Raw genomic sequence first — 70,469 nt, 5'->3', positions numbered from 1 at the left:
CTTTGGGCGCCTCCCGAGGCGCCTGCAGGGTCTGGGGCAGAGTAGGGTATGCTGTCCACGAGCATGGTCAGATAACAGATAGCACCGGTTGGGAGGCTCAGGGCAGGAGACCGAGGCTCTCAGACTCTAGCACCCGCTTGCCCGGCCCTCCCGGGAAGAGACTCCCTTCCTTGATCGCTGCTCCTGCGGCCACAGCCTCTCCCTCACCCCTTCGCCCTGGGAATAAATCAACTGGAATAAATCAACAAAGTGAGGTCTGACCCAGGGCACCGGCTGCCTCTGGAGGGCCGGGTCACTACTGTTCAGTAAAAAGACGCACCGGATTGAAGGACCGGAGGTGGGAAGAACAGGCTGGGGGCAGGGGACCTACTGCCCTGGCAGGAAGAGCCTTTCTGGGAGGCACCAGCCAGGGCATCGCGGAGCTGCTTGGTTCCCCGCCTCGGGGTAACCCGGGGACTGGGCCCCCCGCTGCTTCTGATTTCTGGTGGGTCAGGGGAAGGAGGCAGGAGAGAGACCGAGAGAGGCCAGGCCAGAATAGTCTCTCAGACGCGGGAGGTAGGCAGTGTGTGTGGTGGGGGACACTGCTCTGGGGCCCAGGAGCCCTGCCACTCTTCTTGCGGGATCCTGGGTAAGCCATCCATCTGGGGTCTCTCTTCTCTCAGTTGCCAAGTGGGGACGATCCTACACCCCATCCACCTCAGAGGGACAGGCTAAGGGTAAAAACGGCTGACGGATAGAAAACACGTTTAAAAAAGTACAAAGCGCTATTGGAACGCGAGGCAGTGCTGTCATAAGACACGTTACCCCTTAGCCCATCCCTCATTTCACCGACACACTTTGGCTAACCTACTCGGCATCTCTTAACCTTAGGACCTCATTTCTTTCGCTCAGAAGGCTTCTGGGACTCCCTAGTTGCTTCCCCTGATCACAGTCTGTGACCCCCGCGGCCAATGGGGCGCGCCAGGTGTCTGAGGGGAGTGCCCGAAGGCTGTCGCCTCTTCACTGTCCCTCTGGCACCTTCCCTTGGGGAAGACGCTCAGCTGGCCCCTTGGTCCACCCTATGAGATGAGCTGGCCGTCCGTTCAGGCCGGACAGGTCTAGGGGCCCCTGCCAAAGCCCCCCTTCCCCCCCTCCCCCCACCTCCCCCCCGGAGGACCCTGTCTGGAGTGCAATTCCTCTTCCCAATTTCCAGCGGGCGGCAGGTGGAGGGAGGGAAGGCGCGCGGAGAACCACGAACCACGGGCAGGATCGGGTTGGGGGGGGGGGGGGGGGGTGTTCCGGACGCGCCCCCAGCCCGGGGCCGCTCCCCACCCCCTGCTCCTGCCGCCGGGCCCTCCCCTCCCCCAGCCCAGCCCTAGTCGTGCTCTGGTGGCGCCTGGAGAGGCCGAGGGGCGCCGAGCCCGGGGCCGCCACTGTGCACGCGCAGGTGGTCCTTGAGCGACTCCTTGTAGCGGAAGCTCTTGCCGCACTCGCCGCACGTGTAGGGCCGCTCGCCCGTGTGGATGCGCTGGTGCTTGAGCAGGTTCTGCTTGCGGATGAAGCTCTTGCCGCAGAGCGCGCACTGGAACGGCCGCTCGCCCGTGTGCAGCCGCTGGTGGTTCTGCAGGTGCTCCTTGCGGCTGTAGGTCTTCTCGCACTCGGAGCACTTGTAGGGCCGCTCGCCACGGTGCGTCATCTGGTGGCGGATGAGGCCCGAGTGGCAGTTGAAGCTCTTCTCGCACTCGGCGCACTCGTACGGCCGCTCCTTGGTGTGGCTGCGGTGGTGGATGATGAGGCTCTTGCGCACCCCGAAACTCTTGCCGCACTCGGGGCACGAGTAGGGCTTGCTGCGCGCGCCGTGCAGGAGCAGGCTCCGCCGCAGCCCGCCCGGGCAGCAGCTGCCGCAGCCGCCGCCGCCGCCGCCTCCGGGCCCCCCGCCCGCGCCCCCGCCGCCCCCCTGCGCCCCGCCCGCGCCCCGCTCCCCGGCCAGCGCGGGGAAGCCGTCGTCCGGGGGCCCGCCGCCCGCCGCCGTCTCGGCCGCCGGGAGCACCGCCAGGCTCGGCGGAGCCGGCTGCGGCTGCGGCTGCTGCTGCGGCTGCTGCGGGGCGGGGGGCGGGTTCTTCACCAGCAGCAGGCTGTCACCTGCAGAGGAGGACACACGGAGAAGTGACATGCTGATGGCGCTCTGTCCGGGGTCCGCCCCCCCGCACACCCTCCCTGAGAGGGGCCCAGGCCCTTAACGGATTTCCTCTGCAGCTATCTGGGCCTCAGCTTCTCCGAAAAAATGAGGGGACTGAGCAAGGGCAGGGGGCATGTTCCCTATGGTTCCGGGGCTCCTTGACCCTCTGACATGCCCAAAGCCACCCGCTGGCCAGAGAGCACCAGAAGCAGGTCCGGCAGGTGGCACTCAGTTAGGAGAGGAAACACCTGCAGAAAGCAGGGGCAGGGATGGGGGGTGGGGGTGGGGGCTGGGCTATGCGGAAGTCACGTTGGAAGGCCGAATTGCCAGGAAATAAGAAAACCGCATTCTGATGTTTGATGCTAATTTATCTAAGGAGAATCTCTGGACCAGAGGGAAAGAATTTACCAGAACTTATCCAAGGCGAAAGCGTGTCTGGGGGGCCTACAGAAATGGAATGCAGGGAGTGGGGACCAGAACCACACGGCCATTTTCAGTCATGTTTCTTTCAAGCCACTGGCCTTCAGACTTGAACAGCAGCACAGTGCCTGGACAACTGGGCCCAGCCTGCCGTCTCTATCCCCATCAAAACTGACCAGACAATGGGGGGGGGGGGGGGTTCAGTCAGTTAAGCCTCCAACTCTCGATTTTGGCTCAGGTCATGATCTCGTGGTTCGTGAGTTCAAGCCCCGCATCCGGCTCTACGCTGATAGTGTGGAGCCTGCTTGGGATTCTCTGTCTCCCTCTCTCTCTGCCCCTCCTCCAAGCATTCTCTCTCTCTCTCAAAAATAAATAAACTTAAAAAAACCCCAAAAAACTGACAAGGTAGAGAGCCAACTCCATAGGACACTGGCCAGGGGCAAAAGCCACAGTAACTCTCCCGGCCTCGATCCAGGGTGCCAGGCCTTCAATCCTGTAGGACTGATCATGGGCTGTGGCCTCCATCGCAGCTGCACCATGGGCCTTGTTTCTCCCTCCACCCAACCTGCTTCTCTCACCCCTTCATTCCCAAGGGGACCCCAAGGAACCACATGCACATAAGCCTCCATTTCAGGGCCTGTTTCCCAGGAAACCCAACTTGAAACAGTCCTAATTTCTACTCTGATAATTCTTCCAACTCGGTGTGCGTGTCAATCCACTGCTCTCACCTTCCCATCATGCACCCGCTCCCCTCTGCCCTCCCTTGCTGACCCAGCCCAGTTCCCGTGGTCAGCACCGGGGTCACTGGGCCACAAAACACCCTTTATGCCTCTGCTCTGCTTGCCTGGGGAACCCCAACACAGCAACCATGCTTGAGCAGCTGAAGACGGCTGGCAAAAACTGCACAGATCTCAAAAGGGGCCCCCACCCGGCCTGGCACCCTACTCTACTTCTCAGCGTGCCCTGATTTTTTTTTTTTTTTTTTTTTTTTTTTTTTAAATTTTTTTTAATGTTTTATTTATTTTTGAGACAGAGAGAGACAGAGCATGAACAGGGGAGGGTCAGCGAGAGGGAGACACAGAATCTGAAACAGGCTCCAGGCCCTGAGCTGTCAGCACAGAGCCTGATGTGGGGCTCGAACTCACGGACCGCGAGATCATGACCTGAGCCGAAGTCGGCCGCCCAACCGACTGAGCCACCCAGGCGCCCCTCAGCGTGCCCTGATTTATGGGGCGTACATCCCACCTCTTCCAGCCGCCAGCCTGAGGACTGTTGTTCCCGCCCTCACTGGCCAGTAATGGATTCAGACTTAGGCATGTGACCTCGTTCTGGCCGATGACACGTGAGTAGGAGGCTTCTGGGTGCTTCCTCACTCCTTCGAGTGTAGGAAAAGAGACGGCCTTTCCTTTCCCTCTGGTCTGGATGTGACTGCTTTGGAAGAGCTGTGCCCACCTTGCTCCAGCCATTCCAAGGAGGCTGAACAAAGAGCTGGAAAGAACCCGGGTCCCGGATAATGTAGCTTCATCCTTGAATCAACTTGAGGCTGAACCTCAACTGCCTCTTAGTTATGCAGTGGAATAAATGTCTTCATTGTTGAGGGCAGTTTCAATCAGGGGTCTAAAGCAGTGGAGAACAGCCTACCAGGTACGGTGGTCCAGTATCTCCCAATTTAAGAGAACACTCTCCCCGGACCCCATGTGCTCCCAGGCTCCGCTACCCCATCTCACCTCATCTTTGGTCCTTTTCATACCAATGTTCTTGAAGAGTTATCTACCCTTGCTTTTACTGATCTCTTTCAAACTCTCCCCGCTGAAACAACTTTTTCAAGGTCATCAACAACCTCCAAGTTGCCCAACCCAATGGCCTCTTCGCAGTCCTGCATATTCAGGCCCTCGTTGTGTTTGTAGTTAACCCTCCCTCCCTTGAGAGTCTCTTCTCTTAGCCTCTGGATTTCCTCCAGGTTCACACCTCATGGCTCTTTAATTCTTTGTCTACGCTCTCCCTAGATCTCTTAGAGTCCCCAGCCTTAAAATAACCTATGTGTAATAATTTAGCAGGCCTTTGTCCCTGGTCCCTAGGAGGTAGCCTCTAAATCCTTGGAATTTCCAGGGTGAAAGGAGTGTCTTTCTTATTCCAGGTAGGCTCTGGTGTTATGCTAATGAGGCAATTCGTGGTGAGTGCCTACATAGTGGAAGCCAAAAACTGATGACTCAGGATCTGGGCTGCCTATGCCTGTAAGACCCTCCCCACGACTGGAGAGAGGGGACAGGCTGGAGAACGACCTCAACCTCACCTCCAGTGGTTCAATCAATCAGAAGTATGCAAAGAAACTCCAGTAAAAATTCTAGACACAGAAGCTTCAGTGAGCTTCTCTAATAGGCAATACATACTGTGTATTGTCACACATCACTGTGCTGGGACGGTGACACTCCTGATCCCACAGGGAGCAGACAACATAAGCTTCAATGTTTAGGACCCTTCCAGAACTGGTCCTGTGGATCTCTCCTTTCGCTCTAATAAAACTAACTATGAGTATAGATGCCTTCCTGAGTTCTGTGAGTTGTTCTAGTGAACTGAACCCCAGGGGCTAATGGGAACCCCTGGATTTGTACCCAGATGGTCACAAGTGAGTGGGTTGGGGACCCTCAAATTTGCAGCTGGTGTCTGAGGTCAGAGCAGTCTTGTGGAGGAGGGTACTTCACCTGGGAAGTCTGGTCTAATTCCAGGGAGTTGCTGTCAGAAGTCATTGCCACCTACAACCCCAGGTGAATCTAACCCCGAGTTCTCTCTTGAACTTCAGACTCCTGTGTTCATCTGCCTACTTGGATGCCATCTCAGATCTCACAGGCCCAAAGTAGAGCACTTGATTTACACAGTGAACTGGCTCTGTCCCAGGACTCACCATTCCAGGAAACGGAATTTTGGTTCAGGTCCTGATTTCACGGTTTGTGAGTTTGAGCCCCGCATCGGGTTCTACGCTGACCCCATGGAGCCTGCCAGGGATTCTCTCTGTCCCCCCCCCCCCCCCCCCCGCCCCTCTCCTTCTCTCTCTCTCAAAAATAAATAAAAATAAATGAACATTAAAAAAAAAAAAAGGAAACCAGATCATGTCACTAACCTGTTTCTTCCCCAGGGAGGCCTTTCCTGACTTAACCCCCCGGCCCCCACCCCACCTGCCTGCTTTCCCCCTGAGTCATCACCTCAGAGCCCAGACTGCCCCTGACTTTATCTGGTGTGCTCATGAACTTGCTTGTCCCCCATCACCTTCCCACATAAGGAGCGACCCAGGCTCTTTTTCCCTGCTGTTCCTAAGTACTTGTAATACTGCATAGCACAGAGTAGGCACTGAGGAAATCTTTCTCAAATAACAGAAACTGAAAAAGGCGGGGACCAGAACTTTAACCCAAGGCAGCGAACAACGTGGGAATTTCAGGAGTGGGCCTTCAAATCGCATTTTGTAAGTGTTGGCATCTGCGTAGGGGAGTCTGGCTCTAGGCTCCTGACCCCACTCGCTCCAGAAGCATCTGGTAGCCACGGGACTCCAAAGTCCTCCTCAGACTTCCTGCTTCGATGGAGCCTCACGCACATTCCCTTCCCTTTGGCTGAGTTAGATTTTTCTTCCTGTCTTACACTAGCTATCAGATGTAATTGAGGAATCCCTTTTACTACAATGTAGTGTCCAATCAGGCTGAAGTCTGACTTTGGGTCAAATAGGACACCAGGTCTTTCTTGCACACCCTGGGGCAGGGGGAAGGAGGCTGGCAGAGACGGGCATCCTAGGGTTCTGTGTTTTACTCTAATTCCACTACCCTCTCCAGTCCCAAACCCTCTCCAGAAGACGTGATCCCACGTCTCACCAAAAGTCCATCCTGTTGTCCTTGAGAAAGGACGTGCACTCTTTAAACCTCAGAGATACCACAGGTGAGATACTAATTTCAAGACGAACAAGTGGAAGGCGGGCCCCCCCTTCGGGAGAAAGTCAGGAAGCTCTGATAAGAGGCTCTGGTGACTAGGCCGGTGGGAGCATTTCCCGACACTCCTGTCTCCCAAACACTGGGCATTGCCTCCCAAATGCCAAGGTTCGAAGGCCTCCCAGAGAGAAAACAGCACGAGGCAAATCGTTCTGTGACTCAGAATATCCAAACCGAGGGGCGCCTGGGTGGCTCAGTCGGTTAAGCGGCCGACTTCGGCTCAGGTCATGATCTCACGGTCTGTGAGTTCAAGCCCCGCGTCGGGCTCTGTGCTGACAGCTCGGAGCCTGGAGCCTGTTTCAGATTCTGTGTCTCCCTCTCTCTGACCCTCCCCCGTTCATGCTCTGTCTCTCTCTGTCTCAAAAATAAATAAACGTTAAAAAAATTAAAAAAAAAAAAAAAAAAAAAAAAAAAAAAAAAAAAAGAATATCCAAACCGAGTAGGTAAAATGGTCTGCTCACTTGCAAAGCTTTGCAGTCTCTGTATAGACTCCCCTCGATCATTCCCACGGCCACACAAGGTCTCCAGGAAAAGGCTCCTCCAGGCCCACGTACCCCCAGGCAACTTGGAGAAATCAAGCGGTCGTGCTGAGGGACAAAGGTTTGGGCAGAATTCCTGGCATGGGGTTTAATGAACTAGCACCTACGTCTTCAAGGCCAGAAACGGCCTGAGCACCATCAAGAAGGAAGTGGAAAACTGCGGTCGCTTCTTCCCGGCCTCAGTCAGTCCCCTGGCTTGCCCGGTCTCACCCCAGCCCAGCAGCAGGTCGGAAGAGGACCACTTTAAATTCTATTTTCAACAAGGGCACACGCGGCTCCTCTCCGGCTCCCTGACCAGTCCTCCAGCCCCCGCCAATTCTTCCAGACTGGACTCAACTGGTCTCACGGAGAGCGGGATCCACTTGCCTGGGTTTTAAATGGCCTTCCCGATCAGAAATAATCTATGTGCTCAGCTCTTCCCTGGATTCTAGGCTCTTGTAGGGTTTCAGGAGTATGGACAGGGAGCATACTGACCAGAAGACACTAAGTCAGCCATCTCGAGGGCAAGGACATAGTGCTAAGTCTGGCAAGGAACGCCAGCCAGACGCTAAGGGTGTTAAATGATCCGCGAACATATGCCTAAGGTCACTGGCCAATAAATGAAACTTCAAAAAAGACCCAGGAGACCCAAGTCATGTGAGACGTTTGGTCCCTTACCTACTGGGGGAAAAAAAAATCCCCTCTGCCTGTTGGAGCTTTAGTATCTTTACCAGCTACTTTGGGAGGTCAGCTCAGGGCTGGCTTGGGACTATGGCCAGCGTCTTCTAATTACGTGAGCCACCTGGTGTCATCAACTCCTGCTCAGGCGCCAGTGGCTCGGCTCTCTCCCAGCCCCCTCTCCTTTCCCTGCTGTTACGAGCTGAACTACAGCCCCCCAAAAAGATGTGGAAATCCAAACCCCAGGTACTGCAGAAAGTGACCTTATTTGGAAACAGCCTCTTTCCAGACGTAATTAGTTAAGATGAGGTCATACTGGAGTAGCGTGGGCCCTGACGCCGTCTGACTTATGTCTTTAAAGGAAGACGGCTAGGAGAGGACACCGACACGCAGGGAGAACACCACGCGAGGGTAAAGGCAGAGGTGGAGCCATGCATCTGCAAGCCCAAGGAATGCTAAACGCTGCCACAAACACCAGAAGCTAGGAGGTTTTCAGAAAGGGCATGACCCTGCCGACCCCTTGATTTCAGACTTCTGGCCTCCGGAACGGAGAGACAATACCTTTCTGTTGTTCTAAGCCACCCCGTTTGTGGTGCCTTGTTAAGACAGCACTAGGAGGGGCGCTCAGTGGGTTGAGCGGCCGGCTTCGGCTCAGGTCACGATCTCACAGTTTGTGGGTTCAAGCCCCACGTTGGGCTCTGTGCTGACACTTCAGAGCCTGGAGCCTGCTGTGGATTCTGTCTCCCTCTCTCTGCTCCTCCCCCACTCGTGCTCTGTGTGTGTGTGTCTCTCTCTCAAAAATAAATAAACATTAAAAAAAAAGAAGACGACAGCACAAGGACACAAACATGCCTGCCGTCTTCCAAGAGGAAAGGAGACAGTGCTTTGATACAGAACATCACCCTGTCAGGGGGTAGACCAAGGCAAGCAACCATCCCTGTGGACGACATACCCAGGGGCCCCAGGGGACGAGTTACTCACTGGGGCCAGAGTCTAATCCGAGCTCTCCTTCCATGGAGTCACGTGGGCCCCACGGGTATGGCTGCTCCTCCTGTTTGATCCACGACAGAATGTCATGTGCTGAGATCAGAGACTCTGTTCGCGGAAAGAAGGCAGCCTGAGATTCTGTTCATTCCCACTGAGCAGCCCATCAAGGGTTAGAAAACCCTCACATGCAAGGCCCGCCGCCCCGGCTCACAGGGCACGTGGCAGTGGGGCATCTTTGTCTCATTTCCTGGCCTCCTCACCCTCCCAAGCGCCCTCACGGATGGGATCTCGCTTGTGCTCGAGACATTGAGCTGGCCACGGAGGAGGAGGCTTCGCCCAAAGTCTGTGCAGCTGCAGAACCCAGATGAGAACCTGCATCTTCCAATCTGTCCACGGAGCCCCAGAGCAGCCTGCGGGTCCACAAGAGGCCAGAGGGAGGTCTGGTGTCTGACGGCCCATGGGACCGGGGTACGAGTAATGGGACTTAAGAACCAGCAGTGGCAGGGGCGCATGGGTGGCTCAGTTGGTTAAGCGTCTGACTTCAGCTCAGGTCATGATCTCGCGGTTCCCGGGTTTGAGACCCGCATTGGGCTCTCTGCTATCGGCATGGAGCCTGCTTTGAATCCTCTGTTCCCCTCTTTGTGCTCCCTCTCTCTGTCTCTGTCTCTCTCTCTCAAAAATAAACATTAAACAAAAAAATTTTTTAAGTTCTAAAGTTGAAACAAGGAATGCTAGCTTTTTTTCTTTTAATTTTTCTAATGTTTATTTTATTTTTGAGAGAGAGGGAGACAGAGAGAACAAGCAGGGGAGGGGCAGAGAGAAGGAGACACAGAATCCAAAGCAGGCTCCAGGCTCCGAGCTATCAGCACAGAGCCCGATGCGGGGCTTGAACTCCGAACCGTAAGATCATGACCTGAGCCGAAGTCAGATGCTCAACTGAGCCACCCAGGCGCCCCAGGAATGCTAGCTTTTATGTCTGATCTTGTCTTCCTGGTGTGTGGCGTCAGTTGAGACCCTGGGTCATCGCTACCAAATATGAGGACACGGGACTTCTCCAGCTCTACAAGCACACGTGAAAACACATACACGCATGTGCGCACACGCACGCACACACACACACACACACACACGTCCCAGACAGGTGCAACTTCACTGTTCTGTATGCGTGGACCGTACCCAGAAGTTTCTCAGAAGAGATTTAACTAGCGTCCACTCATGAAAAATTCCAAAAAATGTAAATTACTTTCATTCTGTCACAGAAATATACACCAGTTCTAAAAGTCTTTCTGGTTATATTTATTGCTCAAAAATTGTCATTGCTGAAATAACTGTCGCGTCAGTTACGTTGACGCAATAAACTGTCAATGTAATGATTCTTTTAGAAAAGCCCTCTGTACTTTACGAATGGTTAGATTCCAAAATCTGTACGAAGTTGCTAACTGAGGGACACGCTGTATTCTATCCCCTGAGCCTTTTACTGGCCTTTAACCAAAAGTGATCAGACTGACTTCCCAGCAGTTACAAAACTCAGAGAGAGTCTCCGTGTCCTTGACATTCATCCTGGTATCTTGCTCACCTGAATTGGGGTCCGTTGGAATATCTCTCTCTGCCAGATCCTGCTGATCCCATACGCACGGGTGCTCCTCCTGTTTAATCCGAGACAAGAGGTCCTGGGCGGAGGCTGGTGAGTCTGTGGGGATACAGCAACAAAGGCCTCAGGGGACACGAGGGGGCCTGCAAGTCTGTGCTCTGAGTAAATCTCTCATCTCCTGCAACGATCTCTTTTCCCTAAAATTCAGGCATAATTGAATCACACTAATTAATTAAAGGTTTAAGTCAGCTTGTCCCCATTTAATGGAGCTTTTGCAGCAGATGAGTGGATACCGTGGGGGGAGCATCATTACCGGTGACTTCGAGAGAGAGTCTTTCTGTGCTTCGGGAACTTCAGTCGTTAGAGTAAGAGTCACATTTGAGCACAAAGCTCCACCGTGGCCAGAGGTATTCCTCGCGAGGGGATTTTCCAGGAAAATGAGGCCTTCCATGAGCCTTTTAGATTCACCATTTTATTGGGATTTTTCTAAGATGTATGCTCTCTCTTCTGCAGTCTGCTCAACCTCATTTACTCTTTCTTGCCTTCTTATCTCTCAAAGCTCTCTTTGAAGATACTAATAGTGTGATGCCATCTGGGAGCGTGCCTGATGGAAAGGGAACGGGCTTTCCTCCACTCAGATGATGTGATCCCTTACCTGTGGGCGTGAGGCTCTGACTAAGTGGGGGCTGAGGTTTGTGGAACTCTAACCTCTGGATAAGTAATGAGCTATAGTATGTTACGAGATCCTGTGATGGGTAATTTTGTGACAGCTAGGCCATGGAACCCACATAGTTGGCCAGACGTCATTCTAGATATTTCTGTAAATGTATTTTTTTTTTTTTCAGAGATTGGTATTTAAATCAGGAACCCTTGAGTCAAACGGACTGCCTTCCACAACGTGGGTGGGCCTCATGCCAACAGCTGAAGGCTTTCATAGAAAAAGACCGAGCACCCCCAAAGAAGAGGGGATCTGGCCAGCAGACTGGACACGGCAGCCTCCACAATCATTGAAGCCAAGTCCTTAAAATCAATCGGTCTGTCTCTCTCTCTCCACACCCGGACACACACCCACACTCACCTTGTGGGTTCTCGGAATAGTTAAAATAGTTGAAAACTGATACAAAAAAGACAAGAAACAGGACAAGCTAAGCCCGGATGTGCGGCAGATTGCTGGAGCCATGTTCGTGCCCCTTCAGGAAACCCTGTCTCTCTGCCCGCCCGAGGTCCAGCTCCTCCATTTCCAGCTCTGGCCTCTGGCCTGGCACACACAATGGACAATGCTGGGGGCCGTCAGACCATGCCGGGCCCTTCCTCTCCCTCCCTGGCTCGGGCAGCTCCTGGACTCACTCACCAGTAATGGACTCCGTGGGGATGGCTCTTTCCTCCAGGCCCCGCTGGCCCCGGACACATAGGGCTTCTTCCCGCTTTACCTGAGAGGACGAATCCTGTGCAGGCACTAGGGGCTCCGCTCCTGGGGAGAGGGAATCATGTCATTTTGGTGTCCTTTCTGAACAACATCACCCGGATGTTCTTCGGGTCAGGAGCACGGCTGACGGCACTTGTGAGGGAAGGACACGGGGGCTTCGGGTTCCTGGTGGGCAACTGCAGGGGACCCCGAGAAGCAGAAGGTCCTGGGAGCAGAGAAACAATCAGTATTCAGGACAAAGGGGTAGGCCTGGCCACAAGATGAGGTGTAATAAGGCCGGGAGAGAGTTCCAGAAACAGCCCAGGCTGGGTTCGGGGCTAATCAGGACCAGATCAGAAGTTTGACCTCCGTGTAGGAGTCACTGATTTTCACTTTTCACCCCAGTCAGAAAGAGGTGGCCAGATACACACACACACACACACACACACACACACACACACACACACACACACAGGCCAGGTCCTTCTGATGTTCCATGGCGTGATGTACCAGCCCCGGCAGCAGGCGGCTTGGGTGGAGGGGGACAGATTAGATGAGGGACTGGGTTCAACACTGCCCGCAGCCCAGCAGGCGAGTCACCCGACCTCTCTCTCGGCCTGCTCGTTCCCCCCACAATGTGGGCATAGCGACCACAGCTCTAGCTCCCGCACAGGGATGGATGAGAACTCGGGGAGACTGCTGATGTACCGGACTGAAACGTGAACGCCTGCAGAGCTGGAAGGCAGGGAAGGGGCCGCTCGGATGAACTGTCCAGAGACAGAAACTTGATCAGTGGTGGCCGGTGGCTGGGGGCCGGGGGCTTGGTGGGGGAAGTAGGAGTGACTGCTCATGGGTCCAGGGTGTCCCGTGAGGAAAATGTTCTGGAACTCGACAGTGGTGACGGTCACACAGCTTTGTGAACCACTGAATTACACACTTTATAAGAGTGACTTTAGGAGCGCCTGGGTGGCTCGGTTGAGCGTCCGACTTCAGCTCAGGTCATGATCTCGAAGTTAGGGAGTTCGAGCCCTGCGTCGGGCTCTGTACTGCCAGCTCAGAGCCTGGAGCCTCCTTTGGATTCTGTGTCTCTGTCTCTCTCTGTCCCTCCCCTGCTCACAGTCTGTCTCTCTCTCTCTCTCTCAAAAATAAATAAACTTAAAAAAAAATTAAAATAAATAAATACATAAATAAAAGAGTGACTTTATGGCACATGAATTACATCTCAATGAAGAGAACAGACTGGCAAGGAGGGGTCGCTACCTTCTAAGGGAGCTTCCTTAAAAAGGACAGAGTTCAGGGGCACCTGGGCGGCTCAGTCGGTTAAGCGTCCGACTTCAGCTCAGATCACGGTCTCAAGGCTGAGTTCGAGTCCCGAGTTGGGCTCTGTGCTATCACTGTCGAGCCTGCTTCAGATCCTCTGTCCCCGCGCCCCCTCTCCTACTCATAATGTCAGGAACTAGATCTCCTGGGGACCACACATCCCCTCTTGAGTAAGGAAGGCAGTGAGGAAGGCGTGAAGTGTGAATCTGCCTGTGGTGAGGCCCCAGCAAAACCCCGTATCCATGCGGGCTCCCCATCTGCCCCGGGGCTAGGCCCGGCTGCTCCCAGGTCTCCAGCCTCTCCCTGCAGGCGGAGGTCAGGCCTGGGAGGCTGCGAGCCTGCTCCTCTCTTCTCTCTGCCCAGCTCACCTGGGCCTCCACAGCTGCCTGGCTCTGACCCAACAGACAAGCTCGGTGCTCCTTGGGCCCAGAAGCCTCTTCCTGTAAGTGACTGCCATTATTTCGGTGGTGGCAGAACCGGCCCCAAGAACGACTCAAGGGAAGCCCGTCTTGAACTCAAGCAAGGATGGTGAGGCTTCTCTCCTGCCCTGACCTTGGCCCGGGGCTTTTTTTCAGCTGCCATCACCTGTGTCTGGATCCATTAGGATTTCTCGCTCTTCTGGGTCACGCTGCTCCCACACACAAGGCTCTTCCCTGGGCTCCGCCTGGGATGGCGCATCCGGCTTGGGCACTGCGCCCTCCGCGTCTAGAATGAGTTGGAGGGGAAGGAAGGACACAGCGAAGTTGACCAACGGATCCCGATCAAGGGCGCTGGCAGAAGTCTCCCTCACCCCAAATGCCCTCCCCACCAGAGGGCCCCTCGAGGCGGTGGCCATCACGTATACGAGCTAATCTCTTGTGAGGAACCTTGAGAACCAGCGGACGGATTCCCAGGTTCTGGTGTAGAAACAGCTGGACTCTGAAAGCCAGCAGCAGACAGACCGTGGCTCGTCCAAGGCTATTGGGATGAGGCGTGTAGTCAGGTGCCAGTGATGCGGTTTGGCTACATTCCAGAACAAAGCAGCCCCGAGCTGAGTGCTATAGTGACAGTTCCCGTAACTGGGCTTTCAACCATCGTGTTGTTAGAATCATTCTATCTTTAGGGCATTATAAGCACAGAGTTTCTTGCATTTCCCTGAGGGATAAACACGAACACCTTGCCCGGGTGGTGTGAACGTGGGTTGGAAAGCGTTTCACTGCCCTCTGCACACGCTGCCTGCCCCAGAGGAGGGAGGGCGCTCTTACCCAGGGACACCAGGGTTTTGTAGTTCTCCTTGACAAGGTTGTTGTAAAGCTCCTTCTGCCACTCGTCCAAGTTCTTCCACTCATCCTCAGAGAAGTAGACAGCGATGTCAACAAAGGTCACCGGAACCTGGGCCGACAAGAGTCACAGTCTGGCATCTGCTTGCTTGTCCCCGCAGTCTCCCCTCCAGGGGCCACGGGGACCCTTTCACCCCAGAGCCTGGCCTTCGATCTCCACGGCTCCTTGCCCCCCAGATCCCAGCCCAGTCCACCTCAGTGGGCACAGTCCACTCTACTCCCGATCTTCTTATGCTTCCAAAACAGGGATGGTCAACATGCCATCGCCCCACCCCTTTTTTTTTTTTTTTAATTTTTTTTTCAACGTTTTTTATTTATTTTTGGGACAGAGAGAGACAGAGCATGAACGGGGGAGGGGCAGAGAGAGAGGGAGACACAGAATCGGAAATAGGCTCCAGGCTCCGAGCCATCAGCCCAGAGCCTGACGCGGGGCTCGAACTCACGGACTGGACGGCGAGATCGTGACCTGGCTGAAGTCGGACGCTTAACCGACTGCGCCACCCAGGCGCCCCCCCACCCCTTTTTTTTAACGCACTTAACCATATCCTTTGTAAGTTCGCTTTCAGGTAAACTGGGTACCTGAAGGCAGAGTTGAAATCCACATGCTGCTTTTGGCACTCCAGGTGTCAGAGGTGTGGAAGGTTCTCAGAGGGGGGGTCCCTGTCCCCAAACCTGTATTTCCAGTCAGGTTAGCTCAAGGTACACGCTTACATTTTTGTCACCAAAACACGTAAATCTAAGGGCGTGTACTAAAGCTGCAGGACCTTGATCTCGATGGTTCGACGCTAGATCCCAAGCATCTGGAGGCACCTGCTTTGGAGCCAGTAACTGTGTGTTGACTATGTTGAATGGCTGTTGCCAGTACTGGGCAGCTAAGTCCACTGCAGCCTGGCTCACCCATCGCCGGTGCGGCTCCATAGTGATTCCACCCAGTCTAGTCTGTTCTCCAGGACTCCTATTTCGGTATGACAAGGGTCCTTGTCTCTACCCCCCTCAGACGCTCACCGGCATGGCCCAGCCTCGCACCAAATCTTTCAAAATGGTTTCGCTTCATGACTTTATTATCTGAGCTTCCCCTCCGGGACACATGGCCTTGTCGCCATCGCTCGCACCCTGGCCTCCCACTCTCCATTCTCCCCAGCCCTAACTGGAGTGGGTCAGGCTCCGAACCTGCACACACGTGTGGCCAAGGCAAGCCCCTGCGGCACCTCTGGACACATTACATAAGGACAGCCCTCGGGGCACCTGGCCCACTGGCGTCCAGCTCGGTGAGTGGGCAGTGCCTTTACATGAATTAGAAATGTCTAGGGGCACCTGGGTGGCTCAGTCTTTGGCTCAGGTCATGATCTCACAGCTCGTGAGTTCAACCCCTGCGTCAGGCTCTGTGCTGACAGCTCAGAGCCCAGAGCTTGCTTCAGATTCTGTGTCTCCCTCTCTCTCTGCCCCTTCCTTGCTCATGCTCTGTCTCTCTCTCTCAAAAATAAATAAACAGTAAAAAAATTTAAAAGAAGAAGAAGAAGAAGAAGAAGAAGAAGAAATAATAATAATAATAATAATAATAATAATAATAATAATAATAATAATATCTAGGGGCCCCTGAGTGGCTCAGTCAGTTAAGCATACTCTTGGTTTCAGCTCAGGTCACAATTTCACGGTTCGTGGGATCAACCCTCACATCAGGCTCTGCAGCAACAGTACAGAGCCTGCTTGGGATTCTCTCTCTCTGCCTCTCCCCTGCTGGTGCGCGCACTCTCTCTCTCTCTCTCTGTCTCAAATAAATAAACTTAAAAAAAAAAACAAACTTTCATTAAAAAAAAAAAGAGGGTACCTAGGTGGCTCAGTCGGTTAAGCGTCCAACTTTGGCTCAGGTCATGATCTCGTGGTTCACGAGTTCAAGCCTTGAGTCAGGTTCTGTGCTGACAGCTCAGAGCCCAGAACCTGCTTCAGATTCTGTGTCTCCCTCTCTCTCTGCCCCTTCCCTGCTCATGCTCTGTCTCTCTCTCTCTCTCTCAAAAATAAATAAACACTAAAAACATTAAAAAAAAAAAAAAGAAGAAGAAGAAATGTCTAGGGGCCCCTGGGTGGCTCAGTCAGTTAAGCATCTGACTCTTGGTTTTGGCTCAGGTCACAATTTCACAGCCCGTGGGATGAAGTCCCCACATAATGCTCTGCAGCGACAGTACAGAGCCTGCTTAGGATTCTCTCTCTCTGCCTCTCCCCCGTTGGTGCTGTCTCTCTCTCTCTCTCTCTCTCTCTCTCTCTCTCTCTCAAATAAATAAACTTTAAAAAAAAAAAAAAAAAACTTTCATTAAAAAAAAAAGAAAAAAAGAGAGGACTTAGGTGGCTCAGTCGGTTAAGCATCCAACTTCGTCTCCGGTCATGATCTTGCAGTTCATGAGTTCAAGCCTCATGTCGGGTTCTGTGCCGACAGCTCAGATCCTGGACCCTGCTTCAGATTCTGTGTCTCCCTCTCTCTGTGCCCCTTCCCCACTCATGCACTCTCTCTCTCTCTCAAAAAAACAAAAACAAAAACAAAAACACCAGACCTGCTGGTGCCCAGCTCAATGAGTGGGCAGAGGCTTTATATAAATTAAAAATGTCTTGGGGGTACCTGGGTGCCTCAGTTGGTGAAGTGTCTGTCTTCTGCTCCGCTCATAATCTCACGGTTCGTGGGTTCACGCCCCTTGTCAGGCTCTACGCTGACAGTGCAGAGCCTGCCTGGGATTCTCTTTCTCTTTCCCTCTTTCTCTCTGCCCCTCTCCCACTCTCACACATGATGCCCTCTCTCTCCCTCTCAAAATAAATAAATAAACGTTAAAAAAAAACGACAGAGGGGCACCTGGGTGGCTCAGTCGGTTGAGCGGCCGGCTTTGGCTCAGGTCATGATCTCACGGTCCGTGAGTTCGAGCCCCGCGTCAGGCTCTGTGCTGACAGCTCAGAGCCTGGAGCCTGTTTCAGATTCTGTGTCTCCCTCTCTCTGACCCTCTCCCGTTCATGCTCTGTCTCTCTCTGTCTCAAAAATAAATAAATGTTAAAAAAAAAAAATGACAGAATTGTCTGCTCTCACATCAGGTGCTCATAACCTTACGGGCATCCTGCACACCTATATGCCACCCGCTGAGTGATAGCTCACGCATCACCCATCTTTAGAGACAGAACAGAATTCCTAATTTCCTGGATCTTCCACCAGACTTCGGCAAATCCCCAACCTGGGAAAACCGACACAGACCACTTTCCGCATTTGAATTTCCTGCTGCTAGACAAAAGTCACAAAATTCTGCAGGTGACACCCACCATACATTCGTGCCACTTGTCCCAAGGCTGCTTTGGAAGCCTCTCGTTGATCTTGTTGACATCTGCTGTGCTCCCTGAGAGGCATCTTTCAAACTCTTCCCTCCTCCCAACCCTCCCCTACCCCCATCGGTCCCAGATTCTGCTCACAGGTAGCTGCTGGCAAGCTCCCCTTCTTGGTCCGTCTCACCAAGCCAACCCTCCTGCTAACGTGCCCCTCATTTCTCCTCCATCTCCTGTCCGGGAAACTCAACCCAAACAATCTTTTCTCTCTGACATCCCAGGCTCTCCCTTGTGGGTCACCCAACCTAAGATGAACCCAACTCTGCTGCATCAAGAGACCCTACCCTCCCTCTTCGCTTGAAGCACACTTGGCATTTCTTCTCCACAACCCATGCCTCCTTTAACCCTTTACAATCCGGCTATGAACCCCTCACACTCTGAAACCACACCCTGGATGGTCATCAGTGGCCTCTTGTTAACCCTCACCCTTTCAGACCTCTTTGAAAGGGCAGATTGCTTTTCTGGAATGTTCTCCTTGTTGGTTTCCACAACTCTGCTTCCTCCTGCCCACCACAGCTTACTGCTTCCTCTTCCTCCCCCAACCCCAAGGCTCTGCCCTTCCCCTTCCCTGTTCCTTCGCTTTTTCTTCAGCAAATTCATCCCCTGCACCACCTCAGTGGTTACCTCTTTGCACATGACACTCTTCAGCTTTCCTTGTTGCCTTCAGAGTTCAGATTTCCACAGCCCTCTGAGTGGCTCCATTCAGTCGCCTTTTAGGTACCTCAAACTACACGTATCCAAAACCAAGTTCATTCTCTTTTCCAACAGGCCGACTCCTTGGCCTCACTTCATCATTTCTATGAAAAGTCACAATTCTGGAATCATATTCTCGCGGTCGGAAATAGACATCCCTTCATAAAAACTTCCCTGGGCCAGGATACAGCAGACAGTCTGAGACATGGCTGGAGACTGCAGGGAGCCTACAGTCTGGCTAGACAGAAAAACCATCCGTGAATTATCTGTCGGCCAATTAACAGACACAATAGAACCCAAAAGGCACAGAGGATCTGAGAGACAACAGCCTTCCTTGGATCTGACAAAGCGGATGCCTTTAGCATGGCCAAGAGTACACGATGAATTCTAACTATTACTAGCAACGTTAATTAACTTTCTCATGGTGCTTTACGGGCGTGGGTTTGACAACAGGCCCACAAATTCTTTGACCGTCCCTTCCAAAAGTACAGCCCAATTCTCCTCCCCCTGAGTGCGGGCAGAAGATTCAGTGACCCACTTCTAACAAACAAATTGAGCAGCGATGTGTACGATTTCTGAGCCCAGGTCATAAAAGACATTACGGCTCCGCGCCGGTCTCTCTCTGGGGTCACTCAGTCTTGGGGGATAGCTGCCATGTCGTGAGGACACAACAGGCGTGTTGGGAGGTCCACATGGTAGGGAACTGAGGCCTCCTGCCATCAGCCAAGTGAGTGGGCCATACCGGAGACAGGGTCTCCAGCCTCGGCCGAGCCTTCAGGTGACCATAAACTGGATTATAACTTCATGAGACTCTGAGCCAGAACCACTCAGCCAGAACTCCCTAAGTTCCTAACCCACAGAAAGCACAAGATGGTAAATACGCTAAGTTTTGGAGTGATCTGTTACACAGCCACAGGTAACTAACACACAGCGAGCTACACAGTGTTGTCCCATCAACAAAATCAATGAATGCTCACAACTCATGCGACACACGTATCATCATTGTCATTTCCCGTGAGAATACTGAAACTCAGAAGGACCAGCTGGGCATTTACCTACAGCATCATTTACTTCTCCTTCACTTCTTTCAAAAGAGGGACTGAGGAGGCTCCGCGACAACCAAAAACAGACTTCAGCAGGTGTGGGAAGACAGGACGTGGCAAAAGCCGAGATTCACACCCTAGTCCTCTGATCCCAGACCCCGTACCCATCCCATCGTTCTGCGAGGGCATATGTCAACTTGGAACGCCTAACGCCCGATCCGATGCACAGAACACACAAAGGTGCCACCGGAGGCCACGGAGCCGGGTTAAAGCATGCGGCACGGAGAAGGGGACAGGGCAGTGTGTGAAGAGATGCCGGTTGGGCCAGATAAGCAGTGTGCCAAACCACACTGAGAAGGAGCATCTGTGGCTGCAGCGGGAGGGGGTATTCGAGAGAGGAACCAAACCACTCTTACCACTCAGTTCTAGGAGCCCGCAATAAATTGCCGTCACACCACTCTGCTGGCAAAGTCACTGCCTCGGTTGCCTCAGCAGATATGGAGACAGAGGAGACCCAATCCCTTATCTGGAGGTGGGAGCTCTCCAGCTGGACAGACTCACTCGGCAAATACTTTTGGAATACTGACTAAAGTCAGGTACAGCTATAGGCAAGGAGACACAGCAGTGAACCATGCAGAAATGACATTCCGGTCAGAGAAAACCATCCAAGGGGGCAAAAAAAAAAAAAAAAAAGGAAGTACATACTTACGGTGCCCAATGGCACAGAGCAGGGACAGGGAAAAGAGCATGTAGGGATGGGGGGGCGTGGTTTTCTTGTTTGGGGGGAGGGGCATGGAAGGGCAGACCCCTGGATGGATGGAAGCAACGGGAGGGGTCCAGGTAGGTACTCAGGGAGGGAGCTTGCTAGTGGAGGAAAGTCCCTGAGGTGAGACTGCGTGGCCGGGAAGGAGTGGACAGGAAGGGCGGAGGGGAGAGGAGGTCAGAAAAGTGCAGCTGGAGAGAGGGCTCCTGATGGAACAGGGGCTTTTATGTTGCATGAGGGGGAAGCCATTTGGGGGTTTTAAGCAGAAGTAACTGATTTTTTTTTTTTTTTATTTTTTTAAATGTCTATTTTTGAGAGAGAGAGAGAGAACATGCGCAATTGAGAGAGGGGCAGAGAGAGAGAGAGAGAGAGAAAGAGAGGGAGACACAAAATCTGAAGCAGGCTCCAGGCTCTGAGCTGTCAGCACGGAGCCCTACTCATGGCTCAAACTCACGGACCTCGAGATCATGACCTGAGCCAAAGTCAGAGGCTTAAATCAGCCACCCAGGTGCCACTAACTGGTTTATATTTTTGAAGGATCGCTCTGGCTGCTCTGCTGAGAACAGACTGTACAGGGTGAGGGACGAGGATGGAGACCAGGCAGGAGACCATGGCGACAGAGATTCCCACCAGATGATGGTGGGAGCAGTGGAGATGGAAAGCAGAGATTAGACCATGGACAGTATTTTGAAGAAGAGTCAGGCAGACAGCATTTACCAATCTATTGGAAGGAGGGTTGAGAAAGAAAGGAAGCAAACGTGACCCCAAGGTTTTTGGCTTGAACGCCTGGAAGGGTAGAGTCATCTTCCATGGAGACGAGGATGATTCGGTTAGAACAGGTTTCAGGCAGAAGATGGGAGTTCAGTTTGGTCGCGTTAAATCTAAGATACTGATTGAATACCACTGGATTAGCAGGTAGACATGTGAATCTAGCATTTAAGAAGGAAGTCTGGGCAAGAGACAGAGAAAGAGTGTGGGAGGGGGAGACTGCATTCGGGAGCCGACAGCACACAGGCTGCATTCAGAACTCCGAGACGAAATGAAATCATGAGGGAGGGAGTGTAGATAATGAGTCAAAGGTCAACACCCAGCTCCGGACCTCTCCAAACAGAAGAGGTCGGGAAGTGGAGGTGAACCAGTGCAGAAGACTGAGCAGGAGCCATGAGTAGATAGGAGCAGAATCAAGAGAGGTGACTTGGGAGCCATGCGAAAAGGTGTTTCAAGGAGGGGGGTGGCTTCCCTGTATGCATTGCCACCTTCGGGGCAGAGAGGACGAAGACAGAACTGACTGTGGACATCATGAAGGCTTTGGCAAGACAGGATGGAGAGGTGAGAGCAAAAGCCTGGTGGGCAGAGGTTCCAGGGAGAATGATCCAATTACCAAGGTACTGGGATACTGAGAATAGAGGAACACGTTCAACGAGACCATGGAGGACGCAGAGGCAGAATCCAGACAGTCAGAAACTTGGGAGGACACATGGCCTACTTTCTTCTACATACACTTTTCTTTTCTTTTTTTTTTAATGTTTATTTATTTTGAGAGAGAGAGAGAGAGCTGGGGAGGTACAAAGAGAGAGGGAGGCAGAAGACCCAAAGCAGGCTCTGTGCTATCAGCACACAGGGGATCATGGGACTCAAACTCACGAACCACAAGATCATGACCTGAGCCGAAGTCAGATGCTTAACCAACTGAGCCACCCAGGTGCCCCTCTACAGACACTTTTCATGGAAAAATGAAAGAGACGAAGGAGGAACTGACAGATTTTAAAAGACTTAAAAAAAAAATAGCACCTTCTTAAGTTCTGATCCAAACAAATTAATAGAAAACAAATTATAACATGTTTGGAAGACCAGAAAATGTGAACACTGACTGGATGTCTGAGTGGGCTGAGGCTTTTGTGGTGGTAGCAATATTGAGACATTATTTCAGAAAAAGACTCTACTTTTTAGAGCTATACACTGAAATATTTACAAAAAAAAAAAAAAAAAGACTGATATCTGAGACTGGCTTCAAAATAAAATGGGAGGGGATGTGGGTAGGGATTTAGAGGAAATGGGCAAAGGGCTGACAGCCATTGAAACTGGACAAAGGATGGGCACCTGGGTGGCTCAGTTGGTTAAGGGTCCAACTGCAGGTCAGGTCATGATCTCATGGCTCGTGAGTTCGAGCCCCGTGCTGGGCTCTGTGCTGACAGCTCAGAGCTTGGAGCCTGTTTTGGATTCTGTGTCTCCCTCTCTCTCTGACCCTCCCCCACTCACGCTGTGTCCCCGCCCCCCCCCCCCCCCCCCGCCTCTTTCAAGGATAAACATTAAAAAAAAAATTAAAAACAAAACAAAACTGGATGACGGGTATAGGACAGTTCATCACACTATTCTATCTACTTGTGTGTATATTTGAATTTTCTATAATAAAAAGATGAAAAAGGGGAGGGAGAGAAGGAACTGGAGACAGCAAATACTGATGACTCGGTTAAGGAATTCTGCTCTAATGAGGAGCAGAGAAATGAGGCACGGGCTGGAGGGAGAGGCAGGGTCTAGGGACGGTTTCGTTACAGAGACAGGCAATGTTCGAAGATGTCTAGAGCAACCAGTAGAGGCAGGAGTGGACAACCCAGAGGAGAAAGGGGGAGAAGGCCCTAGTGAGCCCCGGGGTCGGTGAAGGGTGGGCCAGTAAGGCCGCAGGAACAGGGAAGGCAGCAGGCCCGAGGCAGCATCGGATGAATGTGGTGGCTTCACGTGCATCTCTTTTGGGGACTCCCATTTTCTCAGTGGACCAGAGGCTGGGTCATCGATCAACCGTGCTATGTTGAGGATCCAGAGGGACAGTGGGAGAGCGAATGGAAGGGGGAAATGGAGCATGATTTCTGAGCTGCAAGAGGGGCCCACAGAGGGGACGGTCACAACTTCCTAGCAATTCCAGTTAGCATGGTTTGGGGTGTGTCTCAGCCACGCTCAGATAAGTTCATCCAAAGATAACCAATGACTCATGGTCGTCTGTAGGTGCCAAGGGGAAACCCCAAGCAATGAAGAGCTGCAGGAGTCTGCAGACACCCAGGTACCTTGGGGGTATTGGGAAAGGTGACGGGAAAGGCCAACAGAGAAAAGCAGCACACGGATTCCGCGGGGAATGGGTAGAGGGCAGCCTCACGGAGCTAGAAAATTCAAGACTAGGTTGTTTAAGCGGAGGCAGGCTTTAAGAGAAACCGAAATCCCACATGGGGGAGCCAGAGAGTTTCATGGGCAGGACTGGCAATTTGGAATCAAGAGTTGTTCACATGTGCGGGTCCTCGCTTCCATCTCTGCCCGCGAGGACCGCTACGTACCTTGGGGACCTCCCCCTTGCTGCCTGGCGGCAGCCTCAGCACCCAGAAGTTCCTGTTTCTCAGCAGGTTCTCCATGTTCTCCAGCCGCCTCTGCAGCAGCCCGTACTCCTGCAGCAGGGTCCCCAGCACGGCCCACTTGCTCTCCATGTGGTTCCCGAACTCCACGGCCGTCTTCTCGCAGTCTGCCAGCTTCTTCTCGGCGGTGCCCGTCCGCCCCTCCAGATTTAGCAGCTGGCTGGCCTGGGCATCCACCTTCCTCTCCACGGCCTGAATGGCGGCCACCACGGTCCAGAGCGAGATCTCTGCTGTGGGCAGCTGGGGCTCTCTCATCATGCGGTCAGGGAAGACGGGTGCCCTATCTGGGAAGGGCGGGAACTGAAAAGGCATCGGTCGCCGGGCATCCATGTCCCATTCTTGAGCCTGTGTGCGGAGCGAGAAAGTGACAGCCTGGGATGAGACCCTATGTGAGTGGGGAGTGGGGCCTGACAACAGGAAACAACGAATCAAATGCCTCAGATTCTCGCCCTTCCGCCATGGCCCCACCCTCCAGGCCACGCTGTTCGTTAATGTCCCCAGTGACAGCTCAAGCAGCCCAGCCAACCTTCCCATTTCCTGCCATGGTCACTGGTTCACCTACCTCGACCCTTGGCAGGTCAAGGCTGTGGACCCCCCCCCCCCGGCCCCCCCGGCCTACAATGTCACATATTGCTTTCACAGAACAGCCGCTTTCCTCAGGGGCTAGACTTAGTGATGAACTCTCTCTGGAGTTGCCTAGTGCTTTCTGTTTCAGAGTAAGAATTTTCTTGTAAGTCATCTGACCCTAATCTTCCCAGCCATCTCTAAGCAGGTTGGGGCAAGAACGATTATCTCCGCCTTCGAGATGATGGAACTGAGGCACGGAGAAGTGGTGGTCATTCTACGGCACCCGGTTTCACCGCCAAATGGGGCAGCTCTAGGTGCCGCAGGGAACAAAAACACAGTTGAGCAAAGTGCCACCATACCCAGCAGGGCTGTGACCCAAGGAGCCACCAGAGAGCCCCAGTGAGTGAGCTGAAGGGCAGCCTTTTTTCCATATACAACTACTTATTCATATTTTCTAAAATGAAAATAGGCTCGCCAGAAAACATTCACTGACAAGGGGAGAAGAGGACGTGCCTAAGAGGAAGAGGAGACTTCCCAGTCCCGTCCTTGCTTCCTGGAGGAGGGGCACCCCAGGGTGCAGCTCTGCCCCCAGAAGGTGAGGCCTCCTGGGTACAAGTTGGGAGCTAAACCCTGTGACCAAGAGGGGGTGGTCACAGTTCATTGGTGACCTGGGAACCAGCCCCATACCATAGCAGCAACCAGGGCTTAATAATGGACAACAGCAGGGATGATAGCCAATTCTCCTTACATGTGCGATGGGAGGAGGTATCGTTTTCTTTTCTCCCTGTTGCTGCTGAAGAGGCCCTCAGGCTGGGCAACGTGGTGGCTTGCTGCTTAGGGGTGACCCGGGCAGGCTAGGGACAAGCATGCCAACTGCCCTAACTCTAAGCAGCTGTGACCGTCACAGAGGAACACCCCACAGCTTCCAGGGAATCGCTCGGTGACCTGGGATAAAGGGGAACAGGGCCCTGGATGCCAGGCCCTGCAGAAGAAAGAGGCGATGTTTCCATCAAAGCCATCCATCTGAGCAGATTTAGGCTTGACTCCTCCAGGCCCGTAGGAGGAGACAAGGGCCGACAGCGGAAGCTCAGAGCGTCCCCAGGCCCAATTTGCTTTTGGAAGGTTTAGAGACCTAAGGCTGAAAAATGATCCGACACAACGGAGCAGCTCCCGGCTAACTTGTCAGAACCCGGTCGAGAAGCAGGCCAGGAACAGAGGGGGCTTCTGGGGGATCCGCCCAGGGTCGGTTCCCACACTCTCCGGGGGGCGGGGAGACCCGTCCAGGTCTCCATGGGCACCACCTCCTCGCCTTTTACACAGTACACAGCTCCCAAGCACTGGCTATCAAACTCCTCTGCACACTGAGGTCCTCACGGAGCTTTAAAGAACTGACTGGTGTCTCCTCTCAACCTTAGAGACGCTGATTTCACTGGGTTGGGGCCAAGTTGGGCGTCAGGAGTCTTAAACGCTGCTCGGGTGACTCTAACGTGCAGCCAAGTTTGCCAACGGCTGAAAAGAAGGCAAAGTCACCTCTCGACGGCCCCTCTCCTCCGTCACACCCGGTGCAAGGGAAAAGCGAATGACTCGTTAGACTTGGTGCAAGATGGCACTACAACATCCAAAAATATCTTTTTGTCAAAGTGGCTACGGTGTAAACCTGTTGGGGTACGCAGGTGCGCACACGCCCGGGGCCGGGGCACGAGTGCGGCGGGCCGAGCGCTCGGCCGCCGGGCGCGAAGGTGAGCCGCGGTCACGGCTCCGCCAGGTCTCGGCCCCCTTCCCCGCGGGGCCTCCTCCGGGCGCCCGCACCCCGTGCACGCGGCCTCGGGGCCTGCTGCTCGGCGGCGCGCGCGGGCCGGGCCTGCTCGGGCGCCGGGGCCGGCCGCGGGACTCGGGGCCGGGCCTGCTCGGAGCCGCCGCGCCCCGCCTGCCGCGCGAGTCCGCCCGGGCCCCGGGCCCCGGGCCCACGGGGGCCTCCGATTCCGCGCCCGCACGCCGAGGGCCCCCGGGCGCCCGCAGCCCCGCGCCCCGCCCCCACGGCCAGGCGGCGCGGCCATGGCGCTGGGCGGGGGCTGCACCCACCTGCATGGGCGGCATTCCCTCGGCCATTTCCCCGCGCAGCGCCGGCTCCTGGTGGCAGACCTCCTCCGGGGGCAGAGCCTGGGCCCAGCTCCAGCTCCCGCTGTCCAGCCCCAGGCCCTGGATGCCCAGCTGCTGAGGCTGCGGCCGTGTTGACACAAACTGCATCCTGGGAGTGCTGTTCCCCGCTCGGGCCGGCCAGGGAGAAGAAGAACGTTTTCCAGGCGCCTTCCCCCTCGCCGGGGCCGGACAGCTCCATCTACAGCCCGTAGGAGCAAACAGTCCCCTTCGGCGGCGCTCCCCGCCCCTGCGCCGCCAGCTCGCCAGCCAATGGCCTCCGAGCTCCTGCCCGCCCGCGGGGACCGGCGGGGGCCACTTCGGGGCCTGGGCCACGCCCACCGCCGCCCCCCAGGTGGCCCTGGGTGGATATGCTCGTTGGATCCCTGCGTGCGGGATGCCTGGCCCCAGAGTCCCAAACAATGCCGGGTCCCGATTTCTGTTAATGCTGCAAATATGTATTGGGCATCCCCAAGGGAAATGGTGTCTGACCCTACTGAAAAATTTGCAAGAGTAACTGTGTCTGCGGACTGTATCTTCTGGCCTTTCCCCTTCCCTCGTTCCTTTACGGGCTTTACCTCCCACTCTCCCTCTTCCCAATCCAAATTTACCGCGACCAATTCCAGGCCTTTGCATTGGTCTGGATGACAGAGAAGTGATCTGGGCCAACGTGTCAGAAGAGGGCCGAACTCTTCCTCCCAGGTAAGGTGCACCGTATTTTAATAGCAGCCTCTTCCAAAACCTTTAAATATAGGTCAACATCACTTTGAAACGTCCAGTTAAATCAGAGGAGGAACCAGGGGGAGGCCCTGGTAGGCTGATGGAGATTAGGGTGAGGGGGAAATTCACTCATTCATTCCACAAATATTTACTGAGCAGCTACTATGTGCCCCCTACTGCTTAGGCAGAGGGTGGGCTTTGGAGTTGGATATACCTGAGTTTAAGTTCCAAAATCACCACTCGCTAGCTGTGACCGTGAGCAGTTTAACTTCTGACCTTCCCCTCAGTCTCTTCCTACAGAAATGAAGCAAATGTCTACTCCACAGCTGTAAAATCAAATGAGACAGGAACAGTGCTTAGCACATAATAGGCACCCAACTAAGGTAGTTACCCCCCAAAGATGTCTTACAATTATCCTTAAAATTGTATCTACTTTGTCTTCCTAAAGGACTAGTTCCTCTCTTCTAAAGACCAAGATCTCCAAAGCTACTTACTGCCCTGTGGAGAGGCAGGCCTGCCACAGAATCACCCCAGACTGGTACCCTTTGGTCCCATTGCACTTAGTAAAATAAAGGGCATTATCGGCCCGGGTGAGACCTGTGCTTACAGCATCATATTCCGATGAATAATTATCAAGTGGTTTCTCTGTTAGACACCCTTTCCAGATACAGAATGAGTCTCTTGTGGACAGTCATATCCTCAAGGAGCTTACAGGCTAGTGAAGGTTCTATTCCCTGCATGATAAGCTCGAAGCTACTCAACTCAAACAGAATTTAAATGTACAGCTTTCACTGTACCAGCATTATTCTAGAACAATCACGCTCGGTGACCACAGGCCACAAAAACCAGTGGTAGCTACAGCTGGGTGGGAGGGAGGGAAGGGGGGGTGGGGCGGGGCGGGGCGGGGGAGAATGGATCAGGGACACCTCCCAAAAGGAAAACAAGAAGGGCCCGAGGAAGGGGCTGCCGGAGCGGCACTGCCCACAGACCCTCTGTTGGGTACTCCAGTGACCGGTGGCCTGATGGGCTGAGGGCTGTGCTAGGAAGGCGGGGAGATCTCATACTGGGAGGGCTGTCCGGTCATTAGACCTGTTTCTCTGAGTCACTGGGTAACCAAGAGGCAGTTTAAATTATTGAGGGGCAGAGTAAGCAGCTGGACAATGTGCATTATAAAATGTCAAGTATCGTTGTTAATAAACAGCTCTTGTGAGGGAAAGAGACCCAGGCTGTGGAGCCTCTGTCTCTCTGGTGGGAACTGCTTTTCATCTCCTCACTAGAAGTTCCATAACTACTGCTCTGGACAGGGTGTTTGAAGTGATAGACGCTGAACCAGAGGATGTGGGAGAGGCCAAAGGAGAGGGCATTCATAAATGCCAGAACATTTATGTGTCGTGATGAGTCATTTTACGCATCAACTTGGTCGGGCCCAAGAATGGCCGGATGGTTGGTAAAACCTAATTTCTGGGTGTGCCTAGGAGGGTGTTTCCAGAAAAAAATTAGCATTTGAATTGGTAGACTGATTATGGAGAAGATACCCTCATCCAAGTCATTGAGGGCCTGAATAAAACAAAGAGGCAGGGGAAGGGCAGATTAACTCCTTCCTTGAGCTGCGACATCTATCTCCTCCCGCCCTTGGACATCACCTCTCCGGGTTCTTAGGCCTCTGGACTCAGAATGAATTGCACAACTGGCCTTCCTGGTATTCCAGCTTGCAAGTGGCAGATCATAGGACTTCGGGACCTCCGTAAATGCATGAGCTAATTCCTAGAATGTATCTCCATATACCCTTTTAGTTCTTTCTCTCCGGAGAATCCCATCACGTGTGTCTATCACTTCCTAGGTATTCCTGCTGCCCCCATGCACTCCACGCCCCTTCAACAATCACAAGCTTTATTTGAGGAAGGGAACCTCCAGATTCACTCAGCGAAGCCAACAGGGTAACCGGATTTGCACTCCTATCTCGGTGGTCTCCCCACGCCTAATTTACCAAAGCAGGCTTAGGGCCTACAGTGTAACCCACGGGAAGGAGAACAGAGCAGCGGCAGGTCCCCTCACCCGCTGGCGTGTCTGTGGTGACAACTTCCTGTCTTCACGTTAGGCTCTAGTGCTGCCAACCTCCAAGGAAGGGTAACCTGTGGGTGTCAAAGTCGCTGATATCCTAAGTGTGACTAAAAATCAGGCAGGGCTGGGGTGCCTGGGTGGCTTGGTCGGTTAAGTGTCCGACTTCGGCTCAGGTCACGATCTCACGGTCCGTGAGTTCGAGCCCCGCGTCGGGCTCTGTGCTGACAGCTCAGAGCCTGGAGCCTGTTTCAGATTCTGTGTCTCCCTCTCTCTCTGCTCCTCCCCTGTTCATGCTCTGTCTCTCTCTGTCTCAAAAATAAATAAACGTTAAAAAAAAATTATAAAAAAAAAAAATCAGGCAGGGCTTATGGAGGGGCGGGCACTGCAGGGCGAGGTGATAAAGCTCCGGCTACTTGAAGAGGCAGAGTGCTGATGGCAGGGTCACAGAAAAATGTTTTGTATTCTACAGTTTTAAGGTCAGTTTGCTCTCGCTAATGAGTTTCCAACATACTTGCCCTTTCAGACCCACCTTTACCAACGTTTTTATTCAAACTTCAGTGTGCGCGTGCATGCACACACACATTCCCTCTTTCTCACTAACTTCTGAGAATTCCTGCTTTGCAGAAAGTTTAGAGAAAATACTTTTTCCCTCCTGAGTTTATTCTCAGCCTACTTCAAGTAGGCATTTCATCACCTTCTTTACAAGTCTTGGCACAGCAGATGAGTGACGTTCCCTGGCTCCTCTTCAGTTCTTAATGACTACGGTACTTTGCTCAGTGTCAGTAAATATGTGATTGCTTGGGTGCCTGAGTTAGCTACTCAACAGTTCTACTGCGACAGGTGTCCAGGGCTTAGAAACTCTGTGCATGCAGAAGACAGGTTTTGTGTTGGTAAATTAACAATCGCAGTATGTTCTCTTGAATCCTCCCGACGGGCGTCACTTCAAGTGTGGATTTGATTATTAAAAATGGTCAAAATTCATTCCAAATGAAGTCCAGTGCTCCTATACTGGTTTTCCTAAATGCGACAAATAAGGTGTGAAACCCCGTATTATTGTTAAAGCCGAGCCGGTAAGGACATCGCCAAGATCCCTTTTCCTTCTTCATCAAACTGCTAGTGTCACAATGCGAGTCAGGTACACTGCAGGCATCGGAACGGATCCCATCTGGGCTCGTCCGGTATGCTGACAGTGTGTCACACACCAGGTCTCTCTGGCCAGAGCCCGCAGTGGGCACAGCGGAGAGAATGCGGCTTTTCCCGCGGCCTCTAGAGGTCCTACCGACTGATCAGAACTTTTTCAACCACCATGCCCATAGCCTTACTTCCTACGAAATTAGGACGGCCCGTTGTGGATTCAGTGACCCTTTATGAATCTCCGATCCACAGCTCCCTGCTCCAGTAAAGCAGGCTAACTGCTCATTTCCAGTCCAAGAATTCACTTTCTTGTTCTAGGATCTTCTAAACGTGCAGGCACAGTAGAATCGCGTGGGGGGGGAACTTAAAAAAAAACCAAATACCCAGGCTCCACCCCAGGAAAATTAGATCATGCCAGGGTGGGCCCTGGCACAAATTTATTTTTTAAGGTCCCCGGCTTCGTCTCACGTTCAGCCGAGATCAAAACAGTGTGCCTGTCTCCGCCTTACAGGATCACCCTGTGGCAATGAGCATCCCGAATTAGTACTTATTGGCTAATAAACATGGGACTGATTGAACTATTCTTGTCCATTGTTTTTATCCTGCTGTTTACTCAGTGAGCTTGGCTTGTAGATACTGTTTTTCTTACACAATTTTTTTACAACTACAATTCAACGCCAAGAACTGCCTTATGTAGACTGCTTTCTGTACTTCCTTGATTTTGAATTCAGCCTGTTTAGCCCGGTCTTTCCAGTAATGTGCCTGCCTTTCTAATTTGTTTCAATTCCTCATATACATAAAACTGGTTATCTGGCATAAGTTGCTGGTAGAAGTGAACGCATTATATAGGTCTGACACTTTCTGCATCAAGCTTTGTTTTCAGTCTCTGCTCACACATACTGTTCTTCCCACTGCTTCCCAAATTGCCGTCTCGGGCCAGCTTCTCCCCAGCACAGGCAGGCAGACTGGAAGCGAAGAAACAACCGCTGCCTGGCCTTGAACGAAAAGATGCACCGACATCATCCAGGAAATTGTTTAACTGGTCAACAAGTAATTCTGCATCGATGTCAACACTTTCTTAGGCCTGCAGTATGTTTCAAAGTGCTTTCAAAGACCTTTCCTCATTTGAGTGACCTATGTAAAGTTAGTAAAGTGGGCATTATCCTCATACTAGGAATGAGAAAACCAAAATGAGATTGAATCTCTGGCCTCCCGACTTCCTTTCCAAGAATTTTTTCATTACGATTAGCCTTATTCTTATAAAAACATTATAGATGCCGGACATAAAGTATTTTACATTACAAACACGGGGAGGAAGAACCACTTTCCAAAAAGAACCACTGAATGGCCCCAGTACCCTAGATCCATCATTATTTTGGTATGCCTTCTTTTTGTTTTCCTGTGCTTTAAGTAAAATGCAGTCGAATGTGTATTTAAAACAAAATGTTATAGTTTTGCTGGAATTTTGTCAGTTTGTATGGCTTTGGAGTAATTATAATACGGTTAGAATAAGAGTCTAAGAATGCATACCTCTCCAAGGTGTTTATTCTACTGTGTCAGATGCAATCTCTCAACAGGGCAGAATCTGGGGAGAAACCAGACAAGGAAAACAGGACCCAGATGTAAAATGTTAAATTCCATGATTTTGGAGTTGGAAGAACCATCGTGTTCTGTCTGCATATTAGAATTAGGAAGATGAGACCTACAAATTAAGTGGCTTGCTCCCTATCAAGTAAGTAGTGTTCAGCTTGGCCAGAATCCCGTTTTTAACTCCTGCTCAGGTGGTCTTTCCACTGGATGATTACGCACTGAACACCCATGTCCCTATCAGCACGTGGCCCGTGAGGGATACGAAACAGGATATGGCCCGTGTTCTTGGTTATTAGCTCACTTTTTAGACCAGTTTCAAGATTTTACAGTAAATAATGGCTTTGCTATTAAAGCCACATAGCTCAATGAGACTTTATCAAATATTTCAAATGTACCTGGCAGTTTTTGAGAGCATTGCAGCACACTGCTTCTGAGGCTTCTCTGATTGGGCCATATCTCTCTGCCTCCTTTAGTGGTTGATTGGCCCTAGGGGTGAAATACTTTTTTGTTTTGAAGAGACAACTTGACCTAGCTGACAGAAGTCATTGTGTATGCGTATATATAGGATCATGGCCAGAGTTACACATTTGAAAAGAAACTAGAGCGGGGCCAGAAAGGGAGGAGTTAACACCTTAGAAGGCAAGAGATTGCTCATGTTGCAAGATACGTAAATAGTACCTTCTAGTTCCCTTATGGTGGGGACAATAAGCTCTGGTCTCTTAAAGTCCTAATGAAGTAGACGTCTTTGAAACAGAGACTGTCCCCTGTCCTGGTGGTGCCAGAAATACAACCCTGTGCCACCGTTTGCCCATTCCCAGGCCCACAGACCCTGGTGCAGGAAGCACAGGACGTTTCCTCCTGACCACAGCTGACTGAACCAAGATGAACATGCAACCCAAGGGCAGCCAATCCAAGGGTTGGCTGGAAACCTGTGTGACCTGGTATAGAAAGGGGAGCTGGGCCACATCGCATGCTTTAGAATCTGAAGAAAAAAAAAGAATCAGAGCCACGTGGGGTCAAGGTACACAGAAACCTGTGGCAACCAGGAGGTACAGGAAAGACCGAATACAAGAACAGGTTAAACAGAAGCAAAAGACAGCGGTCAAAAAGCTGAGACATCAGGCAATTAAGTGCTTCTGTAGAGCAGCCCAGACTTAGGATCGTCTCTCCAGTCGGTCCCGTAACCTTTCTGGATAGTTTCCGTACTGACCCCTGTGTTGGCAGGCTCTGAGCTAAGCACTTCACACAGGCTTCCTTTTCCTCTAAGCCCCAAACCCTCTTGAGACCTAGATGTCATTCCATTTTACAGATAAGGAAACTAGGCTCATGATGGTTACATAGCATATGTTATGATATTTCTGATGATGCTAGGACTTGAATACAGGTCTGACTCAGAGTCTGTGCCCATTAAGCTCTACTAACCCACGTGTGTCCTTCAGTTAAGGCCCTGTGCACTTCCCCCTCCCCCTCCTCCTCCTCCCCTCCCTGCCAGTTTGACCTAACTTGAGGTTCTTTTGCTTAAAGAACCTGGTACTTCCCTACTCAAAGGATGTCCTATGTATAGACCCTGTGAGTTTGTAGAGTTAACGGAACAGGGTCAAAGCATCCACCAAACACACAGAAGAAACCTATCTGATGATAACAGAGTTCCTCATCTATAAGAGCCATTTGGGGAAAGACTTGCTTTGACTCATTGCTACTGAGCAGCCCTCAGACAGCTTTTTGTTGTCTAAGAAGCTTCGATATGGGGTGGAAGGTGGGGGGAAGGACCAGGGTGTTCTGACTCTCCTCGGAGAAAACCTGAGCAGAAACTGGGTTCTCCATCCCATGTTATGAATAAAGGAACCTGGGTCCTTTATTATCAACAAAGTTTTTGCGGACTGAGACAGTGAACGTTTGTTATTCCCCAGTAAGCAGCCATCTGATCTCATCCTGGTTGAGATGGGCATGGTCACCCAAGTCTTTCCGAAACGCTCCAAAAAGCAGCCCAGCGGTCTCCCACTGGAACCTTGCAGTCTTAGTTACGTAAAGCACTGCTCTAGCCAGAGCCCAGCTACCGTGTTTCCAATATTAAATACCCAGCAGAAAGGACCAGAGTCTTCTTTCACTTTCTAGACAAGCAATCAACTTCCATTTATTTTCACACCTGTGGCTGAAACAGAGGCTCATCTAATGGTGACGATGAAAAACTTGGCAAGCAAAGAGTGAATCTGGTTAGAGTCAACATCTGGGTCTATTTCAAGGGGATGTGCCTATTTGTACGTGACATACCTCTTAGCCCAGGGGGCAGACGGAGAGCACATTTCTGGGTTCTTGTCTTTCCTATCTTGTCTGGTCATGACAACCAATCCTCAGCTACTTCAACTTCAGTTAAATGGTCTCTCTCAAGAGCCCTCGATGGACCAAGTTTCTCCACACTCTGAAACCTTTCTGTTGGACTTAAGTTTTCCACCGATACATTTATGCATCCGCTCAGGAATCTTAAGCAAACAAACTCTAGAGCTGGCCCGGAGTTCTACCTGTTAGAGGATCGGTGCAGGGAAAGGAGACCAGAATGCACAATCGAAAACCCCTGGTGTGTATGGGGCTGAGGAGTAGAACACGGACTTCCATCTTTCTGGCATGGCCCTGCCCATTCCCTGTCATTCAGCTTCATGGCTATTGCCATGGCATTTGAACCACCTCGTTGATATTTGAACCGTGTTCAACTTCTTGCCAGAGCGTGGGTCCCTGCTGACTATAGTTCCTTGCAGAAAAGACTGTGGGATGTATTTGTAGCATTTTAACCCACAGGTCTCTCTCATTAACAAGCTCTGTACCCTCGTTAAATCTTTGAGTAGAGAGTTTCTGACGTTATCTAGACCAGCACCACACCTAATGTAGGAATCCCTTTCTAGCACACCCTGGCAAATATTCAAATCCTTCCAGAAAAGGGAACTCACCACCTAAAAGTAGTGCTTTGATTCTTGTCCCCTTTAATGAGGAGACAAGGTTCAAACCAGAGCTGGATCTCACACCAAGTTCCTAGTAGGTCACCAGTGAAGCTGGAACCCTGGCTTTGGGAGCCCCAGAGCCCCTACATTTACCTATAGTATTGGTCTAGATTCTAACTAGAAAGTACTAATCCCAATATGCTGGGGTTCTTTTCATCAGTTGTCCTGGTTTGTTCTACACTGGATTTTCTCATTGCCTTCAGACTATAAGTTATGGCAGGGAATCGGGTCTCACACTCATTCTTAGATCTCCTGTGATCCCTGGTATTGTGAATGCCACAGAGCAGATGTTTCATAAATGCAATTGTCCTCTAAGGGCAGCATGTTCAGACAGAGCCTTCCCAGGAGCAAAGCTAGCCAGGGCAAAACCTTTTTCCTAGTGTGTTTATGCATAGCTAGGCTGGGTGAAGGCTGGGCTAGGTGATAAGGGAAAAATGGGTGCCTCCCTTATCATTTCATCAAGAAACTGTCCTAAGTACTTGCAGACCTTGTTTCCAGGCATCTGAGAAAGATTCAGGGGAAACAAGAGAGGGTAGGAATCAACAGCGTTACAGCCCAAGACTTAGGGCAGTCTCTTCCACCTCAGGCTCCCAGCCGGAATAAAACAAATCGAGTTCGGTCAAGTTTCAACAAGAACGTCTCTGCTTGGATTTGGGGGGTCTTATTTGGCTTTGCCTGGAGAGAAGCCAGAGTTAGAGATAGAATTTTGGCAGAAGAAATGAACCACGAGTTTTGTTAATTTCTTTGTTAATTTCACTTTTTTTCCTTCCACCAGCCTCATCATTTTGCAGATGAAAATTTGCAGTCTGTACAGGGAAAGGGACTTACGTCCCACTGCAAAGCCACTTAGTAGCAGGACCACACTCCGACGCCCTCCTCTGACTGAATGATCTCGAGCACATGGGAGCCAAAGTCCCTAAAAGCAGAACAGGCAAGGAGGGGCTGTCCTTGTCTGTACTGGTGCTTAGTGCTCAGGGACCCACAAAGCCCTTCAGTCTGCCCACTGCCAACGGGGAGAGCCGGAAGGGGCGCGCAGACACTGATAACTCAAGAAAGCTGCAGGAGAGCACCATCATCTCACTACTGAGGAAAGGAAAGCTGAGAGCCACGGGCACTTTCTGAAACTCCGTAACGCTTCTGGAAAGCGCCGTGATCTTTTCTGCTGATGACTGTCAAGAAGATGAGACAGCAGGAATGGACAAACCAGCTTATTAGCTTGGAAATAAGGAAAATCTGACATAAATTTATATGTCATGGTTCAGGCACAAATTTCAGGCTGTTCTGTCATTTCTCTGGCTCTCTAGATTTTAAAGCTGGGGCTAAGGACACTGTTCCCGCTTTTTTAACGAGGACCTCCACAAAGGCTCCTAGCAGTTTAAATGCCAATAAGATCCTGAACTCTTCAAACCAAACTATTCAAAGTCAGGAACTGTTCTCCTTAAGGAGCTTTTAAAGTCAGGCTTCTTGCTCCCCCGATATTAACAAAATGTATTAGAAGAATTAATCTAGGAAACCTAGGAAGGCAGTCTTGAATTCTCATCTTGAGAGGCAGTACATCAGCACAGGAGCAGATTTTAGCTGGTGTCAGGAAGGGGCGTACGCGACCCAGGCTCCAGCACTCCCTCCTAACAACCATCTCACCATCAAGGAATTAACCAGAGGTTCGGTGAGACATTCTCATGCCTCAGGATGGGCTTCGAACTTTGGAGGCTCTTCCTACCTAGAGCCACAATCATTATCACCTTACGACCCCGTGATGGATTACCAGAGGACAAATCTTGCTTCCTAACCTCTCTGCAACATTCGTATATAACATTCTTATACAACTTCTGCTTAGGTAATACTTTTGAAACGATCGGGATGCTGGGTCCCTTTCCAGGTCTTTCTGGGTTTCAGAGTGTGGTGTTCTTGTAATGTTGTCAAGTTCCAAATTCCGGCCTGTCTGTAGTCAAGTGTGTAAGATCCCAAACTCACGGACGTGCCACACGGCGATCACTGCAGAGGGCCCAGGGGCCAGCGGGCACGGAGAACCGCGAAAGGAGCGAGATTTACAAAACTCCCCCTCCGCTCCCTTCCCCGTACCACTGACTGGTCTCTAGACCTTCGGTGTTAACGCCCAGGCCAGAAGTCTCGAGCCCAGTTAGGAGCGGCCCCGGGGGGTCGGGCGGCTGTCCAGAGGGGTCGCTGTCGCCCGCACAGCCCCCGCTGTGGCCCGAGCGCAGGTGGTCCTTGAGCGTCTGCTTGTAGCGGAAGCTCCTGCCGCAGTAGGCGCAGGGGTAGGGCCGCTCGCCCGTGTGGATGCGCTGGTGCTTCATGAGGTGGTGCTTGCGGATGAAGCTCTTGCCGCAGTGCGCGCAGCTGAAGGGCCGCTCGCCCGTGTGCAGCCGCCGGTGGTTCAGCAGGTGCTCCTTGCGCATGAAGCTCTTACTGCAGTCAGTGCACGGGTAAGGGCGCTCGCCAGTGTGGATCATCTGGTGGCGAATCAGGGCCGAGTGGCCATTGAAGTCAATGCCGCACTGGGGGCAGGAGAAAGGCCGCTCCTGCGCGTGCCCCCGCTGGTGCAGCAGGAGGCTGATTTTCAGGCTGAAGCTCCGGCCGCACTGCGCGCAGCGGAAGGGCCTCTCGCTCGCGTGCGCTCGCCGGTGGCTGGTGAGCCGGGCCTGGTCCGCGAAGCGCTTGGGGCAGTCGGGACAGGGGAAGGGGCGCTCGGTGCTGTTATGGACCCGGAGGTGGTAGGTGAGTCTTGAAGGGTGAGTGAAAGTTCTGGCGCAGTGCGGGCAGGTGGGGGGCGTGTCACTGGCGTGGGGCTGGGAGCTGCTGCTGAGGTCGGCCTGCTGGGGAAAGTGCTTAGGGCACTGGGCACAGGACAAGGGGTGCTCACCTGTGTGGCTGCACTGGTGGGTCAGCAACATGTCTTGGCTGAGGCTCTTGCCACAGTGGTGGCACGAAAATACCTGTTCCCCGGCCGGAGGCGGCAGGGGGTAGCTGCCCAACTGCGTGAAAGTCACTTGTCCCTCAGAGGCTTCGGCCAGGTCGGCGGCTGGACGTCCAAAAGGTGCCATGGACGCAGACGGCTGGCTTTTGAAAGCCACATCGGAAAAAGCGTCCTTCGCTGCCGGTGGTGGAGAAGAGAAGGTGACGGGAACCTCGGGGCACAGGGAGGCTCGGGCAAGGCCTTCAGCTTTGATGACAAGCTCCTCATCTGAAAGAAAGGACTCAGGGTCACCCCTGTCAACAGCCGTCTGATGGCAACTCCCGGCACAAGGCCTAAAAATGACACATTCGTCTACTCTTACTTCTCTTCGGTCGGCCAGATAAATGCTTCATGACTATTAGCTCTCTTTACTTTGCCTGAAAATCCAGTCCACATTTCTGGCTCTGAATCTTTGCTCGTTCTGCCCTCCCTTTTGTAGCCTCCATCCGTCTCTTCCCAGCTTCCCAAATCACACCCGACCATGTCACGCCAATCTTGCAAGGCCCAATTCCGGCTTCACAACTGGCTAGAGGCCGCAACTAAACACCTAAACTAAAACTAATGGATCTTCTCCAAACTCCTGATTTCTCTTATAGAAGTCATCCACCCCACTCACCCTGGAGACTTAACAGTGGGCGTGCCCAGTCCTGGGGCGGGGGGAGGTGTCCGATATAAATATCTGGAAGAGCACCAACTGGTATTTTTTATTTGTTTCCTAGACTCTAATGGAACACAGGGCATAGAAGATATTTAAAACAGGCTGCATCAAGTCATATATATGAATGGGTTCCTTCTGACCTTGGGATTCTCTTCTACAATTCAGATGGCAAAATATAGATGGTGCTAAATCTCTGGGAAGGAAGCTATCTGCTGCTTCTGCCATCACTTTGTCCCGCGGGAGAGCTTTGTCAACACTTGCGCCTCTCCAAGGACATTCTTGTCTCTATGGCTCATCTCCTCCCCCCGTTTTTGTTCTATCCTTTCTACACAATCCTCAGATGGTCTTCGGTCTTTCCTCATCCTCCTACTTTTGGTACATCCTGTGGGCACTTATCTTTCTCCCTCTAACAAATCGACTTTGTCTTTACACTTAAAAGGGTGTTTTCACACGTAAAATTCATCTTACTTTGATTTCATTATTTCTAACCTACTTGAGTGTGTCCTTTTCCCCCTTTCCCCAATCTTCTTCCCCATCCTTGCCTCCACAACACGCGCCCCCCCCCCCCCCCCCCGCCGCTTCCTCAGTCAGTCCTGGCCTGAGCAGAATCTGGACAGGGGCATCTCCGAGTCCTCACTCACCGGCATAGGCACCCTTGTGCGGGTCACTCTCCTTGGCCTCCTGTGGGGCCCCAACCTGGGGTTCTTCCTCTTGTTTGATCCAAGACAGAATATCTGATGTTGAAATGCCAGGCTCTATTTGTGGGGAAAAGAGAATGGCCTTCAGGGCTTAACTCCAAAAGTGACAATGATCGGGTTGGTGTGCTGAACACTATGTTTTGCCCAAATATTTATCTCCAACTGGAAAACCAAAACTAAATCAGCCTTTGAAAAAAAGGCATACATCTAGAGAACCTGATTTATGTATTTTTACATGGTATACCGAAACCTATTTTCTTTCTTTTTATGTATTTAGTAAACTTTCACTCGTGGCCCCAAGATCAAGAATCAAATGCTCTGTCGACTGACCTAGCCAAGCATCCCTTGATTCACTATTTTCATTTTTTTCAATACAGTATGAGTGCCCTAGGCACACCCACATTTCTAGAATACTTTTTAAGTTTATTTATTTTGAGAGAGAGGGCAAGTGAGGAGGGAGGGAGGGAGGGAGGGAGGGGAGAGAGAGAGAGAGAGAGAGAGAGAGAGAGAGAGAGAGAGAGAGAGAGAGAGAGAGAGAGAGAATGAATCCCAAGCATGCTCCACACTGCCAGCAGGGAGCCCGACACAGGGCTCAAACCCACACACTGTGAGATAGTCATGACCTGAGCCAAAACCAAGGTTGCCCACTTAACCGACTGAGCTACCCAGGTGTCCCTCACTACTTTCATTTTAAAACAAATCAGAGTTTTTACCTTGGAGAGGACACCCTGACATAACCTAGAATCAGTAGTGCTTTCATTTTGTTAGCACTCTTACTTCCAAAATGTTTTCACCTTCTCTCACAGCTTTTTAATGAAATAATAAAGTAGGGAATATTTTCTCCATTTCGGTAGAGAGGGCCCCCAGAGGTTAAATAAATTGCCAGTAAGGAAGTATGTATGGTGAAATGCCATATTATCAAAGGTCTGCTTTAAAATGTAGCAGGAAAAAGGCAGAAGAAACAAGATTGACCAACAAGTTTTTCTTAGATGTTAATTAAAAAACAAATACATTCCCAGAATTACAAACTTAGGCCTATTTAAACACAGATCTGACTCCTCAGAAACATACTTTTCAGGTTCTCAGTTCTAGGCTCTAAAAGATCATAGTACTTTAAAAAATTAAAAAAAATTTTTTTTTTAATGTCTATTTATTTTTGAGAGAGAGAGAGCAAGCAGGGGAAGGACAGAGAGAGGGAGACACAGACTCTGAAGCAGGCTCCAGGATCTGAGCTCTGAACTGTCAGCACAGAGCCCAATGCAGGGCTTGAACCCACGAACCACGAGATCACGACCTGAGCCAAAGTCAGATGCTTAATCGACTGAGCCACCCAAGCGCCCCTAAAAATATTTTTTTAATGTTTATTTTTGAGAAAGAGGCAGAGTGTGAGCAGGGGAAGGGCAGAGAGAGGGAGACACAAAATTTGAAGCAGGCTCCAGGCTCTGAGCTGTCAGTGGAGCCCGATGCAGGGCTTGAACTCACGGAACGCGAGATCATGACCTGAGCCGAAGTTGGATACTTAACCACCTGAGCTACCCAGGTGCCCCAAGATCATATTACTTTTGCCTATTAAATGATACAGCTCATTGTTCCCTGAACCCCCAGGAGAGGGAAGAATAGTGTTTCCAAGTCCCTCAGGCCTAGTGGATTCTTCTGGAAAGAAAAAAAGAACAGCCTCCAAACGCTTTGCACATAACATGCCTCATTTGGTCAGTACAGAAACAGCTGTGCTTGCTATTTGAGCCACGGCGCCTATATGGCCTTTTTTGGCCTAAAAGGACAAGCTGGCAAGCTGAGAAGGTGCACAGAGTAAATTCAAACTATACTATTTCTCAAAAAAGCCTTGTAGGTAGGTTCTGGTTTTATTTGTAGCAAATGAGCAGAACTCACTGTTCTGCCCAGTGCCTTTAAAATCAGTTAGAGTCCACTGAAATTTGGTGTGCCTAAAGCAGAAATATGAGGCAGACAAGACTAAGGCCCCAAAGACTCTCAGGTTATGCAGCAAGACCAGGAAAATACAGGTTCTAGTGCACACAGCAGGTTGCCTTTCCAACTTCCTGCTTTAAACTACAGGCTGAAATGTACTAAACATAGTCCAACCATATCTTTTTTTCTTCCAGATTTTATACCCACACACATATATGGAAAAGAGCAGGAGGAGACAGACTAGGTGTAACGAAGAGGGTCTTTTTACAGACATCCAGAGGATGAACTATTCATCAAAACTACGAGACTTTTAAAACAGTGCTTTAGAAACCTCTAAATGTGATTCAAGTGGTTTTGACTTTTTTGCGGGGTGGGGGGTGGGGGGGGGTGTAATATATTTGATGAGTTTCAATCCATTGCTCAAATTGTGCCTTCTTTGGCCAGTGGGAGCCTCTTCAGAGCGGCTCCATGTCTTTTCATATCATCAGACATCTCGTTTCTTCCATTTCTGGCATGACAGACTATCCCAGGTTCATCCTGGACATTTCCTGTTCCACGCACACAATCACTGATCTGAGAAACAGAATTTAGAGACCGCAATCTGGATGATGAGGATGCCAACAGTTAACAGGTTGTTGTTACTTCTCTTTTCAATGGACACAGCTATTGAAATACATACCTTTTAGAAAAAATGTCATGAGTTTACATTCATATTCATGATTCATATATAAGATTACACGGCTTTCATTAAATCCTTTCATTTTATACTTGTATCTTTTCTCCCTTACCTTGAAAATTTTGGTTCCTAATGACATTAATATAATCTTTGCTTTATCTGAAGACGTGTGTCAAAATAATAGCAACGTTATAAACAAAAATATGAACTCGATTTAAGATTATTTTGTGACTCTTTTATATATCCTCTAGGGATATATAGTTAAAATATTACGTTTTATTTCTTAAAAAACTTTTTTTTAATGTTTATTTATTTTTGAGAGATAGAGACAGCACATGAGTGAGGGAGGGGCAGAGAGAGAGGGAAACAGAATCCGAAGCAGGCTCCAGGCTCTGAGCTGTCAGCACAGAGCCCAATGCAGGGCTCAAACCCACGAAACACCCGATCATGACCTGAGCCGAAGTCGTATGCTTAACCAACTGAGCCACCCAGGCACCTCAAATATTATGTTTTAAAGCCATTTGAAAGAAATCTATTTTATGTATTTATGTCACACATGAATTATATAGTTTAATTATTTCAGCCTATGCTTGATTTTTAAATTTTAATTGTTTTTTTTTTAATTATATAAAATAATTACAAGGTAGTGCGCTTGGGTGGCTCAGTCAGTTAAGCGTCCGACTTCAGCTCCGGTCATGATCTCACAGTGTGGGAGTTTGAGCCCCGCGTCAGACTCTGTGCCGACAGCTCAGAGCCTGGAGCCTGCTTTCAATTCGGTATCTCTCTCTCTCTCTCTCTCTTTCTCTCTCTGCCCCTCCCCTGCTCACGTTCTCTCTCTCAAAAATAAAGATAAAACATAAATTAATGTACAGAGATCTTTCTCATTCCTTTCTAGAGCTGTACTAGGTAGCTATACCATTGTTTATTCAAGAGTCCCCTACTGATGGGTATTTGGATTCTGTCCAATCTTTTGTTAGCAGCTAACCATAAAAGTTATGGAAGGGTAAAAAAACAACCCAGTTCTCCACTTTATTAAAACCCACTGGCGCCTGGGTGGCTCAGTCGGTTAAGCGTCCGACTTCGCTGACAGTATGGCAGCTGCCGGCCGGGCCACCACAACTTTCAGAGCACATTCCTCACAGGCCTGCGGAGTCCCAACGGTGGATACTTACAGAAACAAAATGAAAGTCAAATCGTAGGTTCATGCAAGCAGCAGGCTTTGGAAAAGCCAGAGAATAGAGAAAACCTGAATAGCAATGAGGAGGAAGTCAAAAAATGCTGAGGTTCTAGGTCTGAGAGGTAGTTAAAAATAGAAAAGCTGATCACAAGAAAATATAAAAATTTAACGTCTACACCAGTTAAATATTATTTTAACTATGAGGAAATTGGAGTGTGAGTGTGTGTGTGTGTGTGTGTGTGTGTGTGTGTGAAACAGGTAAGGACCCATGCCGTCTGAAAAGGAGCTGGAACCTTGAGGTTTTGGGATATATACAAAGGTGTTATAAACGGAGTTAAAAATGGTACAGAGATCTGACTTTTTAAGGAGACAATGAACAATACTTGATACATGAAACAACCATTGGTAAAAATATAAAAACTTTCTTTTAAAACTTTTCGTGAGGGGCGCCTGGATGGCTCAGTCGGTTAAGCATCCAACTTCGGCTCAGGTCACCATCTCGCAGCTTGTGAGTTCGCGCCCTGCGTCAGGCTCTGTGCTGACAGCTGGGAGCTGGGAGCCTGGAGCCTGCTTCGGATTCTGTGTCTCCTCTCTCTGCCCCTTCCCCTTTTGCACTCCGTCATCTCTCTCTCAAAAATAAATAAACATTAAAAAATTTTTTTAAAACTTTTTGTGAAACAGGTGTGGAACGGAAACGTTGCCAGATGAATGTGTTAAGTATTTGTGTGAGTTAAAACCTCAGAGTTTTATCATTCCCAGGATGATTCTTGTTTTCAAACAGGATAAAGCAAAATCAAAGGGGTATCATACTGGGATGCGCCTTAATCACTGAGTTTGTATAGGAAACGATGGCCTCACTGGACTAGGGTCAACAGGCATCAACAAGGGCTAATGGCAATGCACCTGAAACCATGACCAAGGAGATCTCCCCAGAGGTGTAAGACTTAGAAACGAATTTGTTTTACTTTTGGGTCATTTTAGAATCATTGCTTGAGTTCATGGCTTCTGAACTAGAAGAAGGACAAAGATAATGGACTTTCAGTAATTATTCCATTAGAACTTCTTGGGTAGTTTTTTTCCAAAGAATTGCAAAAACTTGGGAGTTCAATATTCAAACCGTTAGTGACCAAATAATGGCCATGCCCCCCACCCCACCCCCCACACAGCTGATCTGCACTTGGCCCTAATAATAGAGTTAAAGAAGAATTTCAGAAAATCTCAAGATTATATTTTTCTGTATTCTCCCATTCACCACTCTTCTTTACTGATTGTATAGAATTTTATCCAACACATCAATAGGTATCCATGACCATTGCCTAGGGAGGTATAACAATTTCTCTTTCCCTTCATCGGATTCAGATGATGGTGATAGGGACAGAATGTAACATTAATTCCAAGATATTTGGCCATAAAAAGGAAGGGGACTCGCATGGTACCATTACTATCCTCAAATCCATTCTAGCTACATATTTTTAAATTTTTTTTTTTTTTCAACGTTTATTTTATTTTTGGGACAGAGAGAGACAGAGCATGAACGGGGGAGGGACAGAGAGAGAGGGAGACACAGAATCGGAAACAGGCTCCAGGCTCCGAGCCATCAGCCCAGAGCCCGACGCGGGGCTCGAACTCAAGGACCGTGAGATCGTGACCTGGCTGAAGTCGGACGCTTAACCGACTGCGCCACCCAGGCGCCCCATCTAGCTACATATTTTTATTATAACGCACAGTTCTTTCTAAAGCTCTAAAATGTAATACAATAATACATTATGGGCTTTATTTTATGAGAAATATGGATAAAATCCAAATTATTTCAGAAGATTAAGGTTTCTAGAAGTCCATCAATTATTCCAATATAAATACACTGACAATAATAAATTATACAATGTGTTAAAATTGATTAAAAAAATTTGTTTAGGGGTGCCTGGGTGGCTCAGATGGTTAAGCATCTGACTTCGGTTCAGGTCATGATCTCACAGTTCATGACTTAGAGCCCTGCATCGGGTTCTGTGCTGACAGCTCGGAGCCTGGAGCCTGCTTTGGATTCTGTGTCTCCCTCTCTCTCTGCTCCTCCCTCATTCATGCTCTCTCTCTGTCTCTCAAAAATAAGTAAAAGTTTAAAAAAGTTTATTTTTAAGAAAGAGAGAGACAGAGTGCAAGCAGGGGGAGGGGGGAGGGGCAGAGAGAGAAAGAAAGTGAGAGAGAAAGAGGGAGACACAGAACCCGATGCAGGGCTCGAACTCACAAACTGAGATCAAACTGTGGCAAAGTTGGATGCTTAACCAACTGAGCCACCCAGGCACACCTAAAATTGATTTTTAAAAATATGATGTTGCTTTATGGAAGAAAAGCTGCTTGCACCAAAGTAAAAAAGCAAACAAACAAAACAAAAATGATTAGTGTTTCCATTAGAACAAGATGAAAATAGGATTTAAATGGTTAGAACTCTAAGGGAAGAGGGGTGCCTGGCTGGCCTAGTCTGTAGAGTATGCAACTCTTGATCTCAGGGTCATGAGACCAAAGGATTGTGAGTTCAAGCCCCATGTTGGGTGTAGAGATTACTTTAAAACAACAACAACAACAACAAAACCTAAATGGAGAATAATCTATCAAAAAGATATTTTATTAGTTCTGTCACTAAAGTGGCCTAGAATGAGTACCTCTGCCTAGTATTTGTATGCACCCTAATAACCAGTTTATTCTCCACTGAAAGGAACTGGGATTTTGCGTGTGTGTTAGGAGCAGAAAACTCTGCTGGGCCTGCGTTAAGGCAACAGCCTGAGCCTGCCTGTCGTCAGAAACGCCTGTTGCAAGGTTTACGTCCCTACACCAATTGGAAACTTCCCCCAAATGTTAGGAGGGCTTCGCCTGGCCTAGTTGTTTGTGCAGTGGAGGTTATGCGGAACGTTTCTTTTCCTTCTGGGAGTCCAGAACTTTGGAATATGCTAGGCAGAGGATGCCTATGTGACCAGCTCGCAGTGAAACCCTTGGATGCTAAGTCTCTAAGTTTCTCCGGGAGACAACATGCTGCGCATGTTGTCACAACTCCCTGCTGGAGGAACCGCGTGTGTCCTGTGAGACTCCACTGAGAGAGACTCTCTACTGACAGAGGACTCTGGAAGGTTCCCCTGGTTCCCTCCAGACTTTGCCCTGGGCACCCTTTATCTTTGCTGGCTTTGCTCTGTATCCTTTTGCTGTAATAAACCTCAGCCCTAAGCATGACATTATGCTGAATCCTGCGTGGCCTCCTAGTGAAGGACCGAACCTGGGGGTGGCCTTGGGGACCCCCCAGAATAGACTGGAGCGTATTTTTTTTTAAGAAAACAAGTACTGAGGCAGTACTGGAAAGACACAGGAAACCATTTAAAAATCATCTCACTTGCCAAGTTGACAATTTCAGCAACCAACAGAAAATAGGCTTAAATGAATGAAAAGGCATGAATATATGATTAAATCTATAAGGGGGGAAATATAAAGGATTCTAAAGTAGAGACATCTGAGGGGGTTTTAAAAATGCTATATATTGATCTGCCCAAATAATATGAAGCCTGTCCTCAAGTTCTAGTAAGTACCTAGGTTGATAATCACCAATGTAAGCTAAAACTGTACGGAATCAAACCAGAGCATTAAAGAAATTCAATGCTTACACTGTTTGTTAATTTTCCATAAACACGTATTAATACATTTGGTTGACCACCCACAAATGGAGCCTTAAAAACCATGATAAGGGGCGCCTGGGTGGCTCAGTCGGTTAAGCATCCGACTTCAGCTCAGGTCATGATCTCATGGTTCGTGAGTTCAAGCCTCGCGTCGGGCTCTGTACTGACAGCTCGGAGCCTGGAGCCTGCTTCGGATTCTGTGTCTCCCTCTTTCTGATCCTTCCCTACTCGCGCGCTCTCTCTCTCAAAAATAAACAAACATTAAAAAAAAAAAAAAAAAAAACCATGGTAAAAATAGAGAAACTGGCAGCTAAATGAAATTTTCATATATTATTATAAAACCAAATTATTTACACCTTTTCCATTCATCCTCAAAAATAAGATGACACACTGATTTATACTGGTTGAAAACTATGTTAGATAGCCAATAACATCAACTACGGCATAATTTCCAATAATTTCTGTAATCGAGTCACCCATCTTTGTGATATGATTTTAGATTCATTACTTAGATCCATGATATAAAGGTTCATCAAATTCAACCTGTTTGATTGCTTAATACCACCACCCACAGAGACTGTAGAATAACATAATGTGTGGCAGATATATACATTCTTCAAAATTCAGAGACTGTCGGGGTGCATGGGTGGCTCAGTCAGTTAAACATCCAACTCTTGATTTCAGATCAGGTCATGATCTCAGTTTGGGAGATAAAGCCCCACGTTGGGCTCAGTGCTGACAGCGTGGAGCCTGCTTGGGATTCTCTCTCCCTCTCTCTCTCTGCCCCTTCGCCTGTTCGCATACTCTCTCAAAATAAAGAAACAGACATTTAAAAATAAAAAACTCAGGGCTCCTGGGTGGTTCAGTCGGTTAAGTGCCCAACTCTTGGTTTCGGCTTAGGTCATGATCTCATGGTTCGTAGGTTCGAGCACCGTGTTGGGCTCTGAACTGTCAGTGCGGAGCCTGCTTAGGATTCTATCTTTCTCTTTCTCTGCCCCTCCCCTGCTCTTCTTCGTACTCTCTCTCTCTCTCAAAATAAATAAATAAACTTAAAAAAATATATTGAACTCTAGGCTAATGATATTCATACTGAACTACATATGGGGAATTTTTTTTTTTTTTTTTTTTTTTTAAGGAGAGAGAGAACTCAAGCAGGGGAGAGGGGCAGAGGGAGGAAGGAAGAAAAGGAGGACAGGGAGGGAGAGAGGGGGGAGAGAGGGAGAGAATAAATGAATTTTAAGCAGGCTCCACACTGAGCGCGGGGTCAATCCCACAACCCTGGGATCATGATCTGAGCCACAATCAAGTGTTGGGCGCCACGCCAACTGAGATGACCCAGGCGCCCCTATGGGAAAATGTACTGATGTGTGTATTGAGCTGGAAATACACTGAAAATAGGATGGATTGATAGGGATGCAGAGATGGATAAATACGTGTAAACTGTTAGTGACAGAATCTAGGTGGTAGGTATCTAGGTGTTCACTGTAAAATTATTTCAACTTTTCTATTTAGAAATTTTCATAATGAAACATTAGAAAAAAAATAGTGCCCGGGAGAGGGGGTGGGTTCCAAGAAAAGTTCATCTAATAGAGTGGTCTGAAGGATGAACTTTCTGTGAGCTTTCTGTCCAACAAAGAACGAAATGGTGAGCTTTTTCTGACTGCAGAGGTGGGACTTGAGACAAACAATACAACTGTACTTGGCTGAGCAGTCTTTGCACACAACAGCAGGCAGCTGCCAAGCAAATAAAGCAGGGAGGGCTCATTAATGACAGCTGGCTCCCAAACCAGGTGAAGTTTGCCCAGGTGGCCATCATTGGGCTCCGCCGGTTAAGTGCATCTCTGAGGGACCCTGCGGACGCCCACCGCCCCCCCACCATTTCTGACCCGCCCGGTGTATATTCACTGAAGCCACTTCCCTCCAGGAAAGCATTACCGCTTCCCCTGCCATCTAAGGATGTTAATTTTACCAGATAATTAGGTGTGGGAACCTGTCACGGAACACCATGAATAGCCCTCAGAGGTGCGGTAGTCGTGGGGACAGGCCACGGACTGGCAATCTCTAATACTCCCTCCTATTTAAGTGTCTGAGGGTCACGCGTTACTCACGGTCTAGCTGATTGAGATTGGAGAGGCTCTAGAAGCCCCAAGCCCTGCTTACTTAGTTCTGAGCCATCGTCTCTGACCAGGAAGGGGAGACAAGGAGGGGATCATCTCCTCTCCTACTTACCTTCACTGGGGTCAGTGGGAATCTCACTCTCCTCTGGTCCTGCCTGCTCCTCTGTGTTATGCTCTCCTTCCGGCTGAATCTGAGATAAGACATCAGGTTGATTCATGGCATAATCTAGGAGAGGAAGAAGGAAAAGGAGGTATGACAAAGAGCTCAATGAGGATGACAACTAATTGCCATTAAGGCTGAATTGTAGGCTTTGAGGTCCACAGTCCCAGGGAAGTTGTTTCAGATTCTAGAGCACTCCTCCCCTTCCATTCCCCTCCTGTACGGATGACATCTCTTGGGAACGCACACGAGAGGAGAGGTGATGGGAAAGGCATGTGTGCTACTTTAGCACTGCCCACCTGCTGCTTTCACTGAGGAAGAGGGACAGTTGCCTCAAGGGGGAGAACAAGGCCCTTTCAACGTGAAGAACACCTATGGAAACCACTGCAACTGGGAGACCCCTAACCCTGAGCTTCATTCTCCATCCGATGAACTGGCAGGAGAGATTATGATTTCCTACTTGTGAAGGGTGAACTGGAAATCTCTGGCTTGCACCTAGAATCTGAAGTGTGTGGGGACAGAGGGAAAATGAGGACCACTGGAGGGAAAGGGACTGCTCTAAGCCCCCGTGGAGCTGGGGTCCCCTCATTCAAAAGGCGCCAACTTAGCCTCACCCATGGAGATAAGAGACTCGTAGTTGCCCTTCATGATATTCTTGTAAAGCTCTTTTTGCCATTCTTCTAATTTTTCCCACTCTGGAGTGGAAAAGTAGATGGAGATATCATCAAATGTCACAGGCACCTGAAATTATAATCATATTGGAGTTAGTCCCTCCCACTGCAATTCAGTCATTTAGCCAATCTTACTAAGTGCCTACTTGTCACACAAAGACTGTGTGGGATGCAGGAGGGATACAGGAAAAACAGGGCACAGACCCGACCTCTAGGAGTTGAAGACATTTTCAAGGAGAAAGGCAATAAACTTTAGAGCGACGAGTTTTGGGAGGTTGGAGCACATGACTTGTAAACAGTCCCTCATGGAGAGAGGCACAGATGCAAAGCAGTATCTAATTCACACAATACAACATGTTCTGAATACCCACTACGTACAAGCTTTATCCTAAGTGCCAAGATTACAAAAATATGGTTTCTGCCCAAAATAAGCATATGGTCACATTCAAATTGAAGACATGGACCAGAAATTTTGGATATCGAGCTATAATAGGGCTGGGATGAGTCTAGAAGAGATGGGGCTCTGGTGGGTTATTAACAGGCCTAATGGGAACAGGAAAAACATGTAAGCATGGAAGACCGGAGATTACTTTCAGAGAACAATGATGAAGCCTGCCGAGTTGGGAGCTCGGGCTTCATGTAGGGAATGGTCATACGCAGAACAGAATCCCCCACCCTCTGGCAACGTTTCATCCAAAGCTAGGCACTTTTCCCTAGGTGAAAACTGGAAGGTTCTTCTGTAATGAAGTATAAGAGTTTCCTGGGGAATTTAAGGTACCTAGTACGGGCACTATCACCTCATTCTGGCATCTAGCTGGTCATAAGGCTAGCTCACCCTCCTGTCACTGGACAGCTTCCTGTAGTTAAATTCTGAAATACAAGCTAAGCACTAAGTGTCAATGCCCATTTAGCAAAGTCAGCCACTTGAACAAGAAAGACTAAAATGAGGGAGGAAAATGTGGAAGGAAACAAATACCCAGGCAACAGAATTTAAAAAACAAAAACAAACCACCACCACCTCCTAACTAGTATTCCCACAAAGATTTGAGAGATATTACACCACCCGTAAAATAAAAACAGGATGCTATGGAAAAAGGAAGATCAGAGAAGAAGAAACATTTCTGGTATCTACTATACACACACACACACACACACACACACACACACACACACATTTTTTTCCCAAAATTAAAAAATTCAATGAAAACCATACATATTTATTTTCATAAACTTAACATACCCATTAAGAGTCAAAGGTCTATACAATACTATGAGGCAACTGGGTTTATTTTCTAATTGCTTCATTTTCCAACTAGAAATTTTGTTCTTTAGGGGCTAGAACTTTAAATTACTTACTTTACACTTGCTCAGCACCTGAAGCCAGGGTGAGGGCAAGTGTAGATGACATAATTGTATCTAATGTCACTACACAAAAGATTTGTGACACCTTACAACAAAAACACATGACAAAATAATGATTAAAAAAAAAAGGATCAGGATGGGATTCTGGTTCAAGGCTATGAACTAAACACATATGTATCTTCCTTCCCTCCCTGAGTTCTACTGAAATGACAGTAAATAAGATCAGCAGGGACTAAATCTTTTTTCTTTTAATTTTTTTTTATTTTTGAGGAGGGGAGGGGCAGAGAGAGAGGGAGACAGAGAATCCAAAGCAGGCTCCTCACTGGGAGCACAGAGCCCAATGCAGGGCTTGATCTCATGAACCACGAGATCATGACCTAAGCCGAAGTCAGACACTTAACTGAGCCACCTAGACGCCCCATAAATCTAAAGCAATGCCAAGAATAAGGAGAAGCCATCACTAGACCAGAGTTTTTGATGAGTTTCGCACCGAGACCCAAACGATGGGCACACTCTGGGGTCCAGGGTGTAAGAGGAAGCCGCAGCTCCGCGACTCCGCGAAGGACAGACTGCAGTTGAAGAATCCAAAGATTTCCAAGCTCAAAGCTGGCAGAGACAATGAATGAGTGGGAAGAAAAGTGATTATGGGTTGCAGTTTGAAGGTCTATCTTGGGACTAGCAGGGACCCCTCCACTGCCCTGGCAGAGGGAGGAAGCGGCAGCGTTTACCCCAGAGCTGAAACGGCGGACATCACCTCTAAGGACATCTAACAGTCCAGCCCGCCTGGAGACAGCATGCACTTCCAGGGGGCATGTGATGACACAGAGTACCGCTTCCCTCCTGGTCTCTGGGTGGTCCTTGCACCCCCTACTTGCTCCTCACCAGGGCACCTCAAAGCAAAGCCCAACTATGTCTAGCATCAATGGAGGCAGCTCTCTGCTGTAAAGGAAAGATCTTTTGGTTAAACAGACTCACACAGTGGCCGAGGAGACATGCCAGCTTCCTGTCATTAACCTATTAATCAGTTGAGCCTGTCACTTATGGATACACAACCTAGGTTTACTCAATATTAAAAAAATGATGCTGTGAGGATACACAAACACTACAAACGATCCTAGAAGAAAAGCAATGAACAGGGGCATCTGGGTGGCTCAGTCGGTTAAGCATTCGACTTCGGCTCACGTCATGATCTCACAGTCCGTGAGTTTGAGCCCCGCGTCGGGCTCTGTGCTGACAGCTCAGAGCCTGGAGCCTGCTTCAGACTGTGTCTCCCTCTCTCTGACCCTCTCCCATTCATTCTCTGTCTTTCTCTGTCTCAAAAATAAACAAACATGAAAAAAAAACAAAAACAAAAAAACAATGAACAAATCAAACACGCCTCTAATACATATTCCCAGAGACATTTGAATATCACATCCATTTAAATAAATTCAGGTTGCTTCAAAAAAAGGAGATAGAAATAACTATTCTTGAAAATTAAACATGTAATTTTTTTTAAATGTTTATTTATTTTTGAGAGAGAAAGACAGAGCGTGAGTGGGGGAGGAGCAGAGAGAGAGAGGGAGACACAGAATCCAAAGCAGGGTCCAGGCTCCAAGCTGTCAGCACAGAGCCCGACGCGGGGCTCGAACCCATGAACCATGAAATCATGACCTGTGCTGAAGCCGGTCACTCAACCAACTGAGCCACACCCAGGCGCCCCTAAATATGTAATTTTTAAAATAAAAATGAGAAAGGCTGGAAAGGAAGGTGATGAAACTCTAAAAAGATGAACAAGAGGCTCCTGGGTGGCTCAGTCAGTTAAGCATCTGACTCTTGATTTCAGCTCAGGTCAGGATCTCATGGATCGTGGGTTTGATCCCTGCATCAGGTTCTGCACTGACAGTGTGGAGCCTGCTTGGGATTCTCTCTCTCTCCCTCCCCCCACTTGCACATGCATGTGCTCTCTAAATAAATAAATAAATATGGGGCGCCTGGGTGGCTCAGTCAGTTGGGCGTCCGATTTCAGCTCAGGTCATGATCTTGGCAGTTTGTGAGTTCGAGCCCTGCATCAGGCTCTGTGATGACAGCTCAGAGCCTGGAGCCTGTTTCAGATTCTTTGTCTCCTCCTCTCTCTGCCCCTCCCATGCTTGTGCTCTGTCTCTGTCTCTCAATAACAAATAAATGTTAAAAATTCTTTTTTAAATAAACAAACAAAAAAAATTTTTTTAAAGGTGAGGGGCACCTGGGTGACTCAGTCGGTTGGGCGACCAGCTTCAGCACAGGTCACAGTCTCATGACTCGTGGCTTCAAGCCCCGCGTCGGGTTCTGTGCTGACAGCTCAGAGCCTGGAGCTTGCTTCAGATTCTGTGTCTCACTCTCTCCCTGCCTCTCCCCTGCTCACTCTCTCTGTCTCAAAGGTAAATAAACATCAAAAAACATTTTTTTTAATAAAAACAATTTTTTTAAGGCGAATAGGGGGTGCTTGGGTGGCTCAGTCGCTTAAGTGTCTGATTTCAGCTCGGGTCATGATCTCACAGTTCATGAGTTTGAGCCCTGTCGGGCTCTGTGCTGACAGCTCAGAACCTGGAGCCTGCTTCAGATTCTGTGTCTCCCTCTTTCTCTGCCCCTTCCCCGCTCACGCCCTTTCTCTCTCTCAAAAATAAACATAAAAAAATTCTTTTGAAATAAAAAACAGAAAAAGGTGAATAATAGGAAGGGAAAGTTAGAGACAAAGATCACAACCCACCATGAGTCAGATGGTAGTTCCAGAAAAAAAAACAGGAGAAATGGGGATGAGATATTCTACAAATAGGATTATGGAAGAAAAGTTTCCAGAGCCGAACAAGACACCCATCTTCCGAATGAAAGAGAACACCAAGTGTGTGACACAAATGTTAAAAGACCTACACGAAGACACACCCTCAACACGTTTTAGAAAAACAAGTACAAAAAAAACCACCAAGTACAAATGGGAAGATTCTAGAGAACAGATTTCTTGTAAACGGATTTGGTGTTCATTTGGAATTAATGCAGAAATATTAATTTGGAATTGATTTGGTATTCAGGTTTATCATCAATGGCATTCGATGTTATGAGACAAAGGACCGATGCCTTCAAAATTCTGAGAGAAGTGGAGTACTCAGCCTTAAAACGGAAATGCTGATACAACATGGGTGAACCTGGAAGATGTTGTGCTGAGTGAAATAAGCCAGTCACGGAAGGACAAATAGTGTATGATCCCATTTATATGAGGGACTCCGAAGAGTCAAATTCACAGAGGCAGAAAGCAGAATGTTGGGCGCCAGGGGCCGGGGCAGAGGGGCTGGGGGATTAGCGTTTAATGGAGACAGAGTTTCAGTTTGGGAAGTTCTGGAGATGGATGGTGTTGGTAGTTGCACAGTGACGTGAATGTACTGAGTACCACTAAACTGGGCATTTAAACGCGGCGAAAATGGTACATTTTAGGTTGTGCACATTTTACCACAGTTTAGAATTGAAAGTAAGAAGAAAACTGAGGGAAGATTATTCTGAACTTGGCACTCAGAAGTAAGGACAGGGTCACCTGGCGGCGGGGGCGGGGGGGAGGGGTTCAGTCAGTAAGTGTCCGACTCTTGATTTTGGCTCAGGTCATGATCTCATGGTTCGTGAGTTTGAGCCCTGAGTCAGGCTCTGTGCTGACAGTGAGAAGCCTGCTTGGGATTCTCTCTCCTGCCCTTCCCCAGCTCTCTCTCTCTCTCTCTCTCAAAAAGAAATAAACAAACATAAAAAAAATAATAAAGACAGAATAAGAAGAGTATTTTCAACAAAGCAAAAATGCAAATTTTGCTTCCCATATTTAAAGCTAATAAATCTCTAATATGTTCTAACTTTATGAAGATATCTTAAAGAAATATCACATTATCTTCTATACGATTTTGGAGTTTAAGATGGAGAGTTTAAACATTATCCATTTATCTAGGTAAGACAATGGGCGCACACTTTAACTTACCTTTTCTACTAATCTTATGGCAATACTAAGTATAAATTACCCCAAAGAACTCCTGGAGGGGCTCCAGACACACAAGTAAAACACACTGGGGAAGGTTCTCTATCAGATGCTGACTCTGATATCCCTCCCTGCAAACCTGGAAAGAGGCATCGGTCATCATTCTCTCCCTTTTCTCCCTTCCCACTCACTCTTCAACCTGCCCTTCCCAGACTTCTATGCCCCGCGTCTTAGCAAGGTCTCCGGCCAGGTCTGTGTTGCCAAATCATACTCTGTCTGCATCTTTCTAGACCTCTCAGTGACATGCGATCCAAATGACAGCTTTCTCCTTGAATGCTTTTCCTCCTCGTCCTGTGATGCCACATACACTCCTGTCTTGTTTCTATCTCGCTGGCCACTCCTTTTGGTCTCCTTTGCCAGCTCTGCCTGCCCCTGGAGCATGGTCCTTGGACTCTTCTCCCTGCTTCGCCATGCTTTCTCCTGAGGCGATCACCTCCAGTCTTAGGACTTTCAACAGGGTCTGTGCACCCATGACTGCCAAATATTACTCTGCTCTGAGCCGCGGGGACCACTTAACATCTCTCCTGACTGTATCGCGGGCACCTCAAACCTAATACTGCCAAAAGAGAGCTCCTAATTCCTTCCCAGTCCTCAAGATAGTCCCCATCTCAGTAAATGTCACCACCATCCATCGGGTTCTTGGAGCCAAAAGCCTAACAGTCAGTAAACCTAAGGTGGTTAAGAGCATATGCTCTGGAGCCAGCTGGGTTGCAATACTACTCTATTACTTATATTTAGTAACTAAATGATCTTGGGCAAGTTAGGGTTCCTATGAAAATAACCAAAGCACTTAGAACAAGTTCTATGTAAATTATCACACGCTAAATTTAAAATTATCGTTGTTCTTCATTACCAAATTCCCATCCGTGACTTCCACCCAGCATCTCCGCCAAAAGTCCAGAATCTGCCCACTATCCGTCTCCACCACGGCTACCCTCACCCAAGCCACTCTCATCCCTCCCACTATTGCAGCTGCCTCTTGTTTTCTCCCTGCCTCTATTCCTACCAACCTGATCCGTCTCCTATGGAGCAAAGCGATTTGTTCAAAATATCAACCAGATAGAACTCCTCTGCTTAATACCCTCAATTTCTTTCCATCATACCCAAGATAAAACCAATTCCTCACCTTGGTCTCAGACCCCTACATCAGTGATTCACAGCCCCGGTTGCACATTAGACCCCACCACAGAGCTGTTAAGATTTGTGTTTTAGCCTCATCCAGGACCCACTAAATCAGAATCTCTAGGTGTGATGCCCACCAAAATGGAAAAAGCCCTCGGGTGATTCCTATGTACGGTCAGTGCTGAAAAACACTGCCCTAAATCACGTGACCTCATCCATTTCTCTAGGCACAGGCCTGTTTTCACCGCATACCAGCTAATGGGTTTCCCCTTGCCTTCAGTGTTCCACGTTTGTTTGTCTTCGGGACTTTGCACGGGGCATCGTCACCACCTAGAAAGTTCTTCCTCAGATCTTCTCACAGCTGCGTCCTTCCTGTCATTCAGTCTCAGCCTAAATATTAGCACCTTTATGAGAGCTGCTCTGAAAACCCACCAAGAACTAAATCACCGAATAGCACTTTTTTTAATCTACTTGCACCTAAAGGGATTTATATTCTTGTCTGTTTATATTTTCTGTCTTTCTCCACTAAAATTTAAGCTCCAGAGAAGCTTACATGAATTGTTCAGTGCTGTGCCTCCAGGATATAGATATTCAGTAGACAGTACGTGCTCAGGGAAACCAGATGCCTCGAGGCTATGTTCCATAGATTAAGAATGAAGTTTATTTTCTTCTGGTGTATGGGCCACTCCCTGCAGAAGGGCCCGGCCCTAGCCCCACAACATACTTCCGTAAAGGGTACTAAAGGGCAGGATCATGCCAATCCTAGGCCTACGGAGAGCCCCAAACCATCTACTTGCCAGCTCTTCCCCCAGACTCCTCTTTTCACCAGAATTACCAACAAATTCATAAGGGCCGACTGAAATGATATTTAATTTAGCTTCCGCACCAAGAACGAAGCAGACAGGTTAACAAAGACAAAACGGACTCGGAGATAAAGGACAGGAGAAAGCTGAAGAGAAAAACAAAATCTGCCAGGTAGCCAACTCTGAATTGGAAAGAGGTTTCTAATCTTCAGTCGGACACTTCAATTCAAATCACAGCTAAATTGAACGTGAAATGTTTCCCAAATAGATGAACAAAACCCAACTTAATCGCTCCTTTAGCCTGACTGGCCAACAGGATCCCTTACTCCTAGTCTATGGACTAGTGGTACCACTTTCCACCCAGAAGGGGCGAGGGAATTACCTTTGGGATATCCCCTTTGATCCCCGGCGGCAGTCGCAGGATCCAGAAGTTTCGGTTTCTCAGCAGGTTCTCCAAGTTCTCCAGCCGCCTCTGCAGCAGCCCGTACTCCTGCAGCAGGGTCCCCAGCACGGCCCACTTGCCCTCCAGCTGGTTCCCGAGATCAGCCACCGTCTTTTCACAGCTGGCCAGCTTCTTCTCCGCCGTCCCCGTCCGTCCTTCCAGGTGCAGGAGGCGCCGGCTGTGGACCTCCACCTTTCTCTCAATGGCCTGCACGGCTGCCACCACGGTCCACAGGGAGATGGCTGCCGTCTGCAGATGGGCCTCGTTTGCTGCCGGGGGCGTGGGAAGAGGAAGGGGCTGCAGGGAGGTAAGGCATTCAGAGTCCCATTCAGAAGTCTGTACGCGGTGGAGAGAGGAGACAAGACACTGAGTGTTGGAAGGAACCTAAGCCAAACTAAAATCAAAGAAGGACTGGTTAGCTGGTTAACCAGCTGTGATTCATCTAAATACAGTTTTAGCACTGCCTGCAAAAGCTTCATCTTTATGGTGCTCGTCAGCAGCAAAAGCCAAGAGGACTGCTTTGGCGGTTCAGGGATGAATGAAGTCAGTGAGGGACACTGGATTCAGAACCAGCCTGGCCTATCCCCTGGGGTGTTACGCTGTAGAGCCAATTGTCCAGAGGCTCGGGTTGCTGCTGCATCCTCTATTTCTGGAAAAGGCCTACGTGCACCAGATCTTTCTAGGTTCCTCTGAACTCACTGCCCTCTGATAAATCCTTTATTGATTTATGCTCCAGCCCTGTCCACCACCCTGCTTACGAACCTCAACCGTACCATTCTGTAATACTTTAAAAAGCTGAGAGTATTGAGTATGGAGAAAACATATTTTCAAATATTTGATGGTTCTAAAACGTTAGGCAGAACAGACTTTTTTCAATTAAAATTTTTTTTAATGTTTTAAATGTTTATTCATTTTTGAGAGAGAGAGAGAGAGAGAGAGCGAGCAGGAGGGGCAGGGGCAGAGAGAGAAGGAGACACAGAATCTGAAGCAGTTCCAAGCTCTGAGCTGTCAGCACAGAGTCCGACGCAGGGCTCGAACCCTCAAACCCGCAAGATCATGACCCGAGCCAAAGTCGGATGATTAACCGACTGAGCCACCCGGGAGCCCCCTTAATTAAAAATTTTTTTAACGTTTATTTATTTTATTAAAAAAAAAATTTTTTTTAACGTTTATTTATTTTTGAGACAGGGAGAGACAGAGCATGAACAGGGGAGGGTCAGAGAGAGAGGGAGACACAGAATCCAAAACAGGCTCCAGGCTCTGACCTGTCGGCACAGAGCCCGACGCGGGGCTTGAACTCACGGACCGCGAGATCATGACCTGAGCCGAAGTCGGATGCTTAACCGACTGAGCCACCCAGGCGCCCCAACGTTTATTTATTTTTGAGAGAGAGGGTGCATGTGCAAGAGAGCAGGGAGGGGGGGCAAAGAGAGAGGGGGTCAGAGGATCTGAATCTTCGCTGAGAGCAGAGCAGCAGAGAGCCCAATGTAGGGCTTGAACTCACGAACCGTGAGATCATGACCTGAGCTGAAGTCGGACACTTAACTGACTAAGCCACCCAGGTGCCCCCAGAACATTATCATTTTTTATTTAATGTTTAATATTTTAAATATTATATTGCATTTATTCCAGAGGGCAGAACTAGAACATGGAATTTTCAGGCAGGCAAACTCTGTCCTACATAAATAATTTTTGAAACTAGATCTTTCCAAGAAAATACCAGGCTGCCCCATCACTGAAAATGCTGTGAAATAAAATGAATATTAAAAAAAAGAAATTCCAGGGAACCTAGGTGGGTCAGTCTGTTGAGTGTCCAGCTCTTGCTTTTGTCTCAGGTCATGATCCCAGGGTCATGAGACACAGCCCCCGCTGAGCGTGGAGCCTGCTTAAGATTTTCTCTCTCATCATCCGACTTCAGCTCAGGTCATGATCTTGCGGTTCTTGGGTTCGATCCCTACATGGGGCTCACTGCTGTCAGTGCAGATCCTGCTTCGGATCCTCTGTTCTCCTCTCTCTGCCCCTCCCCAACTTGCACTCTATCAAAAATAAATAAAACATTAAAATATTTTCTCTCTCTCTGCCCCTCTCCCCAGCTCTTGGTCGGTCTCTCTCTCTCTCTCCAAAATTAAAGAAAGAAAGAAAGAAAGAAAGAAAGAAAGATCCTACAACATAGGGGAGATTGGACCAGAATGACCTCCACAAAGCCTTGCGACTCTACGAATTTGACAACCCGCTCCCTGGCCACAACCTCCCATCTCTCCAGCTCACCCACCACCTGCTCTGCAATCCCACTAAACCCCTGCCCAAGCCATTTGCTCCTGGCTTCCCAGCCCGTTACAGGCTTCGTTTCCTTCCTCGGTGCATCATTTCAACCACCTTCAACCCCTTTCTGTCTTTCTGCCTCACCTGCTCCAGCTCTGAATCAGTCTAACTGTTCCTTCTCTGTTCCTGTAAGCAAGCTGGTAAACCCTACTAAAGGAAGTCACACGACAGGGAAAACTGGTGTCACCCCACACCAGTGGTCTCTAAGCTCAGCAGGAACTCAACATTGTCTGGTGCCCCCTACGCTTTTCTTCCCATTCCATATAGTAGCCACTGCAACCCCCCGCACACCCCTTAAACTTTTAGTACAACGCTTCTCAAACTAACGTGCCCGAGAATCATCTGCAGATCTCGTTAAAAGGCAGACTTGGACGGTTGAGCGTCCGACTCTTGATTTCAGCTCAGGTCATGAGATCGGCCCCGCATCTGGCTCAGCGCTGACAGTGTGGAGCCCGCTTAGGATTCTCTCTCTCCATCTCTCCGCCCCCCACCCCCCACTCGTGCTTGCTCGCTTGCACGCGCGCGCGTTCTCTCTCTACAATAAATAAACTCAGAAATAAAAATGCAGACTTTGATTCAGCAGGCCTGGGAGGAAAATTGAGATTCTGCATTTTTACCAAGCTACCGGTTGATGCAGATGCTGGTGGTTCAGAGAGCACACGTGGGGCAGTGAGACCCTTGTCCACTGCTGGCCCCCTCAACCTCAGGGGACAACATGGCCTCCTACTTTGAGAAGAAAGAGTGGCCTGCAACTCTCTCAACTTTCTCCTATTATACTGGCTTCTCACTTCAAACTCATCAGTAGCTTAATCCATGCTTTCTTCCTTCCTTCCCCCAGGAAAAGGTTGCACGCATCCTATTTAAAACTAATCTCTCCACTTATGCTCTGAATGCCAACGCTTTCCACACTTTTAGGGACATTGTTCTTTTCTCTTTTTTATGGTCAGTAGTTCAATGTCTCCTAATTCTTCTCGGTAAAGACAGACCCGCACCATTCAATATGGGAACCACATGTGGCTATTAGCACTTGAAATGTGGGTATTGTGACTGGGACGTGCTGGAAGTTTAAAACACACACCAGATTCTGCAGACTTAGTATGAGGGGGGAAAATGGAAAACTTCATTAGTAAGTTCTTAATATTGGGAGCACCTGGGGTGGCTCAGTGGGTTGAGCATCTGACTCCTGGTTTTGGCTCAGGTGACGATCTCAGGGTCCTGAGATTCAGGTCTGCCTCTGGCTCAGGCTGTGCACTGAGCATGGAGCCTGCTTGGGATTCTCCCTCTGCCTCTCTCCCCCTCCCCCGACTAGTGTGTGCTCTAAAATTCTAAAAATTTTTTTTTAAGTTTATTTGAGAGACAGTGCACGTGGGGGAGGGGCAGAGGGAGAGAGAAAATCTTAAGCAGGCTCCCTGCAGCCAGTGCAGAGCCTAAGAGTCAGATGGGGGGGGGGGGGGGGAGGGGGTTTGAACTCACAAAACCAGGCGATCATGACCTGAGCCAAAACCAGCAGTCAGATCCTTAATCGACTGAGCCACCCAGGCGTCCCCTGCCCCCCAGAAAAAACATTCTCAATATTGGTTACACACTGAAATATTCTGTATGCTTTGGATTAAATAAAATATATTAAAATTAAATTCATCTATTTGTTTGCACTTTTTAAATGCCAGCACTAGAAAATTTATGTAGTTTCCACTTTATTTCTATTAAATAGGGTTGGCATTGAGGCTTGATCATCTTTACCCTGGTAAAAAAAAAAAAAAAAAAAAGGAAAAAGGAAAACAGATCCAAGGGCAGACACTGCGTTCCTCTCTACCCTACTCCCCACCCCATTGCTACCTGCTCCCTCTTTTCCTCCTCACTTTCCAGGCACTCCATTGCCCATTCTGTTTCCTGACTCACTAAAACGGCTCTCCTTGGGGCGACCAAAGGCTTCCTGGCTGACAAAATGCGCGGCGTCCGTGTCAGTCCTATGCTACTGGGCCGGTCCCTGCTCCTTCTACGTGGCTCTTGTGCGCAGGGACTACGTGGGTCACCTCCGCGGCCCTAGCAACTGGGAGAGGGCCTGGCTCGCTGCCGGCCTGCGGGAAATAGCCGCGGGATGAATAAACACGTCTAAGGCTATCTGGTCCTCGGAACCCGCACCAGTCGTTCAGCAGCAGCACAGACGGCGGGCCTAGGGTGGCGCGCGTCGTCATCTACTGGGCGCTGGGGACCCCGGCGCTCACGCAGCCCTTCGTCCCGCCCGGGGGCCACCGTCCCCGCCGCATCCGCGGCCGCGCGGGGCTCAGGCGGACGGCCCCGAACGTGATTCTGTGCGGCCGGCTGCCGGAGCCGGAGAACGCTGATGGAAACACCCAACCAAGCTTCCTGCCGGCCGCGCGTCTGGCGGGCAGTGGCGGGGCTGACACCGAGCGGGAGGAGCCCCTCTTCGCTCATTCCTCTTTCATTAGCGGAGGACGCGCTCTCGGCTCTAAACGTCCGAATGGGAAGGAGGAGCCCCGGGCCTCGCACCCGAGGCGCCGGGACCGCACGATGGGGGAGGGGGCGCCGCCGTCCCGGGCCGGAGTTCGGCGTCGGTGTCCCCACTCGGCGCCTCAGGCCCTTCCCCGCCGGCGGGACCCCGGGAGCGCCCTTGCGCCGGGGCCCCGCGCCTGACAGGCCGGGCGACCCGACCTCCTCCCCTCCCGCGGGTCCGCGGCGCCGAGCCCTAGGCGCCCAGACCGTCCCGGGCTCGCAGCGCTCGGCGCGCGGGCCGCTCTTACCGGAGCCGGGGCCGCCTCGGCCATGGCCCTGCGCTGTCCGGCCCGGGCCGGAGTCGTCGTCGTCGTCGCCGCTGCCGCCGCCGCCGCCGCGCGCGGCCCCACGCAGGCCGGCCCCGGGTCTCTCCGCAGGCGGCGCCCGCCCGGCTCTGCCTTCCCTGCCCGGACTCGCGCGGCTGCTCGGGGCGCCGGGACGCAGCGGAGGCACGGCGGCCGGCCGGTGAAGCTTAGGAGGCGGGCAGGCTCAGCGGCGCTCGGCCCGCAGCGGCCCCTCAGCTGGCGCTTTGTGGCCACCGAGCGCACCCTGGAAACGGCTCCGGCCTAGACGCGCCGCAGGCCCGCGCCGCCCGCCCGCCGCCGCAGCGCGCCCCCTGCCGGCCCCGGCGGCCACTTCCGCCCCGGCGGTGGAGGTGCGGCGCCCGAGGCTTCTGGTTTCTCGCTTACCCCCAGAGGCTGTATCTGTCGGAGCGGAGCTTAGGACCCAGCCCCAACCCAGGGCTCGTTCCCGGGAGCGCCTTTCTTCCTGAGGGCCCGGTTAGCGGGCACCGCGCGACGGGAGGCGCGCCGGCGGGAAGACAGCCCAGTTTGGAAAGGTGGCAATGGGCGGAGTGCGGGAGCCAGACCGGCCGGAGCGAGCCGGTGCGTTACGACGAGTGACCGAGAGGCACAAATCTGCGACGAAGAGACGTCCGTCATTTGCAGACATAGCACTTGTGGCTAACGAGGTGAAGCGGCTTGCGTCTCATGTGGCCTGTGTTAGGACCAAAAGCGAAGTCTACAGTCTCGGATTATTGAGGTTGCGGTTTGCTGCGTCTGTGCTGATGAACAGGAGAGAGCCGAGTGTTATTATGGAGGTCGTGGGTGTTACAGTTAAGACAACCACACAATCCTGACTTTCTAGCACAGCCCTCAGTTCGAACATGCTCGACGTGAATGAAAATCCTCCCGAGCCTGTATTTCAACCAATGAATCAAGTCAATGCCCATAACGGTCAAAGTAACACTAAATCACAAAAGTATGAGGACCATCCTGTTGGGGCACCTGCTCTTGAGCATACAAACTATCTTTAGACTGGAGCTATACCTGAAAATCTATTTTGGTCAAGTGCTGAACGTTTGATAGTTAAAAATTAAAAATTGCTATTCTCTAAATGAGAATGTCGCCATAACAGAGTGAGCTTTTAAAAAAGAAAAAAAATACGAACTTTCCCGGAAACTCAGTTTTTATGGTTTTATTATTAAAAGCGTAGCAGTTAAAATGTTAAAGTTTGGCTTTGTAAGGCAAGAACAGTAACTTCTCAGCCCTGGCGACTGCTGGATCCTTATGGCCAATAAACAGGTTCATTTGCATCACCAAATAAAATACTTTCAACTGAGCTTCAAGGAATAGCAAGGCTACATCTGCCAGTATAATATGGTAATATTGCCACCAATTTATGTGTTTCTTCCTCTAAGAGGAACTGATTATGGTAAAGACTTTGTGCCTTTTTAATTGTTGGCCTTGGTAATTTCTTGGGCAATGACAGCATTCCATCGAAGCAATTTCACTGACTAAAGTTTTGTGCACTTTCAAGAAAAGGCGTGATACTTTCAGAAGTAGGTTTTAACATGGTTGTACTCATTTATTTAGATTCTAAGTTGTAATATTTTTGTCTGTTCTTGCCACTATACACAGTGACCAGAAATAAATTTGTCCTTAAAGTTTGGATCTAGAAATGTGACAATGGAGCGATTTAATTACCTTTCAAGTTAAGAAAATAATCAAAGTTCCATCTGTAGCTTATCTTGTATGCACACCAATTTCAGCATCTTCCCTGGAGTAGAATCAAAGGAAGATCTTTTCAGCAGGAATCATGCAGGAAATACTTACACTCTTAAGGCACATCAATTTATGCATAAGTTCCAACAAGCAAACTGCTTTCAATGTAATTAACCATTGGTTATTAGTAAGTCTTGCTATGTTGGTAATGTTCTTTGGGAAATACAGAATTAAGGCCTTCTTCATTACCTTTGAAAAGCATAATAGCTGTTATTCCACCTTGTTTAAATATCTCGTATATGAACTGACAATCTCACAATCTCTTGTATATCATATAATTTGTTACTGGCTGAAGAAAAATTATGGAAGTGGTCTTTCTGCTTGCAGCCAGTCATTTTTTGTTACATCTTTTTAAGCTATGACCATTTTATGAATATAAAACTGAAGGGTGTAAACAAATTACAGTGTGTTTGTGTTCATAGCCTTTTACTGTATGTGTCCTGTAGTCAATGATAATTTCATGCATTGGTCTGTATGATTTTATATTTCATAAATATTTCTCAAAGTCAGATCCACTGTGTGAGACACAAGAATCTTTCACCAAGTAAGGAAAGTGGAAACATGGTTGAATTAATCTTTAATCCTCTTTGTTATCAAATCTAAAAATTAAGGTTGATTCTTCCAACCTTGTGTCCAAAGGTCACACCATATACTTTGGGAGCGTATTTAACATTCTCATTAACCTTTTTGTGTATAACAAAATATAAATCCAGCAACAGTTTTTAGGAATGTTTTCTAAAATAAATCAATATTTACAATCCATAGCTTCAGCAAATCTCAAAAATCCTTTCTCTTCAAATGCTGAAACGGTTATTACTCTATTGCAATTGTTTCTACAAGCTTTAAAAAGCATTAGCCTTCACAGATCCCAAACCATGAGGTATTATCTTATTAAAACCATTCTTGAATAGTTCATTATTTAGAGAGAACGAATGTATTCTGGGTATCTCATTTTATCTAAAAATTCTTTTTTTTCATTCTGTCTTTATACTTTTAATCATGACACAAAGATGATTTATCATGGGCACCTGGGTGGCCCAGTGGGTTAAGCATCCAACTCTTGATTTCAGCTCAGGTCATGATCTCATGGTTAGTGAGTTCGAGCTCCATGTTGGGCCCCGGGCTGTCAGCATGGAGCCTGCCTGGGACTTTGTCTCTCCCCCAACCCCTGCCCCTCCTGAGGCAGTGCTCTCTCTCTCACAAAATAAATAAACTTAAAAAAAAAAAAAAAGGGTGATTTATCACACATCTGTTGTATATGAGTTTTTGTCTTCGTGAAATTTTGAGGTAGCCATGTTGACATTCTGCTTTTTATTATTTTTTTTAGTGTTTATTTATTTATTTTTGAGACAGAGAGAACACAGTTGGGGAGGGTCAAAGAGAGACAGGGAGAGAGAGAGAATTCCAAGCAGGCAGAGCCCGCCTCAGGGCTCCATTTCAGGAACAGTGAGATCCTGACCTGAGCCAAAATCAAGAGTTAGACACTTAACAACTGAGCCACCCAGGCACCGCCCCCCACCGACATTCTGTTTTTAATTTATCCTCCTAATATGTGAAAAATTACCAAATAGGGCTTTTTGAGATTCACAGACTAAATGGAATTAAGTAAGCAGACATTAGTTTCTACATATTTTTTATAAAGTATTTTTATTTTATTTTATATTATTATCTCTTTTTAAGTAAGCTGTATGCCTATCATAGGGCTTGAACTCACGACCCAGATATCAAGAGTTGCGTGCTCTACCTACCAAGCCAGCCAGGAGCCCTTCTACAGATTTTATTTAGTGTTATGAATGCCACTGCACCAAAGAATTCCACAGTAATTAGAATTATGATATAATCTAATCTATTATTTTGCCCTGTGTTTATATTTATATTTTTATAAACATCTGTAGGCTCAAAAAAGATAACAGTGTTCTTTCTAAAGTTATCTGGGCAGGAACACCTGGGCCTGGGTAGCTCAGTTGGTTAAATGTCCAACTTCAGCTTAGGTCATGATCTCACAGTTTGTGGGCTCGAGCCCCTCATTGGGCTCTGCATTGACAGCGCAGAGCCTGCTTGGGATTCTCTGTCTACCTCTCTGTCCCTCCCCCTCCTCTCAAAATAAACATTTTTTAAAAATCTTTTTAATGTTTATTTTTGAGAGAGAGAGACACAACGTGAGCAGAGGAGGAGTAGAAAGCGAGGGAGACACAGAATCTGCAGCAGGCTTCAGGCTCCCAGCTGTCAGCACAGAGCCCGACGCAGGGCTGGAACTCACAAACTGCGAGATCATGACCTGAGCCAAAGTCGGAGGTTTAACCAACTGAGCCACCCAGGCACCCCAAAATAAACATTTTTTAAAAATCCAATCATATGTACTTCAACTGACTGTTAGCAGTACAACATATAAAGGACATCACCAAATTTAGCTTTCTAAGTTACCAAGAATTTAGAATACCTTAACTTGAAAGTAGATATTCAGATATTAACAATAAATACAAGTGACATGCCATATTCATGCTACTGAAGATTGAAGCACCAATGGGACATGATAGAAATCTACCCAATTGTACGGTCATGACTCAAGTACAGGTCTAAGAACACCAGCAATGACACTGAGCAAGTATTCAGCTATTCTACCTTGCAATGGCCAAGCCCGGATGGCAGAATTTGGTCAGGCTCTGAATCCAAAACCAAAGGTCAGCACGCCCCTGGTACAAGTGCATGTAGCTCTCGTCTAGGCATACGTGAAAGATTGGGCAACTGTGCAGTGATCAGATTCCTGGAGTTGTAGATGAAAATTTCTGTAATTCCACCCACAAGAGATACAAACACGAAATGTTTGTACTACAGTAACTGTAGTATTTCTGTGTTTCAGGGAGTTTCAGGGAAGGCTTCCTGGAGCAGGTGACCTGATAGCTGAGTCTTGAAGGAAAAACAGAAGTTACCAGATGTCCTGAGAAGGGAACACAGTCATTCCAGCAATGCAAAGTCCTGGAGGTGTGCTCGGCAAAGGATGTCCAGAGAACTCCAAATGGGGCAGTGCTGCTAGATGTTAAAATGTGGAATCGTGGGGAGGAGAGCGCAGACGCACATGGTGAGAGAGGCTTGCAAGCTGTGAACTCACAGAAGCTTGACAAAAGAGGATGGAAAGAATTAAAAATGGCAATTACCAAACAGGCAGTAAACTAGCATTGAGGGGCGCCTGGGTAGCTCAATCGGTTAAGAGCCAGACTCTTGATTTTGGCTCAGGTCATGATCTCACGGTTTGTGAGTTCGAGTCCTGCGTTGGGCTCTGCACTGACAGCATGGAGCCTGCTTGGGATTCTTTCTCTCTCTCTCTCTCTCTCTCTCTCTCTCTCTGCTCCTATCTCTCTCTCTCGCTCTCTCTCTCAAAATAAACTTTTCAAAAAGGGATATTTTTTAAAAACCTATCTATAAAAATAAAAAACTAACATTGAACTGGTGATTCGTATTTATTGAGCACTTTAGACAATCATCTAATTGAATCCTTACATCAACCACATGAGGTAGATGTTGCCTTTTTTACACCTCAGTTTATGTGAAATTTTACGTGTCTCTACACGTGTTGTGACACCTTTTATCCCGGACAAGTTTTTCCAGGATATTTGTCTGGCAAATAATCTGTGAAACAGAGGTAGTGTCTTCCTCTGGGGGAGAAGGCATATTTGTTTCTTCATTAGGATAATAAAGATACTGTCTTCCCCCAGGTCAGAATTTGCACATGTAGGGGAAGCTGGGTGGCTCAGGCAGTTGGGCATCCAACTTCAACTCAGGTCATGATCTCACGGGTTCGTGGGTTTGAGCCTCACGTTGGGCTTTATGCTGATCAGATTCTCTGTTTTCCTCTCTCCCCTCCCCTGCTGGTGTGCTCTCTCTCTCTCAAAACTAAATAAACACTTAAAAATGTAAAAATTAAAATAAAAATAAAGAAGTTGCACATGTATGTTAATATCACCCTTATAAGGTTAGGATAGGACTGCCAGGTGAAATAGGATGCCCAATTAAATTTGAATTTCAGATAAACAACAAGTGTGGACTGCGCAATACTTACACTAAGAATTATTTGTTGTTTATCTGAAATTCAAATTTAATGGACATCTGTATTTTTACTTGCTAACTCTGGCAACTCTATGTTGAGAATTTCCTAAGCTTGCTGTCCCCCTGCTGCGACACAGAACCACACTGTGTACAGCAGCCACCTGAGCCACCTGAGTTGTCCGTATGGGCGAACTGATGGGAACGTGAAGCTTATGCTCTTTGCTGCTCTGTGAGTAATAAAGTCCCTTGTCTCTGACCCAGGAGTCTCCTGTCTTCTCCACCGTCTCTGGAAACTATAGCAGGCTAACTTGTGAATTTACAAATCGGATAAACCCCAGAACCAACAGTTCCTTGACAACAATCCCCTATGGAGAAACACTGAGGTTATTTCTAATCTAATTAGACAATATTACTAATGTAAGCAATACTGTCCCAAATATCCTGGAACATACTTCTCTGTGCATACGTATAATAATGTCTGTTGGAAACTTTGCTAGAAGTGGAAACATTTGTTAGGTCAAAAGGTATGTATACATAAAATGTTGAAGTATATCAACAAGTTGTAGAGGTCATATCCATAAAGGTATATATCCATGAGGTTATAAGAGTATCTGTTTCACTCCCCACGTGAATCCACTGTATCCTGAACTTTTTTGATCTCTGCCAACCTGATGAGTAAAAAGTGAGATCTCATTTAGTATTACTTGTATTTATTTATTATGAGTAAAGCTGAACATCATCAGCTTAAAAGCCTTGTGAATTTCCTTTTCTCTGAACTGTTCACATTTTAAGCATTTTTCTGGCTTGTTGGTATTTTCTCTTTTTTTCAAGTTTTTATTTTAATCACTCAGTGCTCATCATGACAAGCGCCCTCCTTAATCCTCATCACCTATTTCACATATCCTCCCACCCCACCTACCCTCTGGTAAGCATGTTTGTTCTCTATATGGTTTTTTTGTTGTTGTTCTCTACATAGTTAACAGTCTGTTTCTTGGCTTCTCTCTCTCTTTTTCCCCCTGTGCTCATTTGTTTTGTTTCTTAAATTTCACATATGAATGAAATCATTTGGTATTTGTATTTCTCTGTCTTACTTATTTTACTTAGCATTATAGCATTATACTCTCTAGCTCTATGTCATTGCAAATGACAAAACTTCATTCTTTTTAAAGGCTGAATAATGTTCCATTGTGCACATACACACACACACACACACACACACACACACACACAAACCTAGCTCACATCTTTTTTATCCATTCATCAACCAATGAACACTTGGGCTGCTTCCATATCTTGTCTATTATAAACAATGCAGCTATCAACATAGGGGTGCATGTATCTCTTTGAGGTACTGTTTTTGTATTCTTTGAGTAAATACCCAATACTGTGATTACTGGATCGTTAGGATAGTTCTAGTTTTAACTTTTTGAGGAACCTCCGTAATGTTTTCCAGAGAGGCTGCAACAGTTTGCATTCCCAACAAGCATGAAAGAGGGTTCTTTTTTTTTTCCCACATCTTTGCCAACACCTGTCGTTTCCTGTGTTATTTTAGTCATTCTGACGGGTGTGAGGTGATATCTCCTTTTACTTTTGATTGGCATTTCCCTGATGATAAGCGATGATGAATACCTTTTCATGTGTCTGTTGGCCATCTGTATTTCTTCTTTTTTTAATGTTTATTTTTGAGAAGGCGGGGGGTGGGGAGGGGCAGAGAGCCAGGGAGACACAGAATGTGAAACAGACTCCAGGCTCTGAGTTGTCAGCACAGAGCCCAATGTGGGGCTCAAACTCACGAACTGCAAGATCATGACCTGAGCTGAAGTGGGACGCTTAACGAACTGAGCCACCCAGGCACCCCGATCTGTACTCCTTCTTTAAGGAAATCTCTGTTCATGTCTTCTGCCTATTTTTAAACTGGATTGTTTGTTTTTTGGCTGTTGAGTTTTATAAGTTCTTTATATATTTTGGATACTAACCCGTTATCAAATATGTCATTTGCAGTATCTTCTCCCATTCCATAGGTTGCTTTGTAGTTTTATTGATTGTTTCCTTCGCTGTGTGGAAGCTTTTTATTTTGATGTCGTCCCAATAGTTTATTTTTGCTTTTGTTTCCCTTGCCTCAGGGGACCTATCTAGGAAAAAAGTTGCTATGACTGATGTCAGAGAAGTTACTGCCTGCTCTCTTCTCCAATTTTTATGGTTTCAGGTCACACATCTAGGTCTTTCATCCATTCTGAA

At 48.9% G+C, this 70,469-nt stretch overlaps 2 protein-coding genes across 4 annotated transcripts in view; both read right to left on the bottom strand.

Moving 5' to 3' along the window:
* Positions 1-27,739, bottom strand: part of ZNF282 (zinc finger protein 282) — a 28,044-nt gene extending 305 nt beyond the window's left edge. The window contains exons 1-8 of one of the 2 annotated variants that reach the window (XM_078438108.2): positions 26,268-27,730; positions 23,544-23,963; positions 14,293-14,419; positions 13,634-13,753; positions 11,675-11,794; positions 10,309-10,422; positions 8,727-8,840; positions 1-2,121 (exon numbers count right to left, since the gene is read on the bottom strand). The exon at positions 1-2,121 is cut by the window's left edge and continues 305 nt beyond it. In XM_078438108.2, the coding sequence (XP_078294234.2) occupies positions 1,355-2,121; positions 8,727-8,840; positions 10,309-10,422; positions 11,675-11,794; positions 13,634-13,753; positions 14,293-14,419; positions 23,544-23,963; positions 26,268-26,957 (2,472 nt within the window). In that variant the 5' untranslated portion in view covers positions 26,958-27,730 and the 3' untranslated portion in view covers positions 1-1,354. Of the gene's footprint in view, positions 2,122-8,726; positions 8,841-10,308; positions 10,423-11,674; positions 11,795-13,633; positions 13,754-14,292; positions 14,420-23,543; positions 23,964-26,267 lie in introns of both variants that reach the window. The other variant, XM_078438110.2, reaches the window with a different exon arrangement.
* A 2,004-nt stretch (positions 27,740-29,743) lies between these two features.
* Positions 29,744-62,855, bottom strand: ZNF398 (zinc finger protein 398). 2 transcript variants are annotated; one of them, XM_078438131.2, is made up of 6 exons: positions 62,373-62,855; positions 57,229-57,624; positions 49,476-49,602; positions 48,814-48,927; positions 39,093-39,206; positions 29,744-38,021 (listed from the first exon to the last, which is right to left on the bottom strand). In XM_078438131.2, the coding sequence occupies exons 1-6, from the start codon at positions 62,394-62,396 to the stop codon at positions 36,868-36,870; spliced, it is 1,929 nt and encodes a 642-aa protein (XP_078294257.1). In that variant the 5' UTR covers positions 62,397-62,855; the 3' UTR covers positions 29,744-36,867. The 2 variants fall into 2 exon arrangements, with proteins under 2 accessions (XP_078294257.1, XP_078294263.1); XM_078438137.2 differs by lacking the exon at positions 62,373-62,855 and adding an exon at positions 61,753-62,331.
* Positions 62,856-70,469: the final 7,614 nt, after the last annotated feature.

The sequence above is a fragment of the Panthera onca genome, chromosome A2 (genome assembly GCF_046562875.1).
Source record: "Panthera onca isolate mPanOnc1 chromosome A2, mPanOnc1 haplotype 2, whole genome shotgun sequence".
Taxonomy (NCBI): domain Eukaryota; kingdom Metazoa; phylum Chordata; class Mammalia; order Carnivora; family Felidae; genus Panthera; species Panthera onca.
Note: the sequence above shows the minus strand (reverse complement) of the source record. Positions and strands in the feature narration are given on the sequence as shown.

Bases quoted from the DNA above. Each gene is read 5' to 3' on its own strand.
- ZNF398 (XM_078438137.2), bottom strand. From the start codon at position 62,046: ATGAGCGAAGAGGGGCTCCTCCCGCTCGGTGTCAGCCCCGCCACTGCC. The intron at 57,625-61,752 runs GTGCGGGTTCCG...CACCGCGTACAG, and splicing joins GTGCTGCTGCTGAACGACTG to ACTTCTGAATGGGACTCTGA. The intron at 48,928-49,475 runs GTGAGGCTAAGT...TTCCTCTCCTAG, and splicing joins CGAGTCTCTTATCTCCATGG to ATTATGCCATGAATCAACCT.